General features: G+C 41.5%; 2 protein-coding genes across 4 annotated transcripts; one reads left to right on the top strand and one right to left on the bottom strand.

Annotated features, from left to right (window-relative positions):
* Positions 1-20,932: 20,932 nt before the first annotated feature.
* Positions 20,933-29,441, bottom strand: RIDA (reactive intermediate imine deaminase A homolog). 2 transcript variants are annotated; one of them, XM_054192787.1, is made up of 6 exons: positions 29,307-29,441; positions 25,411-25,516; positions 24,793-24,847; positions 23,847-23,915; positions 22,176-22,231; positions 20,937-21,748 (listed from the first exon to the last, which is right to left on the bottom strand). In XM_054192787.1, exons 1-6 carry the CDS (start codon positions 29,369-29,371, stop codon positions 21,686-21,688), a joined length of 414 nt encoding a protein of 137 aa, XP_054048762.1. In that variant the 5' UTR covers positions 29,372-29,441; the 3' UTR covers positions 20,937-21,685. The 2 variants fall into 2 exon arrangements, with proteins under 2 accessions (XP_054048763.1, XP_054048762.1); XM_054192788.1 differs by lacking the exon at positions 23,847-23,915 and having other exon boundaries at positions 20,933-21,748.
* Positions 29,442-29,531: 90 nt separating this feature from the next.
* POP1 (POP1 homolog, ribonuclease P/MRP subunit) lies at positions 29,532-56,713 on the top strand. 2 transcript variants are annotated; one of them, XR_008464966.1, is made up of 16 exons: positions 29,532-29,749; positions 31,339-31,521; positions 32,362-32,537; positions 34,887-35,135; positions 35,682-35,769; positions 36,084-36,259; positions 36,886-37,136; positions 37,273-37,366; positions 38,154-38,265; positions 39,227-39,346; positions 45,027-45,142; positions 46,499-46,690; positions 47,596-47,750; positions 48,573-48,911; positions 49,704-52,656; positions 56,619-56,713. XR_008464966.1 is itself a non-coding variant. In XM_054192233.1 (15 exons), exons 1-15 carry the CDS (start codon positions 29,629-29,631, stop codon positions 50,362-50,364), a joined length of 3,033 nt encoding a protein of 1,010 aa, XP_054048208.1. In that variant the 5' UTR covers positions 29,532-29,628; the 3' UTR covers positions 50,365-53,502. The 2 variants fall into 2 exon arrangements, 1 of the variants encoding a protein (XP_054048208.1); XM_054192233.1 differs by lacking the exon at positions 56,619-56,713 and having other exon boundaries at positions 49,704-53,502.
* Positions 56,714-59,450: the final 2,737 nt, after the last annotated feature.

The raw sequence follows: 59,450 nt of genomic DNA, 5'->3' as shown, positions 1-59,450 counted from the left end.
AAAAAGAGGAGTGACCTCCTGAAAAGCTAGGCATACATCTTTATTTTACCGATATGACCAAAACATGCTATTTTGATAGGATGAAAATATGCAAAAATACAATCCTGTTCTTACTTACATTTTTAGTGCTGTCAGAACCCCTGCACAGTTACACAACATTGTGTGAACACCTGCAGCCATTGTCTTCTCCTTTTGCACTTGTCAGGGCTATTAGAAGTGACAGACTGTGTTCTCTGATAATCATCGCATTTACAGCAAATGCAAACATGTTCAGCCGATTTTCACAGGGTCATGCACCGAACTATCCCCTGTATTTTCAGGCAGAGAAATGCAGCGCGCTGTTTCAGATTGCTGGGAATTTGTAATCCTAGTAATGCACAGGTCTGCTGGATCCAGATGCAGACCTCTCCTCCGACACCCTTCCAGCAGCTTTGAGGAAGGGAGGAAGGAAAGAAAAGAGCTGTAGAGGAAAATGGTCCAAATGCAGAAAGGTTATCTCATTAGGGAAGAGGGAAAATCTTGAGGTTAAATACCGTCTATCATGACCACCTGGATATCTGCACACCTTGATACACTTTCAGTAAAAGAATGCTAGGGAGTATGTGTGTATGAACATACATAAATCTATACATATATAATACACAGATATGGGTACATACATGTGTAACAAGCTTAAAGATAGTGCCAGTACAACCAGATATTTACATTTTCTAAGGTCCAAATTGTGCAGAAATCCACAGGTGCAGATTTCTAAAGATAGTAGTTAGTCTGATAAGAAGATCTTCAGATTCTCTCCTTTCCTGGAAACTACAAGGTATGTCCTAGCAGCTAAGCTGCCATCCCCAGCAAAACAGAAATAGCAGTTTCAGAAGGCAGTTCTCTGCAGTTCTTAAATCAGCATCACAGAGCAGCCTTCACCGGAGCTACACAAATTCACACCAGTGGAACATTTAGCCCAAATTATTGGCCACAATAAACAATTTAGAATATTTTATTGCTTGGTCACTACTGGTCTTTTTGTACAGAATAGCCAAAGAGTTGAGAAAAGGAGTCACAGGTTAAAAAAGAAAGCTCATGCTTAATACAGTGTTTGGAAAAGTCTACTGTGACTTGTTAAGTCCCAGGATTTGGGTCTATCAGAAAGCAGATATAAATTTAATAGCTGCAGTAGGAATCATATCCGAAATACGCAAAATTATTAACAGCTACTGAGGTCTGGAATGAGTGAAACAAGCTTGGTCATGTAGTGCTGGACTGGGGAACTTAAAAATTGCCAGGACCTTACAGAAATCTTCACAAAGTTTGCTTTTGGAAGTGTATTTCTGCTTGTGTATAAAAGGACATAGTTTTTTGTTGCTTTACCTCTGGAGATACAACTATCGCTGAACAATCTCAGTTTACATTTTATTTTAATTTCCCCATTTATATAGCTGAATAAAATAAACTGTTTTCCTTTGTAAAAATAACTAGTTCAAGATGATTGTTTAGTTTGTTTGTTGTTAAAGGTCATTTTTTAGCTACTTCAGTACTCCCTTCATTTGGGGCAGTACCGGGATGGTTCAGGTTAGAGAAGGCAGGGAGTCTGTGGAGAGGTGCCCGGCCCAGGGGAAGGGATGGGAAGGCTACCAAGGATTTTCATCTGCCAGCATCATGCTGCAGCCACTGGATGACTTGCACTAATTTTCTGGGGACTCTGTGGAACCACGAGGCATGGCTTGTGAGTGCCGCTGCTGTAATCCCTGCTCCCATACCCTCTCTGCTCCCAGCCCCTGCCTTGTCCCATCGCCTCTCACCCCGTAACCTCATTTCATTTTCAGTCTCATGCTGGCGTCTCACTTCCCGAATCCTGAGACTCCTACTTCCAAAGCCCCTCACCTTGTGTCTTCACTAGAAAGTGCGTGTCACTACCACTTACCCTGGCCAATAGGTGAGCATGCTACCACAGGGATACAAACTATCTAGAAAGTAGAAATAAAAAGTTTGAGCCAAACTGGCATCGGCCCCAGCCCTGTCCTGGCCTCAGTGGTGTTTGCTTGGACTTAGAGAGGCTTAAAGAAGGGAGCGTGCACCAGTTTGTGTTTGCACAGTGAACTCTTGCCCCCATGGTGAACCCATGGAGTTACCGCTTTCGGTGGAGGGGTGACCATCTTGGTGCTCCCAGCAAGGCAGGACAACGGCACAGAGGCCACTGTGGAGCAGCGCGTTATCCCACGGGAATGTGTCTGTGCTGAGTGATCTGCAGAGGGCACACGTTGTCCAAGCCCGACGTGGTACGTGGCAGTACAGCTGATACACCCCGCAGCCTTGTCCTACCGTGGCCCTACCTATGTCCAGCTCCAGCACTGGCCCTGTTGTGTCCAGTCTTCCTGCTCGAAAGATGCAACCTCTCCTTTAGGCGTGGGAGGAGGGAAGACGACCATGAAATTGTTATCTAGCGATTCCAGGAGTCACCTGCCAAATGGCCCTTGGGTTCTCATTCTTACTGCTGTGCCTTATCCAAGGCCTGTTTAAAGAACATGAAGTGCAGCGCAGCCCTGGCCCCCCCGGCGAGTGCCCTTGGCTGCCGATACATGCCCACACGTGTTCCCTCTCTGGCCTCGTAAATCTTGAATTCCTTTCTCCACTGTTTCAGTAAGATGGATGGTGGGCGCACTCTGCACAGCTCACCCTTTGATTAGGACACAGAGGGAAGAAGGTACAAAGCTCCACAGGCAGAAGAAGGAACTGAATGTAGCTTTCCCTTTTTTATTTTCCTCAGTGCCCAGGGCCCGACGAGTCTGTCCTGGCGGCCTGGCCACCTTGCTTTGTTCTCTGAAAGAACACCATAGAAGAAAAGTGGGATATCAGATGTTTGCCATCTCTCTCTGGCACATGTGCCATCTGCAGGCACAGACGCTTCTGCTTTCATACCTGTGGCAGCAGAGCCCGTCTCCGTCGGTAGGCAATTGGTGGGTGCCTGGGTGCCTTCACACGCACGTCCACCTCTGACGCTGAGGCACCCGCATCTGTGCCGTAGAGGGAACCCCCAGGTGCTGTGTAGGGAACCAACCTACCTCCCACCACAGAGCCGGCAGGATTCCACACCAGAAGCATGAAAGATTATTTCTGAAATTAACTTTTAAGTTGCTAAGCCCTTTGTCGCGCTTCTGCTTTTGTGCTTACATTACACAGCAGCATGCTTTGCTAATGCTAAAGTTACCAGCATTTCAGCTTCCAGTGTCTGGTAGAAATCTTATATACAGCCACAGACATATCTATACAGCCTACAGTTGTTTTATTTTTAAAAAGCATCCTAAAAATGAACTTAAGCTGAGGAAGCAGGAGAAGTTAATGTGTTTAGGCTTACGTGGTGTATTCCCACCTGTGTTGCTCCTCACACGTTTGCCAGGTGATTCCCAAAGTGACATGGATGCACTGCACATGCAGTGGGTCTGGTGGCTCCAGGGTACACCTCATATCCATACAACACATACCTTATCTCTGTCAGCCTTTCCCAGGTGTACCAGAGTTTCACGCTTGTGCTACAGCGATAGTAGACGTACCATACACTATACCGCACGTCCAGGATTTCCGTATGTCCTTACAGCCTGGGTGCAGTTATTGCTACTGCCCCACCTTGGCTGGAGGACATCAACAAACCCTGGGCAAATGTCCAAAGACAATATATTTTGTCTGGACAAGTTTCTGGATGGAAAAAACCCATTTATTTAGAAGAATGGATGATTACTCTAAATTTGAAGGACATAACAAAACATGTCTTGGGTGCAATAAATAACATACCCTGGACCTGCTTATGCAAGCAAATATAGGGTTCTTATAGGTTAAAATATTCTTCATTCTTACTCTTTGGAAAGTTTCTAAGCCACCTAGACTTCCCTGGACATCTGCTGATTTGCCTTTATGCAAATGTAAAAATCATATTAGCTTTATTTTACCTTTAAGGGATGTTACAAGTGGCTGCTGGATCCAGAGGACTCTGCAGCCTGGGGATTCTCCTTCCCTTCCCAGCTGCTGAGACCCCAGAGGTCTCCCCATCCCAGTCCTACGGATGCATCCGCTGCTGTTCCCATTTGCAGGGAGGGCCAGTAGCGAGGCTGAGCCCCCTGCATGTGTACAAGCAGACACACACGGAACGCTAAGACAGAGCACTGCATTTCACAGCACCTATATATACCACATACACCGTAAGTGCAGACAGCCCAGTCCTGATGCTCTTCTCCGGCTGGTCCAGACTGGGGTTCCCTATAGAAACCCCACACCCCCTGTCCCAGGTTCACAGGCACAACCGCATTCATGGACCCTCAAACACCAGCATGGCCTCCAAATCTGTCTGTTCATAGAATCGTAGAATGGTTAGAGTGGGAAGGGACCTTAGAGAACACCTAATTCCAACCCCCCTGCCCTGGGCGGGGACACCTCCCACTAGACCTAGTATCTAGACCACTAATACCCCTGCCCAGACCCTGGACCCTCTCACCCGGTGCATGGGTCTCCCTCTACTCGATGCTACCCTGGCCTGCAGTTTGCTAGCGAGCTCTACCTGCACCTACACGCACCCAGCATCAAATTCACGGGTCTCCCCCTGCTGTCGCGCAGACCTGCGGTCCCTCTCTCGCCTGCTGCCGCTTCAGACCTTGTGGCAGCCGCACGCAGCACAGAAACGCCTCCAGGGCAGGGATGCACAAGCCGGGTGGCCCGGGGGGCGCGGGGCAGCCCCGCCGGCCGGGGCGGGGGGGTGTTTTAAGGCACCACGTCCAGGGCCACCCCCGCCGTCCCCCCGGCTCCGTCTCTCGGTGCTGCGCGGCGGCACCTCCAGCCCCTCCTCACCCCGCCCCGGGCCGGGCAGTCGGGAAGCGGCCGCAGCCCCGGCCGCCGCGCCCCGCCATGGGCTGCTCCAGCAGCGCCCGCAGCCGCCCCCCGGACCCGCCGCCCGCCGCCGCCGGGCCGCCGCCGCGGGGTGAGCCGGGGCCGGGCGGGGGGCGCCGGGCGGGGGCTGCCTGAGCAGCTCGGGGGGAACGGGACCGCGGGGGATCCCGGCCGCGGGTGGGGGGGCGTCCCGCGGTGGGGCGGGGGCCGGTGGGGTTTCACTCGGGTTTTAGTTCAGTCCAGGCTGCAGATGGAGCTGCGCCTCCTGAGTGGGGTCTTGGTAAAGTGCTGCTTCGTGGGGACGAATCAGTGACTAGCTTCTGTTCCCAGTCGCTGAGTTTTTTGGGGTTTTTTAATTTAAAAATTTTATAATTTTGTGTAATACCTTGTAAATCCAGTGCTCCCCCCCTCTCCCCTTTAAAACAATAGTCAACTAGCAACACCTGACCTTCCTTTTTCTTATGAAAACCTGTACACCCACCCCAGCACAGTTTACAGCACCGGCAATACTCTCGTGCCTTTGATTTGGCTCAAGTCACAGAGGATTAACTGTGGGTGCAAGGCATATCTGTAGGATGCTCCATAAGAATATCCTTGCTATTCAGTGGAAGTTAAGTAAAACTTTGTTTCCGTATTCATCATAGTTAGCTCTTTGCTCCAAGAGAGATTTGGAAACACTTTTACATGAACCCGAATTCTGCAGTTACAGATATTGGCGTCTCCAGAAAAATACGTCCTGAAGACAGATACATGAAAGTTGTTTGTATTTCATTTTATTGCATTTCTTTCCTGTATTCTTGAGTTATAAGGATCATCTGTAGCTGTTCTTCTGGCTGCAGCATCCTGTGTTTTCTGTTTGTTGTCTTGAGGTGTGGGTTGTGACTGCAGAGAAGGTGGCAGGTTGTATGGGTGTTGGGTAGTTGGCACACAACGCTCTGTGCCACTCTAGAGCCAGCAGACTGAGGAGCCCCATTGAAAATATCAGCATAAATCTCTTTATACTGTACCTGCTCTCTTGTTCACCTGGTCAATGTGCCGAATTCCTCTGCCTTTCCATCCTCTATTGAAAGGTGTTTGCACAGGAACCCTGAAGAGCTCAGGGAAACAACTGAAGTTACTTATTCTGAGTATTTTAGGAATTCTGTCTGAAGCCCTGTTCATGTTAGGATAGGTTATGAAATGTACTAAATACGTAAACTAATATCATGATAATGATAGAGTGCAGTTTGTAATTACAGTAATTGGGCAGTTACCAGCCAGATATGTTAGTTATTTTCTAACTTAGTTCAGTGAGAGGATAATTTGAAAGAAACTTCTCTAAGTGTGTTAATAGGGAAAAAATGTATTTAACTTCATTCTATTGATGTGTAACTCACAAAGAGGTGAGTCTTTTCACAAGGAAAGAAAGAAGGCAAAGATAAAAATATTGTAGCCACGTCCCACTTAAATTCACTGTGCTTTTCACTGTTTCTCCAGATGAAATTGTCTACAGCAGGGAAAATAAAAATTATAAATTTAAAAATAAAACAAAACTGGAAGGCATCCTAAGAATGTCAACTGCCACATGATGTTCCTTCTTCCTGGGGATAAAGGTATTGAACAGATTACTGGGAGGATTTATTTTTTCCATATTAGAGAATTCTTTGCATTTCAGATGAGAGCGGAGGAATGCTTCCAGGGTTTCCAGCAGTGCAGGTCTCGCATTGCATGGCAGTATTTTGTAATCCAATTTATATAAAACATCTTGATGAAGAGAGAGCTAGATGGAAGTTACAGGGCTGATGTTTACAGGAGCTGCAGGAGATTCCTAGCAATAATGGATTTGAGTTATTTCATTTCCTGGTAATGCCAACTGAAAACTCCATACAAGATGCTAGTTTTCATGGCTCATTTATTTCTGTCTGTAGGTTTTCAGTGCTCCCTGTCCACCTCGTACTAGGCAAGGTGAAGGCATGAGAAGTGTCTAAAGGATACGAAATAAAACATGAAAAGATCACGTCTGTGGTCTCTGAGCATACACTGCCTTTATTTGGTCGCTGCTTAGAGTAGTTTAAGTTTAAGATTTGGTGTTATTCTGATTGGGTATTTGTTTCACATCGAGCTTCATGTTAGGAACAGGAGTGCTTGGAAGACAGGCTGTGATAGAGATCTGGAGAAGGTCAATAGGGAAATGTATTTGCTCTTTCTTGTAAGACAAGAACTGTATCGCTTGACAGAATGACTAGCAGCAGGCTTAAAACCAGCAAGAATGTGTTTTACAGGGGGCATAAGCGGGCTGTAGACCTCATTGCCTCTGGTCATGGTGGAGGCTAAATGGTAAATGGATTGAAAAGGGGCTTGGGCACATTCACAGAGGAATGTCCACTGAGGGACTGAAAGCCGTCCCCATGGGCTGGGTCCCTCTGCCCTTTCCACTGCCCCGCGGCAGCTGTCAGAGGCAGGGTGCCGCCCTGGGTGCGTCTGTGCTCTGCCCATGTCACTGAGTTTCCCTCCTTTTTTTTGAGTTGCGTTATAATAGCTATACCTCTGTGAATTTGGAGGGGTTGCTTGGACATTGGTTGGTTTTACAGTTCCTGGGACAAGTGAGATTTTACGTGTCCCACAGTCAAAGTTGCTTCCTGTCTGTCGTGACACTCCAGCGTCCCTGTTCTTGCTCTTCCCCTGGCTCAGCCGTCCTTCCCCAGGTCTGTGGGCACACGCTAACTAGGTGGCGCTTGCTGAGGAGGTCTTTTGCTTGAACGCCTTGAAAGAGCTGTGAATTTATCTTAAGAGTAGCAGTATTCAAGCAGCTGTTTTAAAGGCAGGATGTATTACGTTTTTTCGCTGTTCATCTGTCCGTGTATGAAGTGTCATCCGGCTCTGCACGCTGGCTTTGACACAGCAGTCATCATTTTCTCAGAAAATACAATTTGTTCAGATTTTGTAATTATTATATAAAAAAATTTCGTGCATGAATCCCCAGGGTTTTCATCTCAACATTCCTTCAGAGAAAATTAAGTACAACCTCTTGTCAAACTGAATTTAATCAGAAAGTTTTTAAGTCAGTCTGATAGGTAGGTACAGCTCACTTTGTGTCCTCAACTGTTATCCTTAAATACCTGTCAGAGTAATTTTGCCATTTCTTTATTCATAAATTTTGTCTGCCAAAAAGGCCCATTGCTTTACTTAAGCCAGTAAATTGATGAAAGACGAAGTGGAAGTTTTAATCTGTTTAGGCTTTCTGTTGTTGAATGTTTTATTAGACAAAGTGTACTATGAGTGATAGTTTAGTATTTAAAAAGGCAGACAAACTGGGTTTTGTTTTAAGAAATGGGCACTGGGATGAGAAAGTTCTTTTCAGTGTTTTTCCTTCAGCCCACCCAGAGGCAGCACCAGCAGTTTCCCACGTGCAGCCCAGGGCAGCAGCTCCCTCCTACTTGGAATATTTATTCTTTGCCTGGTTTGGGGCAGGAAAAGGTGCTTCCTTGCATAGCATCCCCTCACCAGCAAACCTTCTGCACACTTCAGATCCGTAAGGCAAAATGTAATAGGACGTTGGCCTATAAACAGGTCAGCTCACGCCACATAAAAACATATGATGCATATCAAGCCAAAACTTTTTTAATGTAAGAGCAGCACCATCCTCTACTGGATATATGCAAGAGCAGCAGGCCTGGTGAAGGAGCATTGTCCGTAGCCAGGTGGGAGCTCTTTGACAGGTAGTGCTTGTGCGGCCCCCTGGGGGTCTAGTGCTCATCTAGCTTACATGCTCACTCAGCAGTTATCTGTAATTCTCTTTTTTCTTTCCTTTCTCTGCCATAACTAAAAGCATCATCAGGTGAAAACGCCTCAACTGCAGACAATCATGAAACCATAGCTGACCAAACACAGTTGGAGCCAGCGGAGGATGTGAGTCTTGCCTCTGAGGAGACAAACCCGGACGACCATCTGCCAGGAGAGGAGGCTGCAGCCGTGATTCTGGCCGTAGAGGGAAAGATCAATTCAGTCAGTAAAAGGGAGGAGCCGGAGGGCACTGAGCCCCTGCCTGCAGGAGTGGAGGAGAGCTCTGAGCTGCCATCTGCTTGGCGAGAGGAGAGCAATGGGCCTTCACCTCCAGCACCAGGAGAAGATAAGCCTTTCCCTCCAGCACCAGGAGAAGACGCAGAGGGCAATGGGCTGGTAGAGGGCAGTGACAGATCTGTAGTGGAAATCATCAAGAAAGTACATATTACTGAAGAGGACCACCTCATTGAGGGTAATATTTGTGCTTTCATAAATTCAGGAGACCAAATTCTGCCTCCAGGGACTTGTGCGTGGGTCCTTTTGACTTTACTGAGAGCCTCTCATAATCTTCTGGAGTCAGAGTTTGGTCCAGGGAGTCTGTACAATATGGGGCATAGAAGAACATGGCTGGGGAAGCCTCAGACTCACAAGTCCAAGCTGTAATAAATTTAATCAGCATTTCCAGTCATTACCTCTGCTATTTCATTTCATTTTGTGCCCTTTTTGTTCTTAGCAGGTACAACGTCCCACCATACCCCTCATTTTAAATGTTGCATTTCTGTGTAGCTCAGACATAATCCTTAATATTTACAGAGACCAAAGGCTGTATTACTTAGTTACATGTATTAATTATAAAGCTACTGTCCCTGTGCACACGAAGTTGGAGGGGGCATATTTGGATGCAGAAGAAGAAGCATCTCTCTTGCACCCTTGGCATACCCAGCCTGTCCTAGAAGGTTGTCTACTACACAAGCAGAATAGAAGTGAAGGGACATAGGGATGGGCTTTCCAAAAATGTTTGGAGCTGCCTAGCTGGGGAGGAAGGCTGCGTGAGGGAGCAGTGGTGAGTCTCTGAGGTGGCAGGTATTTCTGTGTGGTGTGAGAGGGACCTTGACTGGGCGGTGTGGTCGTTGCCAGAGATTTCAGGCCGTGCTCATCTTTGGGTTAATGCCCAGAGGGCGCGTGTGGACTGCACACACAGAAGGTGAACGCTTCACAGGAGGAGTCAGTTTTCTTCTAAATGGTACAAAGCAGCTTGGTGAGCAATCAGATACTTCCCGGGGGAGCATTTCTTTAGGGAATAAGCAGGTGAAGCACATGAGAAGTATTTCTCTGCAGGGAAAGGTGGTATCAGCAGCCTTCCTCACACCACATTTGCCTCGAAGGAGTGTGAGATGCAGGAGAAGGACTGATCTGTGTGAAACCCAGAGCCAGTTACACGCACCACCACTAACCCTGACGCTTTGCTGTCTCTCAACTGGCTATATAACTCTGACTCTCTGCATCCTGGTAGCTGAGCGTGGGGATTGGCTTGTCCTCTCCTATGTCTCTTCACTAGAGTTTTGATGTTTCCTCTACATAAAATGGGCACCTATCCTTTGGAATGAAGTCTCGGTTTATGTAAGCAGTAAATGACTGGGTGGTCACCTGTAAAACACGTAGTCTTGCCTAGCTGGAAACTCCAATTTCATTAATCACCATTTCTAAGCTTTGGGGCATAGTGCTGGAGGCAGAGCAGCATGCCCTGAACGTTGCGGTATGACCTCATGTCCGTGCAAACACATTTACAATTGACTGTTTGCCTGAAGATCAGTTACGGGGCTCGGACCACCAAGCAATTCATGTTCCTTGCAGGGCAAGTGAACAAGGCTTTTGGGAAAAAGAGTTTTGCTCCTATTTGTTCCAAGCTGGAAGTAATATCTTAACTTGTGTGCATTAACTTTCTGTGAGGTATGTGATAAAGAAGGGACCTTCCATTTTTATGCTGTGGTGCATATGCTACTTGGCACTTGTTTTGCTTTCCTTTATTCTTCAGTAGGTTTGCAAGTAAATTAATTAGGTAGCAGCTTCCCAGGGAAAGCACCGTTCAGCCAGCCCGGCATGTTACCGTGTTTTTTATTTCTGTTTTGTTCCAATTGCAAATAGAACTGCACATATATAAAATAACATCCAGGAAAAATAATTTGAACAGAAACAGGACTCATGATGTGTCTTGAATAGAGCGTCAAGGGGATTTTGTGAAAGCATCAGGAGAACTTTATGGGCATGAGGCATGCATGTAGCTGGATGATGGAAAGTGGTTGGGAGCATCCTGTTTGTTCCCTACGGATTCGTTCAGGGGGTACCTTGGTCAGGGGCACTGGAGAGCTGGAAAAGTACAGTCAGGTTTACAGAAAGGAGCTGGGGCACTTGGAGCTTTTCTCAGTGGATCCTAATTTGATCTCCATGGTTACTGTTCCCAGGTGAGACGGGAGAACAGGTGGAAACTGAGCTGCTGAGTGAGATAGTAAGTGGAGGGCCTGAAACAAAAGAAGAAGAAACAGGAGAAGCTGTGGATGGTGCAGCAGCGACAGAGATAGGTATGTTGACAGAGGAGGGAAGGACCACATGGGTTATTGTTTAGGAGGCAGAAAAGACTGTGCCGTCCTTAATGAGCACATCTTGTCATCCCCCTGCCGGTGTACGGCTGCTTTCTGCATTTTAACACGAGAGAGAATCATAAATATTTTTGTTTACATTAAGGGATATTTTTGGAAGCAATTAATTGGAAGTCATGCTTTTTACATGGGTTGTCTTTATGTAATACATGAGTCTTACCAGTGATAAATTGCCCCTCTCTGGGGAGAATGCTGGACTGTAACATGCAGTCTTGGAAAATAAAAACCTATGTTAAAACCATGACTCTGCTCATTATTATTTGCAGGCTTGTTTTTATGAGCTAATGCCTTAACACCGCTTTGTGATTTCCATTCTATGCCAGACGGTCATTTTAGATCCTCTCGTTCTCCTTATCACCTGAAATCAGCAGTGTAGTGCTGGGATGAAAGCACATTGCGCATCAAATGCAGTCACATGGTGGGAAGGAAAAAAAATCACAGGCCAAATAAAGCACCTTTGGAAAATCGTCACACCAGTGAAGAGAAGAATTTGAGGAGACAGAACTGTCCCTCTATCAGACTTGGAAGTTATGTTCACAATTCAGACATCACAGTCTTTCTGCAAAAGTTATTTCTTCTCCCACCACATTCACTAAGAATCCTCCGCTCATTTATTTTGAGTCCATCACATGAGGTATTTGCGTGCCCCAGAAGGCAGAGGTTACCCCGTGGTACTGCTGGAATGTGGAAAAGGATGAGCAGGCAATGCAGACACCTCCTCCCTTCCCCCAGCCAGTGGTACCGCAATGATTGAAACCGCTTTTCCTCTTTCCCCTCCCTCCTAACCACTGGCCGACGTACCTGTGCTCCACATCTCTCTGGGCTAGTGAGTATTTCTGTAATTCAGGAGAGAAAAGCTCCAGCAGGAGGCGTGGGAGATATTGTACACCAGCACCTTCATGACTTCCAAATGAGCCTTTTGCACCTGGGATGAGAGCTCTTTGGTTCCTTCCCAGTGCAGCATATGCTCCAGCCTTTGAGCTGACAGCAGCAAGGCAGCGTGTTCCTCTTGTGCTGCAGCATTAAGGAAAACGGTTTGCAGCATGAGCTCTGCAGCCTGGCAGACCAGTAGGGTGGTGTCGACCGGTTTGGTCAAGGAGTATATGCCTTTATGACCTTGTGACTACTCAAGTAGAATTAGATAAGCAGTGATCAAAAAAAAGCACTCTCCTCCCTTTAATTCTCATCCATTTAACAGTTGATCACCTTTATATTGTTATTTTTTAAGCTAGCCTGTGAAGACAAGCCACTGTTGGCCCTTGGCAAGTGTGCTCTTGCAGGATCTTTAAAATTTTGCCATATAGCTTTGCCCATGAAGCCCAAAAAAGTTTATTCACTTAACTTGTTTTTAATGTGTTGTCCCTAAGCTTTTTCAGAGAATTATCTGTCTGTGCTGTGACTTCAGCAAAGCACTTAACTTGCTTCTGGGAAACCTCAAAGAACAGCATCCTGCTCCTAAAGAGTAAAGGATTTCATCATGTAGTGATTACAGCTTTATTGAAAATACTTATTTTCTGGAGTTACCTGCCTTGACAATATTCTCCCCAACAGTTTTGTAAGGAGCCAGAAAGAGCAGCCCTGCTTCTATGCCCGTAATACATTTCAGATGACAGGAGCGTACCGACGCAGATAGCTCAGAGAACAGCTGTGGGCAAGAAAAGCAAACAATGTTAAGAATGGAACAGTGGCCATTTAAATCTGGGATGCTGTTGTGTAAGGGAGTAATTATTCCATCTTGAAAGGATATTGAAGAACTAAACCAAGATTCTGGGCAGGGAAGCAAGATCGCTAAAGGGAATGGAAAAATTCTTACTTTGAGAGAGATCAAAAACATTCAGAGCCTTGTCTCTGAGAGGGTACGACTAAGAGGATATGAGCTGACCTAGTCCAAAATAGATACTGCTCTAAAGGTGGCTGAGGTCCACCTCTGAACAAGGGAGTGCTCAGTAACACAATAAGCGTGTTGAATTCGAAACCACTAAAGGGTATTTTTTTTCCACACTATATTAGCAATGTTCATGCAAATTAACTGTCAGACTCTTTGTCACAGAAAGTCACTGCAGTTGGACGTCTCTCCCGAATCGCCTATATTCCCCTGCAAAATTCCCACCTTCCCTGTGTTCCCTACTCAGCCCTGTGGTAATACCACCATTCGCTACAAGGAAATCCCGTGTTTCCGTGTTCCCAACCTCTCCTTGCAGGGTCTTCTGGCTGGGAAAGAAGTATCCTGAGCTGGAGTGGTCCAACACTACAATTTCTGCCACTCATTCCCTTGGGCACCATCTTTTAGCTATCAAGCAAGCCAGCGAGACTCAGAGCTTCTCAGCTGCTGATGGCCAACACATACAGTTTCAGGGGCTGGGTGCAGTTCCTCAACCGTACTTCATCATGGAATAGCTGCATTAGGAAGGTACCTCTGGAGATTGTCTAGTCCCGCCCCTCTGCTCAAAGCAGGGTCAGCTGGAGCAGGTTGTCCTGTTGGGTTTTGAATATCCTCAAGGATGGAGAGACCACAAACTCTGTGGGCAGCCTGTTCCAATTGGTCAGTTCCCCTTACAGTAAAAGAAAGGCATTTTTTTACATTTAAATGTAATACCCGTACTCGAATTATGCCCTTTGTCTCTTGTCCTTATTTAAGATTTAATGTCCACGAGACCTCTGGCCCTGTGTCAAATATGACTGAAATTATCTAGCGGTTTCTAAAGTTAGGGGGAAAGGCAGCAGGGTGGGGAGGAGCATAAAGGTGTTGCAGCGTAACTGGATTTCACACAGGTGGTGTTACTGTCTGTAAGAGGGAGACTGTGTACGAATGGGATCGGGAAGAGGAAGCAGAGCCAGTGTCTGCTTGCAGCTGCCGCAGATCCACATAGAACATCCTTACAGATCTGGGAGAAGAGCGATACCCTCTTCATCCTGTGATTCTTCCAGGGAACTTTCACTTTGAATTCCTGTAAGATTTAGTGAATATCAAGTTGTACCCTCAATTAATTGTTAAACTGATTTTTTTTCCATGTGTTTCAGAGACAGCTAATAACAAGGAATAGAAGTTATGTCGCTATGAACATCCTCTTCTTGGGCCTGCTCTTCTGTCCACGTGAACATTTTTTTAATTTTATTGGGTTGGGAAAATAGAAAAGCTTTTATGGATTGAGCCACAAGCTACAGACATGAGTAAGAGGCATCAGAAAATGTTTTATATAATATATATTTTTTGAAGTCAAGCTGCCAAGACTTCAAGTGTTTGAAATGCCTGAACTTTCACCTCCCTGCCACGGAGTGCCTTCTGTACATGGCTAGCACAGCAGGATAATTTTCCAACGGCAGTACAACCATTCAGCTTTCAATTAGGATTTTTTCCAGGTTCAGATAACTAACCTTTGAAACCTTCAACCAGAATTATATAGGATAGAGAAGATAGTGCAGCTTTTTTCTTTTTTAGTGGCAGTATGCAGGTGATTTTTCCACGTGCCTGGACTACCAGTATACGGAGCTGCTGAAGTGTGTAGCACGTGGAGGACTGGAAGATGAAAGTGCCCGTTTTCCAGGCTGTAACTAAATGCGGAGGTTAGTTTTTCGGAAAATGGAAGATAGAGAGGGTGCAGTGTCCAGGTCCCAAGTGGGTGTCTGCTACTCACTCTCCATTTTTAAACAAAAATTTATTGCAAGGCTAGTAGTACAAAGTATGTGATGACTCCTGCAAAAACAGGGAGAAGAGGGCATTTTTAACTACGAATACAATGTTTTAGTCTTATAAATTCTAGCATGCTTAAAATATAATGATAACTTCACAGCTGTTAACATTCATGGTGATTAATAACTTGTCTTTAGCTGTGTAGCTACTCATACGCGTTTGTGTCTTCTAAAATAGACTTCTAACCAGAGACATACCTAAGCCTGTTCCCAAAGGAGACGTCATCTAGTTTCTTTCCCTGTAGTGCTGTTCTCCAGAAGAAGTATGCTATCAGGGACTGTCTTGGTTATTTTCCAAAATGCTAAATAATCATTTTGGAGCTGAAGCTGAATGACAAAGCTTTCAAACAAATTTCCTGTGAAAACGGGCCCTGAATATAATTGGTGTTACGGATCTGATAGAGAGTAGAAGTTTGTTCTGATGGTGAATGTTGCAAAGGGACTATATGTTATCATTGAGGACTCTGCAGGGTTCTCTGACATAAGGAAGCAGAATACAGAGAAAAGGTCAGTTATCTAAAAACGGCAAGCACATGTTGCTATTTTATTAGCTTTATTGTACAAAAGGACTTCACAAAAATTTTGCTGTCGCTAGCAAATTATACAAATCCCCTCGAAGAGGTAAATTTTGTGCTGCCTGTGCACATCTGACCCCAGTTGACTTTGGTTTGTGTTAAATAATCTAACTGATATCTCTGACCTATCAGCCTTTTGTGTAAGCTGATTTTCCTTGGGTAGATCACTAAAGCTGAGGTTTTCTGCTTATCGGCACTCTTACAAACTTGTCAGCTTCATTTATTGTCAACTTTGTGTAGGCAATACCATAAACTTTTAGAACCAAAATGCATACTTTCTGGTTTTTTTAGGAGTTTTTTAGTAGGTGGATGTTGTAGAGTTGGTTTTTTTTTCATTTTTACTAGCCTTCTATAATAGAGAAGTTAAAACGAGCAGCTAGTTCTATTAAAAATCTATTGACATTAAAGTGGGAATTAAAAATGCAGAAGTAGACAAACTTTTTGTCCATGTGCCCAAACTACCCCATGACAAAAAGCCATGAGAAACACACCACACACTTGGGAGAGCCGAGGAGTGGGGGAACAGGTACTGAGCGGGAGGAGGGCTCCCGGGGTGATACAGGACTGGGCTGGGCGTACAGCCAGGGTCCAGAATACCCCAGGAATTTCCACTGTCAGCTCCTTCTGGTGGCTGGTTTCCCCTTGTGAGCTGGGAATTCGGCACCTGTGCCAGTGCAGTCCTTCTCCCAAACACAGGAGATGAAATCGGCGGGGGAGCCATGCTGACTACTTGCAAGTTGTGTGTTAGATCATGAGTTGCAGGTTGATTGGCTACATTGAACAATTTAAAAGCGTAAACCAAGAGGAGTTCTGTGACAGAGATCCGTAGTATTAACAGCAACAGAGGATACTGCACTTGGAAATAAAATATGAACATACAAGGGAGTCAAGATAACCTGCTCACCTCAGAGTCACTCTTTCTACCACTGCTGTTTCAAGGAAGACAGGTGACAATATATGTCCTTTCCTCACCATTCAACTCTTTCAGGTCATTAATCAATGCTAATTGGAAACAAGAGAAGTATAAGTCAGTCAATGGCTCAACAATATCAGCCCTTCTCAGTCATCTTCAGTGTTTATATATTCTGTGATCACAACAAATGAAAGCTATTTTTCCTTTTCCTTTCAAAATGATGAAATATGCTTGACACTGTGCTAAACATGAAATGTTAATCACTTAATTACCACGAGATCAGAAGTTAGCTGCTAGAGGTACGCTGAACATTCCTACCTTGAGAAATACACTGGGGCCTAGAGTTCCCAGTGTGTAAACTACCAAAGCACATTCTATGCGTAAAGGGCCAAAATATGTGCAGGGCTTTGCCTCTGCAAACCTGGGATGTCACAGAGATTGCCAAGGGCAGAAATAGTTCTGCGGATCAAAGAGCTGTCTCACAGTTAAAGGCTGAGAAGACGATATGCTCCAGTGTCTCTGTTTGCAAGACATAACTCCAGAGACAGGGCAATACACTTCAGCTTTTCTTTTTAGCGTAATCAAAATACAAAACAATCTTCATAAATGTTTATCAAAAGCTAGCCAATTTTGAGCCCTTAACTTCATCCAAGGTGGAGATAATCATTCCGTGCCGGAGGGAGTGCTGAGCAGGACACTGGAAGGAATAAACTCAGCTTCCAAGCTAACGAGAAAGTTCTGGTAGGAATTTTGTTTCAATTCCCAATAAGCACATCCCTAGAGGAGGTTAAATTTGCACTCTGTCAGCTCTTTGCAGACACATACGCACATTGTGTTGGGATCCCAGAAAACACTTGGCACTCTCGCTGGCTAGGGCTGGCTCTGGCACTCGGTGCGGAACGGCTTTCAGGTAAAAACTGCGGCAAGAGCAAGGCGCTTGTAGCAGAAGGTTCGAGTGGTTTAAGTTTGGATGTGTGTTTTAACAGAGAAAGTTTTAGTAAAATTATGTACTGAGCTTTGTTTTTGCACTGTTTAATCTGTAGAAAATATAATCTTTTGGAGAAAAAAAAACCCAACAACTACTTAAAAGAAACCTGGTAGAACATGCACATTTGAGTGTTGTTCTACTTTCACAGAAACAGAGGATCTGTTTTGTTGCTTTCTTAAGTTACACGTGATAGAAACCGATTTTAAATGGTGAAATGAGTTTGCTGCAAGATGAGTTGCAACTTCATATTTTGCATGCTAGAGGCTCAGTCTAGCAAACAAAAGAAGCGAAGTTTAACTTAGCTCCAGTTAAAACAGGATTTAAGTATTTGTGTACTTTGCTGAACTAAGACCTGAGAAGTATCCACACTACTTGTTTTTTATATTGGAGAATTATCGGGTTTAGCCTTTTTGTCTTAAAGAATAGAATCAAATAATATAACTCTGCTTAAAAAATAAAAGTTTTAAACTTCTCTATGGAAGGCTGATTGTTTATGTTGAGATTATAGCTGTAAATAAGAGAGTTTATTTCAGTTACTCTAGAATTCTGGTACCTGAAGAATACATATTTAGATCTGAGGCATTCAAGAAACTGTACAGCTGGTCTCCAGCTAAAAGCTAAAGAATCGTAGAGCTAAAAGTGGATTTTAGTTCTTCACTTTTTGCAGAATGGCACCTGCTTACTGACACAGACATTTTTAACGGAAGTAATGTGTTGTGGCTTGTTAGCTGCATCCAGCAAGCTTTTTTTTCCCCCCAGGTGTTTCACTTGCGGAAAGCAATGGTATATTCACACCCCTTTGCACTAGTGAGGACCCCCGGAAGAGTTCTATAGAGCGCTTGTAACAGCAAATAGACAAGACAGCACACACCCCCCAAAAAAATATAAAATAAAATCAAACCTGCCATCTAGCGTTAGGTTCAAGGTTGGCAAAGAAGCAGCACAGCACAAGTGAGGCGGTTGAGAATAACGGCAGAGGTAAGAAGGGATAACCGTCGCAATTACCGAAGACTGAAAGTAGCTCGTGTTCAACACTATTGAAATCTGCTGAAGGTGAACTTTAACTAAATCTGCTACAAATAAGTGAAATCTATTCCAACAAAGTACTTATATCTGAGCAAAGCCGTGACAGAGAACCACAAATATAAATTAGGAATCTGTTTAAAGGTAACTCCATTCAATTATGCTATTCTTAAGTGACAAAGTGAAGGAACATTTGCTCCATGTTCCCTAGAAAGTCATATTCGTGTTAGCACTAGCTCCTTCCTAACAAGTCGGGCATGTTTTTTCGTAGGTGGGATTGCTGCTTGAGTCAGAGCTGTCAAGTGTAAAAGACATGAATAGTATAGCCAAGGAGAGAGACAAAGAGCAGAGGCCAAGACTAATAAAGTTTATATGTAGGACGTTTATATGCAGAAAAGTCAGGTATTTGTCAAAGGTTGTTGCTTGGCAGTTCACTGTTTGAAATAGTGAAAGCATTATCGTTTTGTCAAGGGAAAGCGAGATTATGCTGTAAAAAAATCCATACATCTGTACATGCATCTATTGCTGTGACAACCTCATTATTAATCTTTTTTCTTTTTTTTTAAAGATACAATTTACAAGCTCAGGAAAACACAGGAGAAATGTCCACTTCACACCACATCTAGAAGGGGTAAATAGGGTTGACTGTTCTCGTAGCTTTCCAACTGCCCTTCTGGTGTATGCTAAAGCGATACCAGGAGTGCATGAAACATACAAAATATAGTTACCGCGGTAGTGGAACTGCAGTAACAAGAGCTGGAAAGCACGGCTGGCAAGCAGGAACGTAAGAAACCACAAGCGGGACAATTACAGATTATCCAAGGATGGAAGATGATTCACACAATGTGGCCGTGGCACTGAATGCAGGCAGATTTTCAGACAAAGCAATATCTGCATGTGCCATGCAAAGGCATACAGCAACACGGCACCGCCAGATCGGAATTTTCTTGCGTACTTATCCTATGAAAACCATTAACCGATTGAGGGAGGTGATCCTGCCACTCTGCTCTGCTCTTGTGAGACCCCACCTGGACTACTGTGTCCAGCTCTGGGGCCCTCACCACAGGAAAGACATGGACCTGCTAGAGTGGGTCCAGCAGAGGGTCACAAAGATGATCAGAGGGCTGGAGCACCTCTGCTATGAGAACAGGCTGAGAGAGTTGGGATTCTTCAGCCTGGAGAAAAGGCGGCTCCGGAGAGACCTTATAGCAGTGCCTAAAGGGCACCCACAGGAAAGATGGGAAGGGACTCTTTATCAGGGAGTGTAGTGACAGGACAAGGGGTAACAATTTTAAACTGGAATAGAGGAGATTTAGATTAGATATAAGGAAGAAATTCTTTACTGTGAGGGTGGTGAGACACTGGAACAGGTTGCCCAGAGAAGTTGTGGATGACCCATCCATCCCTGGAAGTGTTCAAGACCAGGCTGGACGGGGCTTTGAGCAGCCTGGTCTAGTGGGACGTGTCCCTGCCCATGGCAGGGGGGTTGGATCTAGATGATCTTTAAGGTCCCTTTCAACTCCAACCATACTATAAAAAGTATGTGAGATGATCAGTAGGCATTATACACAGAAGACAAAGGATGCACACAAAGAACTGAGGTTTGGATTGCAGTTGTTGGACAGCTGAACCCACAGCATTGTGACTTGACTTGTGGCAGACCAGCATTATTCTCTCTCCTTGCTATACTGCTGGTTTTGTGGCTTACCAACATCGATGACTTTTCATGACACGAGATGGGACTAGAACCTGATCCCGAAGTGCTCAGTAATGGTACTCTCACATACGAACAGCAGCATCCAGGATTCCCTCTCACAGTACGTTTGATAAAGCAGGTACACATTTCTACCCCTGAAATGGTACATTCCCCAAGCTGCTGTATATAGCTATTTTTACTTTCTACACAAAGAAAGTGAAGATACAGTGACAGTAGCATCCCCCATGTAATTGCATGGCCATCCTCACAGAAGGGAGCAAAATGAAGATGTTGAGGTGGACAGACTATAACGGAAAAGAATTTCTGCGCATTTCCTCCCAAATAAACCAATACCGTGCTTAGTCATATGGCTGCAGGGAAAACAGGGAATCAACTCTTCCATGAGGTAGCTGACTTTCAAACTAGTTCCTTCAAAACATGGTATCCGTTTCCACTTGGTTGGAAGGTAAATGCAGAGGGATGGGATAACTTGCTAGCATCACCAGTCTGACTTCTCAACACAGCTTAATCACCCCATCAAGCAGATGCTTCAGTCCTTAATGGCAGAGAGAAAAATGCCAAGAACTGCGATGCCACGGTAGCTGAAAGGTTCCTGTCTTGGAGGATTATTTTCATCCTTAGCTATCAGGAGATAGCTAAAAAACCTATTTTTTTTGTTTGAATTATTACTTATTCACTAAGTAACGGAGTATCAAAGCATAACCAGGAAAAAAAAAAATTGTTCCCAGAATAGACAAGCACAGTTTTACAGATGCAATTATAATTTATTCTCATTAAACAGGATTATTTTCTGGTGTTTTTTTTTTTTTAAACAAAAGATATTAAGAGTTGAATTGCTATGAAAAGGATTACAAAAGAGGTTACAGGTAGAGATTCACTTACAGCTGATTTATAAAGTTAGCACTTTATTTCAGAAAAGCATAATTTTCTTCTTTCTGAAATTAACTTTCTTAAGCAATTGCTTCCATATGAAAAAGAGTCCCAACAGTAATCTATTCTGTAAAGAAAGTTTAAGACAGTTCAGAGTCAAATACAGCAAAATTCCCCAAAACACGTAAGTGAAAACGTACACTAAATGTTCTACCGTTTTCCCCATTTGTCATTTTTTCTTATTTAAAATTGTTACTTAAAACCTACTATTACAAATCATTACAGTTTTCCCTGTCCATATTACCCATAGTATAACTGTCATGTTCACCCAAACCTGTACTTAATATCTGAATATCCAGTCATCACCACAAAGTAAGGGCTCTGTCCTGCAATCGAGCTCAGCTGATTTTAGCAGGACTCCTGGGGGTTTCAGGGTTTAGAACTCACTGTGAGCTTGTATTTTAGAGAATCCAAGGCCACCATCCAGAAGAAAGCACCTTTCCTCAGTAAGTTTAGTGATTTCAACTGTATGTAAATGCTGATAGTCGATTGTAGGAATACAACGTAAGGGAGAAGTGTTAAATCTAAAACTGCTGTCGGAAGATACTCAGTCTCTATTTATAGTCAGGCTGAAGCATCTTGGAGGGGTCCCTGAATGGCAATAGCTTCAATCTCAACTCGGGCACCCTGTGAGAAAACAATGAAGAAACCTATTAGGAATTTCATAGATCTATTTTATGAAGTAAGTGAATGTATAAGACAACCTTGTAAGAACAGAGTGACATTTGAGGGAGATTATACTTCTGACAGTTGTATTACTAATTTAGCAATGTTAATACTGAAAATTCACTTTACTCTTACTTAAGTATCATAACCCCATATTTCTAGTGTTGTAGCCATCATCCACCATAAAGAAATTTCTCTCTCATATTCAGATTTCTTATCATGTGTAGGAATAAGACTAGTATACTTGGAAAAAAATTAAATACTTAGGAGTCTTCATTAAAATAATTGCAATTGAAGCTATTCCAGAATAAGAAAAGCTGTCAGAATGCTTCAGAAGTAAGGAATTTCAGAAAATTCATTTTTCTGTAGGCAGAAAAGTGACACTTACTTTTGGCAAAGCAGCAACCTGATAGGCTGCTCTGGCTGGGAAATTTGTCTTGAAAACTGTAATTTAAACAGAAACATCCACCAATCACTTAACTTTGCTTGATAAAACACAGTTCAAAGTAATCAGTATAAAGTGTAGTCATTGGAACAGTTTCAAGTTCAAGGCTACAAGACAAACAGTCTTCTGTGCCAGCTATCATTTCCCCCTTTTTTCTGGTCACTGACTGGTCTAACATCTCAGCAAGCTACCATTCATCATCAAGAAGGCAGCTACAGTTGTGACCTAGCAGCCAGTGATAACTTGCACTCTGCTGACACTGCCTGGCCTTAACACCGACTTGGCTGAAAAACAAACACTAAATCAGAATGGTGATCATCCAATTGCAAACACCACAGAGTGGGAGAGGGCTCTTTCACAGACAGAGCAAGAGAGAGAAACAGGCCCCTGCCAAAAGAGCCATGAGCAAAGATCCCAGATTTGCCTAAAGGGACCAACCTTACTCATATCAAAGAAAGGCAGTTAAAATAGCCCTTTCCTCCATTCACAATTAGGACTGGCATTCAAGGATATTAAAGGAATAGCGTGGAGAAAAAAGAAAAGGGAAAAAAAAAGGTATTGGTCAGATATAAGAGCTGAATGTGTAGAACCATAGACTAGTTTGGGTTTGAAAGGACCTTTAAAGATCATCTCGTCGAATCCATTCCCCTGCCATGGGCAAGGACATCTTTCACTAGCGCAGGTTGCTCAAACTCCCATCCAACCTGACTTTGAACACTTCTGAGGAATTTGAATAATTAAATGAAAGTTTTACTAATGAGAGTTAACACTAAGCTCAGAAATGTTAATTTCAGGCTCCTGCACTGACAAGGCAGGATAATAACCCACAATCAAAGAACAGAAACAACTGCTTTCTTGAACTACAAGTAGGAGGCAGCAAGTAACTAAGCATCCAGCTGGTCTTTTTAACCCTGCTTAAATGCACACACAATTCCATTTTGACATGCAGAAGACTATGTTGATAGCTCATAAATGAAAGACTTCAATCAAGACCAGATGTTGCTATCTAATTAAAACCCAAAGCTATATAAATAAGGAACTCACGTGCATACTCTCCCAAATTCTTCTGCACAATATGGCTCATTGGAATCACCTATTTCAATCTACATTCAGTTTTGTTAACCAAGCATTAGCCTTTTTTTCTAAGTCCAGCAGTGTGGCTCATCTTTGTATAAAAAAAAAAGAAACAACAAAAAAAGAGCCCTGTCCCACAGCAATAACCCACGAGTCACTCAAAGATACAAACAGACTTTAAAGAAATGGAGGTACAAAAATTAAGCATTTAAAGACTGCCTACAGTAGAATTACATTAGGGACAACACAGCATCAACACAGTAAAGTGTCATGGAAGATCAACCTGTAGGGATAGCAGGAACTGATCTTCATGTGACAGGTAGTGGGATGGTAGGACACAAATCCACAAGAAATCAGACTGTGCTTGATCTGGTGCTTGCAAATCAAATGGTTTGGGTTTTTTTTTCTATGTTAGATTTCTACTGGAATCTCAAAGAATCTGTAACTACATCATCCAAGTCATTAAAATACTTTGCTTACTGTGAATATAATTTGTTCCACAAGCCATACTGGTAAAACAGAAACAAAAGATCTACTTACATTGTTTGTAAATATCATTAATATCATTGAAGTCCTTCATGTCTGCCATCAAAACTGTAGTCTTCACAACTAGAAATTACATACCAGCAGTTATTTTGGACCTCTGACTTTTATAGAAAAGTTGAAAATCTTTAGTGCATTTCTTGCTTTGATTTCATAAATTTCTCTCAAATATTCTAAACATTTTGAAAAGTTTTGCAAAGAGATATTGACCGTTAGAGCTACCACCTAGAGAACCATCTAAAAAAATCTGAATACCTAGGACATAATAAAACCTTAAAGAATTAGACGTTCCTGGACAGGTCTGAAAATATACTTTTTAAATTTTGTTCTAAGCCGAATTCTTCCAAGAAGCACAGAACTGATAAGCATGTCAAAAAAAGCTGTTGTAAGCCAACTGTTGGCAAAAATTACATCATATATAATATTTGCTGCCAAAAAAAAAGCCTGTAAGAGGCCTGAAGATATAGCCTATGCTAGAATTTCTTACCCGTGACTGCCCAAGCCAACATTAATCCTGGTTTGGCTCCACTATTAGAGTCCTCCTCAAAAAAGGCACTGAATATTAACACCATAGATATTGACCTTCTTTTACCTAGAGCAAAGTCTAGGATGCTTAAAATGCCTGTAGTCAGTTGCAGCTCTGTCTGTACCTGAGCTTCATCAGTTAGAATTAAAATATTAGGAACTACACAGAACTACACAGGAACTTATGGTTAAAAGCAGTGTCCCATTGATACCCATCACACACATTTGCACATTGATTTCTTTCTTTTCTTTTTTAACCCAGATTCATGATTTCTTTTGTCTCCTTCAGCTATTGATAACAACTGAATGTTTAGCAAACAGCTTTTTTTTTTTTCTTTAAAAGGTCACTTAATTATTTTTTTTTTATCCAGGCAGGTAAAAACAACCACTTGTTTGCCACCATCACTGCAACACTCACCATTGCCATAGTCACAGCCTGCAGCTTTCAGGATTTCTCCCATGTTTTTTAGAGCCTAATGAAAAATGAGACAAAAATCTTTAACTATCAGCTGGATTGTATTTAGGTACATACGTAAATATGAATTGTAATCTGGTTACATCCAGGTTATACTATAAGTTCACCCAGCAAATCCTCAACTGTCATCAGTGAGTAAGCAAAATCAGAAATAGATTAAAAAGTAAATTAATAAAAGGGAGCTTCTAATAAACCACAAATATTAAACTATCCATTCATTAGATGTAAATGCATGAAGCAGCACTGTCTCATCCTACCTATTACCTCACACAACCTCTTTGCTGCCAGGGGAACAAAGCTTACCCCATCTCAAAGCCAGGGTTTTTACTAGGGTCTGAACCTTTGTTACAAACATTGATTCTTTCCTACATGAAATAGAGATTCCTCCACATTGTTTGGGTGGAAAATGACAGGGATAGTATGGAATTACATGCTCCTGCTTTCCCCTCCTCTTGGGGGATGTGAAATGCGCTCTCTAGGGATCTTCAATTTCTCCTAGGTCCATATTTAACAAAGTACATGCCAACTGCATTACAACTTTATTGCTGGAAGACATCTTACCTGCTTAGCTTCTTCCTTTGCCCCTCCAGAGACGAGCTGCCCAGTGGAAGGCTCTATACCTATCTGTCCTGCGATGTACATCGTCCGGTCTACTAGCACTGCTTGGCTGAAAACGTAAGTGACATTTTAGGTTTAATGTTTCCCCATCAAAACATTTAACTATCTGAAAGCACACTTCACATATTCTTCAGTAGTTTATAGTATCTCAGAAAGATAGAGGACTTGGGTTATGCATGCACAAGTCTGCACACAGTCATATGTTCGATCTGCTTACGCTTTGGGAGACCTGAAATTAGATCACCTATGGAAAGACATAGCTACATTAGTACAGCTCTGTTTTTGAGATAATAAACCCTGTTTCTTGGAAAGGGAAAAGGCATGAGTGCAGCAACACAACGCTAAACACAGCTACGCAGCTTCCACACAGCACAGAGGGGAGGCAGAATAAACATTTTTTGTAGCGGCCCAGATAAATATTCCATCCCAGTTTGATAGGTAGACAATACCTTTCATCTACACCTCAGCTGCAGAGCAATGAAGTTTAAGAAATAAAAAATAATCAAAAAAGAGCTGATTAGTAAATGTACCATTTTCTTCTCAGATGGGCAGCATGACAAATGAGTTACAGCCACAAGGTGAAGCCCTGCACGCTAGTTCTCTAGCATTATTCCTCCAGTCATGAATTTGGCCCATATGCACAACACCTTGATCACTCCATTACCAGATCGCTCTCCTCTCACAAAATAACCTGGATGACCTGTTGGATGGGTTAGTTTAGAAGAACGCAGAATTCAAGCTACTTGCAAAACATTTTTATATAAATGTCAGGTGTGTTTTTGCTGAAGTAGAGTTGGCAATTATTAACGTCTCTAATTACCACAAAGAGATTAAAAGATTAAAACAAAGATTTAAACCACCTAGCAAACATTATGCAAGAGACATAACTTTTCTTCAGCTGGTAATTAAAAATTTTTTGCAAAGAAATTAAACAAAAATTCTTTTGAAAGTGTTTGTGGTGTGTCAACACTGTTTTTCTTACCACTTCCCATTCCACAAGAAAATGCATTGTTCTGACAGTTCAACAAGCCTCTCAAGTTACTTCAGGGAGGTGCCTGACTCCAGTTCGTGTATCTAAATTAGGAGGTTAGTTTCCCTTTAAGGTTAATGGAGAAAGAAAAGGACTCTTTCAGAGAACATTTTTATTACATCTCTTCTCTCAATTGAGATTGACTCAACTGGATTGGCTCAATCCATTGACTTCACAGGGGAACAACCTAATTTAGGGACTCAGTAAAATGATTACGGTTAGGTAATCCATACAGTGCCATCACTCCCATCTTTCCTTTTACCCTTGTCCTACATTGTCCTGTCATTTCATAAGGGGAAAAAAGAGCCAGTAACTTATATGTTATGTGATGATTATTTTCTCTATCATCAACTACAAAACGAGTAAATCACAAAACTACCCCATTTAAAGAAGAGAAACTGGTGAATGAAGTAGTTTTCTAACTTATGCAGACTTGTTGATATAAAATGTGCATATCAATCACATGCACATGCTTCTTTAATTTTATTTTCTTTCCTACAATGTCCTGCTTTGCTTGAGGCACAAGTCCCCAGACGACAAACTTCTGTTTCTGTCTGAAGCACAGAGAACCATGCAACAAGAAGGTATGAGCTCTCTACAAAAAGAGATTGTCTTGTACCGCTTATTATAAAGCAAATGACACAATAAAACATTTACCCCAACAGAGGCCTTCAGACTATCCTAAATCACAAATAACCAGGGAAAAAACAAGCTGAAGCCTTCTGATACCACTGCCAGATCAACATCTGCAGCAGTCTTATTGGGTTCCCTTCTCTGGCTCCTCAACTTTTTTCTCTTGGTATGCTTACCAGTGGAATCCTCCATTCAGTGAGACTATTAACAATTTACCAACTAAAGGGTATACTTCTACCACAGTCAAATGCATGAGTGAAGCTCAGAGAAACTTCAACTACACAAACCCAAATCACACTGTAACTGCAGATGTATACTATAACTAGGGTCAATCTTTCATCTCTGATTCATCAGAGATCTGAGCACATGCCTAAAGTCATTCAGGTTTCAGTATGCCTACTGGACAGACATTATGACCTTAGAAGAACATCATCCGTCAGGGAGATGGTGTTAAGAAGCATGCTTTTTAAAGACAAGGACTGCAAAGTTAATCAGATCTTCTTTACACAAATGATTGTTGATTAATACAAGAACAGTATCTCTACTGTGTCTTTTTAAAAGTTTAATATCATTAATGAGATCTATATGTGTACACAGCCACATTCACATCTAGGAGTCTTTTTATGTATCTATCCATCTATCTCCCTCCCTCCCTCAAGGTACTGGGAATTGAATGCAGTAAAGGAAATACAAAAATACATTAAAAATATGTCACCAAAAAGCACACCAAAAGGGCTATAGCAACCAGAAGTGCAGCCCACACATCCCAGTTCTTCATTCCGTATTAAGCCCTCATTCCTGTGTTACCATGCTCAGACTCCACAGCAGAGATCTAACAGTTATTTCTTGTGCAATTTTTGCTCACTGGACTTTGACACATTTACTGAAACCTGATAAACTAAGTTAGTGATAAACTTATTGATGTTAGACCCGTCATACAATTAACAGGCTGCATAACAAGCAGTATTTCACCAAGAACTACCAATAAGCACAAAATGTCAGAGTGCAGTTAATAAGTGGAGAGCTATGTTGAAGGGTAGTTGGTGTGTGTGTGCGCACACGTGTGTGCAGTTGAAGAACTGTTGCCTTCCCATGTCTCAGATGTTTTCTAAGTACAAGCAATGCCAGGGCGCTGGCTGCAATCCACCAACAGTTTATTGTTTACAGAAGTTAACGTTCATGTTGTGTTTCTCTGCTTATACACTTTGTATTTGTCCATCTTTATAATTCCTATGAAGAACACACAGTTTGAAACTCAGAAAGCTCAAAGTAATGGAGACAAATATGGATCTGAAAGGCACTAAGATGCTAGAAATGAAAAAGTTAAAACCTGAGGTGCCTGTTTTTATATTGTGAAAAAAAAGCCTGAACACAGAATTAAAAATTCTTAGAAAATGTCCTGGTAAAAATACCTTGGTACCTTAGATATAAGGTTCTACTACAGTTGTTGAACATTTTTTTCACATCCAAATAGCAAAGAGAAACTTTTCTCCAACTCAAATTGAGAATATTTTTTAAATTACATTCAGAACTGTTGCAACTAACAAGGTACTTGTGAAAACACGGAACAATATCTTATGCATTTCTACAGCAGTTAGTTTTTAGACTGAAAAGCATTTATAACCTGTTGGCAGCCACAATTAAAACAAGAAAAGATTTGCAATTCCCAGGCAGTGAACTATCCAGCTGCCAAAGCACGTCCTGGATCGGGCCCAGCCTTCACTGTGCATCGCCTCCAGTCAGTATTCACTGATCACTTGCCTATGCAACATGCTGTTTTCTAAGCAAGTATTTTTCCTTGAGAGGGATCATTCCTTCTCTTGCATTATTTTTTTTTTTTCATTCACTGCTTATCACTAATTTCAGAATTCTTTTCCCAAAAATGACTTCATAAGGGACATTTCAAAAGTTCACCTAAAACGATGAGGCCATCCACCCCCAGGTCAGGCTGAAGTTCGCCGCTAGCACCGCAGATCCACTGGTGCTGTAGGGCCCCGGGTGTTCCTGGGGGTTACCGGGGAGGAGACCGGTCCCTGCTCAGTGGAAGGGGGGACACCCTCACCACAGCCCCAGAGCTGCCTGACAGACCCCCGCCGTTCCAGGGACCTGCTCGAAGCCCTGTCGGCAAAACCTGCTCCCACTTCTTCCAAGAGACCTCCCCCTGGCTAAGGCATACCTGTAGGGACCCAGCGCAGCGGGAGCCTTAGCAGTGCTGATTATTTTCTTCACAAGCGAAGCCATAGCTCCTGCTGCCACCAGCCCCCTTCTGCCCTCCCCTCAGAGCCCCGCCAACGGCTACCTCCTCCCTCCACCCCCCCGCAAGGGCTTCTGGGGAATGTAGTCCCGGGGGGAGGGGTATGTGGCGTTGCGCCGTACGCATGCGCAGTGCGCAGGCTGGGGCGGCCGCGTGTAGCGGGCGGAGGCCGCGCGGGCAGTGGGTGACGGGCCGCTGTGAGGGTCGGGTTGGTGAGATTCTCCCTCTCCGCACCCTGCCGGAGATGTCCGGTGCGAAGGAGAAGAAGCGGGCCAAGAAGATGAGGAACCAGCCGGCCAGCGTCACGCTTCCCGCCGAGCCGGGGCCCTTCCCCGACGGCGGGAGCAGAGCCTGCCTGCCCCCAGGTACGGCCGCGGCACCCCCTACCCGGGTCTGGCGTGGGTGACCGCGGAGGGGGTGTCCGACCCCCCTCTCTCAGGGCCGGGTATCCCCGTCTCCTCAACGCCGGGCTCCCCTCAGGGCCGGGGTCTCCTCAGCCCTGGCGGCCGGCGAGGCAGGCCCGGTGTGGGAACATCGCTGGGTCGCGTCCCCCGTCGTTGACTCCTCTAGCCGTGGTTCTCCTTAATACACGTTTTTCTGCGACATCCCTTCGGTAGCACAACAAATCCCTGTCACCCGCCGCGGCTACTCGTCTTAAAACGAATTTGAACGTTATGGCCCGTCCAGTGACCTCCCTTCTCTTTCTGCCAGGCCTGGGAGCCGCAGGAGGTGCAGGTTTGGCCTGCTGGGCCCGTGATAAATGATCTGATGTTTTCCCATCAGATCGGCCTGCCCAAACAATTTGCCTTTTGACGCTTGTGGCTCCTGTATCTGCGGAAGAGGTGTTGTCAGGAGGCAGCAAGGCATTTCCCTAAAATGGCAGTGTTGCTAGGTCATTGCTGGTGCTTTTTCTATACTGGTAACGTTTGCAGCTAAAGACTGAAGGATCCTGTCAAGCTGTATGCCTTTTTTCATCTGTGTGTTTCGACCCAAATCCTGTATGCTTCAATTGGACTTTGATTTCCACACCCACCCACCTCACCCCTATTCCATGTTTTAATTTTGTTACTTGTGTTTTTTGATCTCTTACCCCATTTCTCCTGACACACAGGTTGATTTTCACTAGAGGAGCTCCTTGAACTGTATGGTCCCACGTTTCTTCAAGCACTCATCTTCATGCCATTGGAGGGGTGGTGGGAATGGCTGTCTTGGCCCTTTTTAGTCCAGTTGTCCAGCATGAGCTGCCTGAGAACCATATCTCAAGTTGTACTAGAAATCCTAACCAAGACTTAACTGAATAGGTTGAATATAAGCTAATCTTTAAATATGGACTCCAGTGCCTTCTTAAACTTGAAGTACCGTTAGGTGCTTATCACTCTTGAAAGGTATTTCTGTACCTTAGGAAGCTTACTGTAGGCTTTAGTTATTTAATTTCAATCTTGGTTTAAATACCTGCACCAGAAAAGTAACTTACTGAGCCAACATACATGTGTCATGCTTACCTTATTTATTGCTGTAACAGAAATACATATCAGTGGGATAAGAATTCATTTCCTTATGGAAAAAAAAAATCGGGGGGCAACAGGGAAGATATTAACTTTGCTGGTTGGGTACCAAAACCCTGACTGGACAATAGTAAAAATCACTGCTGATATTGTATAGACCAATTTTAGTCAGGTCTTTCCTGTTGGGTCTGCTAAAGTATTGGAGGCAAAGTCTAAATTGGGTACCATTTTCCAAATGTGCAAAAGTTATTTAATTTACTGCAGGCTTGCTCCAGGACAGTGCAACATTTTTATTTCTTCCATTAAAAAATAACTTAATTGTGATACATATATGAAATATAATAGGAGGAATGTGCAGTGCAATCTTATGAGGAAAGACTGCGTATAGTTATCAGTTACTCAAACTGCTTTGCATTTCTGTTACCTCTTTTCATCTCTAAACCTTCCAGGAGACATTCGTTGTGAGCAGCAGTATCAGCAGCAGAAATTTTCGAACCAGTCATCTGGGCCTTCTTACAGGAAAGACCAGTATTTTCCAAAAGGGCAAAATAGAGGAGAGAGAGGGAGAGGAAGAGGAGGATGGCAAGGAGGACGCCAGAGTGTTTCTGAGGAAATACCAAAATACATAACAGGTTTGTATATAAGGAAAAGGTCATAATGTATATGTGCAAGGCAATGTGCTGGTGATTTAAGTTTGCCATCTGTCTTTGTTTTTGTACAAGAGCAAAAATTAGAACTGATGCTATGTTCTTCCGTTTTTCCTGATTTTCTCTGAAATACAGAAGTAGTTGTGTACAGGAATGAATGACCAGCTGTTGTTCAATGAGTCCTTTCAGACATCTGAGTTGAAAAGCTGCACTTGGTTGTAATGAGGGATATGGATTTAGGTTTCTGTTTGCCAGCAAGATGAGTACTGACAGTCATCTGCTTTTAGTGTAGCCAATGGAACTGTTTTTGCCTATGATGTGAGTTAAAGACAACTTTTCATCTAACAGAACGTTTGTTCAGGAGAGCAGATTAACTTTTCAAAATGTGGCGATGCTCTGAATGTAGATACACTTCCATAAGCATAAAACAAGACCAACCACTGAATTTTTTTATTTCATCATTTTAAAATGGTCTGTAATATGATTACTGCTTGTGTTTTTTTCCCTGCTGAAGTTTATTTCATCTCTCTGAATACCACCTGAAAAGATTGCTACAGTAATTTAATAAAGCAGGACTTAATGCAAATAGAACTTGTTGATTATGCCACGGCTTTCAGATTCATTAATGTGTAAGTATTTGCTTAACTATATCTGTAAGCTTGAGAATATCTAAAGAATTGAAATTTCTTCAGTAATAGTATAGAGTATTTACTTTTGTCTCAAGATGTAGTAGGAGTACTCTGCTGGAATTCAGTAACATAGGTAGTGTCCCCTTCTTTGAATTTTGCTGTTTGTCATGCTCTGATGCAGTTCTTTTCATTCCAGTGTCTGCCTTTGCTCAAGCTCGTGCTGCTGAGATCAATGCCATGTTGAAAGCAGTTGCGCAGAAGTCTTCAAACTCTTTAGTTTTCCAGACTCTACCTAGGCACATGCGAAGGCGAGCTATGAGTCACAATATTAAACGACTACCCAGGCGGCTCCAAGAGATTGCCAAGAAAGAGGTACAAGTGTGTTCTATAGTATTTGATAAACTATATAGTGTGCATAGCTAATGCACAGTGTTCAGCTGTACATTTGTTAATGAGCTTATCTGCAAAACCTCCCTGCGTACACAGGTTCTCAAACCTCACTAACCACTTGGCTTTGTGGTTATCGGACATGTTGAAAAGTTACTAGAGTAACGATGATAGAAACTCCCCACTTCAGCAGGGGTTGTTCAGGCAGTGCGTTGGTCACAGGAGATCCATGAGTCCCCAAAAACACCTGTCTGCCTTGCACCCCACCACAGCTGTCAGGTGTGACCCCGCGGGCCTCAAGCCAGCATAGCCCATTCATGACTGGCACGATGGTTCATGTGTTGTAGCTCAAGCGTGGGAGGTACACTGCAGTTGCTGGTGGGCTGCATGCAGCTTAAGACGTGTGAACTGACTGTTCCTGGCTGCTCATGAAACTGAACATTTAGTCAGAATGCTCCTGTGGAGTTACTTGCTTCTTACCTACTGTGGCCTTCCCATAGGTTTGAAAAAAAAAATAAAAAATGGTTCAGCAGGATTTTATTGTGAAATGATCTCACTGTCTTTCGGCATTGATCACTTTATCATCTCTAGATACTTCTTAAAGTGATCAAGTGAGTTTGCTTGGTGAGTTTGCTGTGGATTAAGGTTGACTGATTAACATATTTCTTGCATTCTGTTTTCACTTGCATTGTCTTTTTTTAAGTTCTTTGAGATCTTACTCCTTCCACCCCTAGTTCCTGAAGATGATTGTTCATGATTTGGAAATTGCTTTGGGTCCTTCCACGCACATTCCATAGGGCATGTTTTATTGGATCTTCCTAACCTGTATCTCTTCTTTTAGTGCTCTGGTTAGCATTCTTTTTGCTTTGTTAGTCATGACAAGAGATGTAATTTGGCCTGTTTTCTGAGAACTGAGGGAAGAAGGAGTGGGCTATTTTGCATAGTTGGTTATGTGCTTTATCCTTATTAAATAATCTAGTTTTCTTTAATATTTATGCTTGGTTCTTTTGTGTCCTGCTTTTTTAACTCCTTTCACATGATAGCTTTTCTGACTTCTCTGAACATGCTCACGCTTATTCTCCTGTACTTATTTCCACTCCTTGTATGATTCTTGGATTTTTGTGATTATTTAATTGGCCCTGGTGCAGCTGTATTTCTTCTGCTATGTTTCCTCTCCTCAGGTCTTTTGATGTAGTTTGTGTGTTTGCGCAGGCTGTTTTGTTTCATGTATTCTTGCAGCTTGTCATATCTCTTGAACTATTTCCTTTTGCAAACGTTCTGCCTATTACTTTTCAGTGTTTGAAGTCTGCTTCTTTAAAGTTAACTGTTCCAATTCTGCTGCATTTTCTTGCATTTTCTTAGATCCTTTATCATAACCATTTTCATCCAAACATTTATCTTCACTATCTCTCATTTCTTCAAAAGCCTAAAGGTTCACATTCTTCATCTACAATACACATCCTTTTTGCTCTAATTGTCTTTCTGAAGCAGTCAGTCACATACCATTGATCCAGTGGCTTATATTGCCTACTCTGCAGAGGAATGATGGGTCTGATGCGAACATATTTTATTTTTTTCTGCATTTCTGTTTTGATGTCGTGGGTTGCTTCAGTGTTTTCCGTGTTTGTCTTGCTAGTGATGTTCTATCATTCTCATTCCTGTGCTTTTCTTACAGCCAGTGGTCTGTTGTCAACTATTCCTTGGTGAGCTTACAAAGGACGTCCAAGAATTTTTTTGTGTGTCATACAGTCCCTATTTCTTTCTACCACTTCTCTTCACAAAAAGACAAATCAAACATTGATGAGAGAGTCAAGCCTTTCTCTCCAGCCATGCATTCACCCATAATAATTTAGAGCTTGACTGGGTATTTATTAAGAATTTGGTCAAGACACCACCACAGTCCTTTCTTGTTTGCTTCTACACATTGTAGAATCCTTAGGGTCCTACCTGGCAGTCTGAGAGTCTGTACTGCTTCTGTACAAGCTCAAATCTCGAGGTGTTCCTAGTGTCATGTTCATTTGTTCATATGGATATATTGATGTCGGGCTTCACGCAGGAAGTAGCAGATCTTATTGTTCACTGGGAAGTTTCTGAACGTACGTGGATTTTGGTTTACCTATGGGTTCCAGTCAAACCTCGACGCACTTGTGTGGTTGGGGCTTGTGTATAAAGTTTTGAAGTGTTAGTCAGCCTCAAGTATTATGGAGAACTAACATCAGAATAAAGTATAACTTAATGCTAGTGCTTCCTGTATCCTTATGTATGTCAGCATTTTTCTTTTACAGAAGTTTGTCCTTTTGAGATTCACTTCAATATCCTCTCTTTTAAAAACAGGCAGAGAAAGCTGTACATCAGAAAAAAGAACAGTCGAAGACTAAATGCCGCAAAGCTAGAAGGCGCCACATAAATTTGGTAGCAGAGTTTAATCGCAGGCAAAGAAAGAATATTTGGCTGGAAACGCATATTTGGCATGCAAAGAGATTTCATATGGTAAAGAAATGGGGATATTGTTTAGGAGATAGCCCTACAGAGAAGTGCTACAGGGCTTGTTACCGAGCCATGACAAACCACTGCCTTCTTCAGGTATCACATTTACTTCTTTTTTAATTTGTTTTCTTTGTTATTTTGCCAAGGTGAAGTAATCATCAGTTCAGTTATAATGAGTATTTCTGTCTCTTTGAAGTACTGTTGTGTCAGCTGTTAATAACTACTAAGTATGAAATGAGTGATTTCATAATTGCAGTGAAGGGCGGTGAGTATCAGAGAGAACAAGATGAACCTTCAGAAGAGTCTTACGGTAACTATGACTGAAGTACTGCATCTTCAGTCTTCTCAAGAGCTAAGAGATTCAATGAATCCCTGCGTCATCTGCCTGAGCAGGATGCTATTGAAGACAGGTGCTTTGTTCCATGTCCTTTTTGGTCTGTTGGTTTGAGAGGCAGGTTGGCCCTCAAGTAATAAATGCCTGACAGCTCTCCTGTAACAATTTTAAGTCAAAAAAGAAAAATTGTTTCTCTTTGAATGAAAAATTACTACTTCAGTGTAAATTGTGAAGGTCCTGTCTGGTCTTTCCTTGCTAGGCTCACTTTCAAGGGTTATTCTCACTGGGCCACTATCCTGTTTTTTCAGGACTTATCATATTATTGTTGCCTGGAGTTGACTGGTAAAGAGAATGAACTTCTGAAGCAACTTGCTCGAATATGTAGCATTGACACAGGTAAATTTTTTGTAGTTCAAAATAAAGTTAAGATTCTGAATAGACTAAAGGATGAGCCATCCTTTTCCTTTTTTAATATTTTAATCAATCTCAATAGTAGTAACAGAGTTGATACTGAGTTGTGATTTTGGTTGAATAACATAATTAAAACCTCTCATACTTGGAGGAGATGTTCTTATTTTCAGTTGCTTATTAATAAACTAATTGCAACACATGTTCTTTCTTTGATACTCTCCCAACGGCCAGACTGAATTTCAATTTTCTTTTTTAAATGAAAGATTACTTTGTTTTTCAATAAATATCATCTTCTTTAGGATTAACATTTGAAGAGGCTTGTTGTCTGTCTGGAAGATTCGAGGGTTCCCTGAATCTTTACCAAGCAGATCGCTATCCTGAGGATATGCTTGGTCCCATTACATTTATTTGGAAACCCAGGGGTGTCTCTGAAAACAGACAGTTATGGATCTGGATGCATCCAGCTCTCAAACAGGTATCTTTTTCATTACAGTTGAACTCTGATTTCTTTATGCATTGTACATTTTTTATGATGAAGATACCTTCTGAAACGTGTAGAAGAGCTAGATATAGTAGATGGCTTTAGGAATTAAAAGTTGGAAGACTGTTTCTGCTCTAACTATATTTTTGTGCTGCAGTTTGTTTTTACAAAGCTTTTGCAGAAGCTGTGTGCCTCTGAGGTTTGGGGTTTTTTTTAGTGTTTGAGCTTGTTAAAAGGTTTTTTTTTTTGTGCCACTTGCTTCAGGATACGCTTGCAATATGATTTTGCTTGATTTACATCCTTCCCACTGGCACCCCCAACAGGCTGTTTGGTCTCATCACAGATAATCATAATTGATACTTAGCTATGAACTTTTTTTTTAAAAAATAACAATTTTGTGCACTGGCAATTTTTCTTACATTAATTTGAGTGAGAATAAATTCTTAGCAAAATTCAGCATTGCATTCAGGTCTTAATAGTAAGCCCTGGACTTCAGCAGAATGAAGTTTATTCTCTTAAATCGATATAGGAAAATAAATAGTAGAGTGTAATTCTTAAAACTGTACTTAAGCTTTGCAGTGCACTGCCTATCCTAATCCAAACTTTTAATTTTTCTTAAGGACATACTGAGAGAGTTAAAAGCAATTTTTCAGTGTACAGAGCCTCAAGACATCTATATTCCTGAGCCTGTTACAAGATCAATTCAAGAGGAAAAACAAATGGATGTTGTTCTCAGCCTTGGCAAGAAAAGGAAGAAGGAGGATAAAGAAGGAGAAAGAGCTGTGCCAGTGAAAAAAATAATTGGTGATGGCACTAGAGATCCATTCCAGTCCTACTCTTGGATCTCACAGACTACTGGCATTGTGATCAGGTTTGTTCACAGCAGAGTCAAAAACTGTGACCTATAACCAGTTAATATAGCTAAATTCTGGCTTAACAGTACTAGGGGAAAAAAATATTGTGTACTGTACGATTGGACATTCACCTGAAATTTTCCTCTGTTTCAGTGATAGAACTATGGAGATTCTCAGATACCGTTTGATTGGCCCATTATCACACTCCATCCTTACAGGGACCTTGAAAGCTGCTTCTCTCCAAACAGTAAGGAAATTGGCAGTTTGGATATTACTGTAATTTTAATAAGATTTCTAGAATGTGCAAGCTTGTTTATGCTAGAAAGAATCATAAACTATCAAGCCTTCCTTATTATAAAGTGTAACGTGTGTATTTCTGCTTTGTTAGCTTCTCTGTATTGAGCCACCTTAATAACGCTGATCTTGGGAAGAACTGCTATCTGGATTTTAAGTGGGGGATAGGAAGAAAACAGAAGCAGTGGTGCTGTTGAGCAGGCTGTGTAGTTTCTGCTGTAGTGATGTATTGTGCTGAGAGGTCCAGAACAATTCATATTCTCTTTGACCAAACATAGATGATGTTTCTTGAGCGATGAGCCAGAGCGAAAGGGCGAGACATGTAAGGTATAGAAAACTTTTGTGTTTTCAATCAAATATGCAATTTCTCCAGGATTTAGTATTTTGTCCACCTCTTGGTACATAGCATCACTGTGGTTTTAGTGTGGGGTTTTTTGTCTCTTGCAGCAAACATGACTAGGCGGTGAAATCTCTGACTTTCTGTAAGAAACAATGACAGAATTAGAAAGCATTGTGGATTGCTTTGTTTATTTTTGGAACACAGGTTAAACTGAACAGTTTATTGGGGATTACTCTAAGATGGAGTATAGGAATAGACTGCATCAGGAAAAAAATACTTTGGTTTGAGACGTGGGGAGGAAGAAAACAACCATAGCAATTAAGGGAAACTGGGAGTGAGTTCCTACTGATAGAAAATACTGAGTGACTACTTGAGTTTAATTAGATGTGTTGTTTTCCAGGAGATGGCAGATTCAGAGACAGAACTGAATAACTGGTGGGTAGAAAACTGCAATGACTCTGAAAAAGTATCTCTTCATCAACGTCAAAGCGCTATCTTTGAGCTATTAGAAGGTATTTGGGCATGCGGGTGCTATGGGAGGAAGGGGAGACTCCTCAACTCTAGTGGTCAAAACTGGCATGCTATTAAGTTGACTTCACTTTGGAAGCGCTTATTATTTGCTTGGTCAAGAGAGTGATGCCATTGAGCATGTGCTTAGGTAATTACTGTGGCATGTCAAAGATTTGAGAAATGTCACATTAACTTTTTCAAGGGAATTTTAATCCTTTGTGTAGTACAAACTCTTAATAGATAAATTGAATGTTTTTTCTTATCTTCATGAACTTAGATTTGAGATTGCTGGTGGGTATACAGTCTGTTGTGTACTTTCACTCTGTTCCCCCATACACACCAAATTAAGGCAATAAGTTGTACACAGATAAAATGGTAGGCTCCTACCCAAAGTGAAAGTATTATACCTTGCTTTGTATATTTTTGTCTCTAATGAACATTGGATACTTGGCTCAGTTGTAAAGTATCATAAAGTTAATAACATCTCCTCACTTTCTAGCATTGAATCAGGTAAGGAACTGGATTTGGTAGATGTAACACCATACTTGAGCTATACAATGTGAGGCAGTTAAGCAGAGATGAGGTAAAACTTTTAAAAAACTTTTTTTATTATCCTTTCTGTGGCAGGCAAGTATAAAAAAAAGGTTGTTTATTCTTTAGGAGATGTGCCAAATATAAAGGATGAATTGAGTCTGTGAGTTGTGAGAGTGACCTCACTTCTATGTTAAGCATAAATGTAATTGCAAGCTAAGTCTTATGCTGCTATTGTGGTCTTTTGTCGTTGGGCATTTAACAAGCATTGGTGAGTTTTCAAAACGTGTTAGATTGAGTACTCTGCATTGCTTCTCTGGCTTACAGTGGTGTCACATCCCTGCAGGCAAAAATGCACAAAATAGTAGTGCAGAAAAAGATCACAACTTAATTGGTGGTTTCATGGCAACGTTCATCTGTGTATTTTTAAAGGGATAAGTTCGCCATCAGAATTGCCACCAGGTACAATACTGGGCCTCACTGTTGGAGATCCTCGAGTGAATTTGCCAAAAAAGAAGACAAAAGCCATGCCAGACTTTGAAAAATACCAAGGTAAAATGCCTTGCCTGTATTATGCTTCTCATGGAACTGCTAAAGGCAAGAGATTCAGTTTCTCTCTACACTTGTGTTTTCATTTACTGTCACCTTCTGCTGATTGTCTCTTGCTGTTTTCCTCTAGCATTTGAATGATTCCTTTGCCTTTCCACAACCCTTAAAGAACAGAAACAGCTTGAAAGTTGCATAGGTTTTAGAACAGCAGTTGTGAGGCAGGGACATGCACCAAAGCTGGTCTTGTGCTCAGTGGAAGCCTCTGTCTGACCATACAGATGATCCAGGTTCGAATCCTGGCAAGGCCAACCAGGTGCTAAAAGCTACTTAGTGAGTTTCTGTTTGGTGTTTAGTTTTCCTGATGCTGTTTATCTCTGCAAGAAGATACCTGCTGTTGCTGGCTTATAGTCCTACAGCGATGAAAGTTGCAATTCCACTGGAAAAAAAAAATTACTTTTGCAAGATTAGCATTTCAGACGGCCAAGATGCTGGTTATGTTAAAAAATCAAAGATGCATGCATGACTTCTGAAACTTTCACGTCAATGCTGACTTACACATTTTAGTGCAAAATTCAAATTCATTTGGATTTGAACATCCTTAAAAAATGTGCAAGAGCATATACAGTATACAATGGAGTTTGTGTACAGTGCTCTGTAGGCATTTCCAATTAGGTTGACTGGACACAGACTGCCTCGCCTAATATGAGAAACATAATAGCCAGCTAGCAAACAGTAGCAAATAGGACAAGTTGAAGGCTCCAGAGGCTTGAAAATACATTTCCTTGGTGGTGTGTTTGCAAGACACTAGAATCTGGCCTCACCTTTCACTTGCATCAGCTTGAACACCTATTTTACTTACTGTCTTTTAGCTCTCTGCACAACTCCGTTGTCTGCATTTTCTTACATCCTCCTATTCTACCCTCCATATCTAGAACAGCCTTTCTCCTATTAATTAGTTCTGCTCAGCTAACTTTCTCATCATTAATGTTCCTGTTGGAAATGCTGCAGCATACATGACCACTACTTTGGTTCCTTCCTGCCGAGAAGTAAGGTGAGCTGTGTAGCACTTGTTTACAGATACTGGTTTGAGCTAGTAAAGGAGTTAGCAAATACGAGAAGTAATTCGGCCTGCTTCATTCTGCTTGTCATGTCTGGGAAGATGTGTTCAAGAAGGCAAGATCAGCAGGAGGCATCTAGGCATTGGAAGTGTCCCATAGTAGTTTCTCTCCCACTGCCAGAGCTGGTTGTCCCTCAGGAAGGAGGGCCATGGTAAAAAGATAATGATGTAAGATAGGGAGTCAAGGAGAAGAAAGTACCTATGCCTTTTTTCTTTTGGCTGGCTGGAAATGTCTATTTTCAAGATCTTTTTACTTGGGGTTTTCCTTCACTTGCAAAAAAATCTTCTAAACCACAAGCATTCAGAAAATCTGGTGTTGCTTTCTGGTTCCTTTCTGAGTGGTTTTTTGTTTTGTCATGAACTTAAAACTGTATCTGCCCTCTCTGACTTTTGTTCAGGAGAGGGCGAAGGTCCTTGATCGGCTAGCAAGGAAAGCCAGACTTCACAATACCTTCTAATTTAGGTTCTGCTAAAGGACTTAATGTTACACAAGCGTGTCACTACTAAAGAAGTTGAGTAGGCGGAAAGCCTACAGCTTCCTTCTAGTAGAAAATATAAAGGACATCATAGTAAGGGAGCAGAAAAGGAGGGGCCAGCGTTCCTACAAGGAGCAGTTAAGGAGACAGTATGAGGAACTAACGGTTCAGCAGGGGGAGCCGCTGCTGTTTTCCGTGTTTCCCACCTGAGTGACTTTGTAGGAAGAGTTACAGGATCATTCACAATCTCCTGCATACATATTGCATGTGCAGTGGCGGAATCTTACGGCATAGTAGTTCATCTCTCCTACATGAGAAACTCAAGACGGAGGTCTAACTGCCACTCTCCTGTCTCCCTCATTGAGTATTCCAAAGCATTTAGTTGGAAACAGAGACTGTTGTTACTCTCTGAGGACTGTTGTTCCTAAACTAATTTTGTGGTTGGCTATGTGACAGCTGCTACCTGTGTTATATCTCTGCCTTAATGGGCCTCCTAGTAGTTAAAAGCAGAGAAGGTACCTTTTTTTAAATACTTCTAGAAAATTAATGCATGTTAGGCTATTAAGATCAGATATTTTTATAATTTTCTAGTCAGGGGAAAGCATTCGAGTGCATTTAATTCTTGGTATTTTGAAAGAAAAAGTAAAATTGCATATGTATTAATAAAAGGAAGCCTAGACATAATCAGTTATTTTGCAGAATGCATTTTATGTCTAATCTGTTCTCTCTATGCAAGCATTATGCTTTCTTGCCACAATGTAGTGTTTCAGGAGACCTATTATAAGGTCATCCTGAATTCTGTCAGCTTAGTTTATAATCTCCTTGGAGTGTGGCGTCTTGTTGCATATTTCACTGCCTTTATAAACCAATTGTTTTCTGACCCTTGGTTTTGATGTAACCTTACTCAGATGTGATAATATAGTGAGCTGATCTTTATTTAAGAAATGCTAGCAGTCATTTATTTGCCTTAATGACGTCATGTTGATAGAGCAATTAAAAGGAACTCCACACTTTTTTCCTGTTCTTACTTCCTGGACATTTAAATACTGTTAGGGTTAGTATTAGTAAGGTTGCAATGGCACTGCATATGTTAGCAGATTCTGTCTGTGCTTTAGCCTCTCTTGTTCTTTAATGCTATGTAAAAGCTAGCTGATTTTCCTGGGAAATCTTTACTAATGTTTACTACTATTCATTGTTTGTTAAGTGCATGAATAGTTTAAGTTACAGCCATCATCTTTGCCTGTGGATTGTCATACGTGCAATCTGTGAAATGATACACATCTGTCCATATCCCTTTTTTTCCAAAATGCTGTTCTAAGATATGCCTCTGTAGTTTTTCCCTATCAGTGACATGCTAACCAATCAAAGGTAATTTCAGTCTTTCCCAGTTACTCTCACTCCTGCATGCATAGCCATGTGTGCAAGCTGTGTGTTACAGATACGTGCTGATGGGATTTAATGAAAGAACTGCCCTCATTTTTTCAGGCTGGGGGATAGAAAGTTTGTGAATAAATCACTTTTCACTGCCTTCTCAGCAGGTTTATGCCTTCTGAAAGTCAAGTTTCCCAGTAAGCATTCGGTGTTTATGTGACTGCAAATTAGTGTTGTTCTCCATTTTAAAGTATGCTCCCGACATTTTGATATGCTTTTACTGTCTTCTATGGGAGAATGCAAATTCCGCTGCCTTAAAAACTGCTCAACATATGGAGTATGGTGGAGCTTGTGAACAGTCAGTGAATGAGATGCATAGAAGGAGAATGCATCGTGGAAGATAAGTGAGCTGAAGTTCCTTCTGCAGGCACAAAGCCTGAGTCTTTGCCTGTAAATGCATCTCTTGCAGAGGTTTAGGTATCCGGCATCAGTTGTCCTGGTACGCACCCCTAGGTAGATATGTCTGTCAGACTGCTCCCTAGCAGTGCTTATATTTTTGCTTTTTCTGCCATTTCCTCACAGAGGAAAGGAGAAATTTCAAATAGAACTCTTACTCTTAGGCCTGTCTTCTAAGACTGTTAAGATAATCAGCAACGCAAATCAGAACAACAGCTTACATGGAACAAAACCTTCCTCTCTCTGTATTGTCTAAGCACCAACCATTGACACCATCAGAAGCAGATAATGTGCTGATTGTCGCTGAGCTTTGTGTGCTGAGTGATACAACTATTTCCTATACTGCCTCTAACATCTTACTTCCACTATCATCAGCAACTTGTTCATCAGTAGAGTTATTTCCCCAGCAATCTTAAAATGTGGACTGAAGAAAACAGAAGAGCAGTAAGAAAGAAAGAGAACTAGTGTGAGGATTTGGGATTATAATTTGAATTATAGTATGTTTAGCAGGGAGATTAAACTATCCAAGTTCAATGGGGATCAAGGAGAAAGAATGTACCAAGTTAGAGAAGGGTTTTTTAGGGCAGTGAGGGGGATGTTGTATGGACTGTGGTGATGGAACGAGACTCACTTAAAAGGGCTCTCTAAAGTGGAAAAAAAAAATACTCATGCCGTTATAGAATATAGGAATTGTAAAGAACTCCAAGAATATGTCAGGGATAGACTGTCTAAACTGTGGTAATAGAAAGAAGTGATTAAAAAAAACCGGAGAAATTTACAGTGAATAATTTCCAGTTGAAAGAACTAGAATGTGTTTAGATAACTTAACATAAAGAGATTCTAGTACTCATGAATGCTTTCTGTACAGAAGAGGGGAAAGTCACTTCCCTTACTGTATGTTTTCTTGTAACTATGTGCCCTTCCCCCTTGGTTATGTGTAAGAGTTAGGAAGGAATTCCCCATCACCACTACACACAGTTTTGTTGCTGTTTTTTTTCTCCTTCCTTTGAGACATTGATATTTGCTGTATCTCAAGACAGAATCTGATAATCTCTTCAGTATTTCTTCCTCTTATATAAATGTAACTCATCAGCAAGGATGCATAGCAAGCATCATCTTAACACCATCAAACTGTCAGGAGTGCTGCCATATTTAATATTTTTTCGGATGATTTTACAACTCTTAATAATGTGGACATCTTGAAGATTACAGATTTTAAATAATTATTGCAGTTATGTTCAGCAGTATTGTGTTAGTACCACTGAATAATCCATATCTTCTGTGCTCAAAGTCTTTGTCAATGTTAACTGGAAAAATTAGCTGAATCTTCTTTTGAAAGGTTAAGTGATTTAAAAAAAATGAAACACAACACATTATATTCCTTTAATATGTAAGACCTTGTAGATGACAAAATGAGCAGCAATCCCTGTAAGTTTTAATCACAAAACTCTTAATGGGTTCATTGTATTGTTTATTGGTAAGAATTATTTTACTTAAAATACGAATCATCATGGATTACATACTGTACACTGAAGGCTTTTAATACATAGATCACGAAAGGTAGGTATATATTTTCTCTGCTTTGTTTAGATTGTGGAGCTGAAGAAGAGATAGGTTATTTAATACCTCAACGATCGATTTTAAAGTTAGAAGTGTTATTTATCTTCAGTAATGCACGCAACTGTTGGTCTGTGTAGACATAAGCAAAGAATAATCCCTTCCTTGAAGTACAAAGCCTGAAAAGATCCAGAGTGGGAAGCTGGTGCTCAATAAGTAGTTGCATGCTAGTCATACATAAAAGTATTTCCTGTATATACATTTCTTAAAGGTCATCCTCGCTTCTCTTACAAGTTTACTTAGACGGACTTATTTTAGGCTTTGTTGTGTTGCTTTTTCTGACTTTCACCAAACCTGTTAAGCTTTACACTCTGCCTGAAAGGCCAGATTCCAGAATATTAAAGGTGGCATGTGAAAGATGTAACTTACATTGCCAAAGGACATGTCATTTGTAATAATAAATGCCTGTTTGTAAGAGAATGCCAGGTTAATGCTTCTAAAACTAACAGTTTATTTCATATTTTGTATTTGGAAAACCATGTGGTAGTAAGATATTGCAGAAGCAGTGATGCTTTTTAAGCTTTTAGTAGTCTCTTTACTTAGTTGTCTGCTCATTGTACTTATGATAGTGGAGTGGTTTTGGTAATTTGATACTTAAGCCACAAAAATTGCTTGAATTTTGTTTGAAGGTTCTCTTCTTTTGTAGATAATGATAAAGTTAGGCAGCTGTACCTGGAGGGTGTGCCTGTAGACTGTGCTCACAGCTTTATCTGGGACCAGGACATCTGTAAGAACGTCACTGAAAATAAAATCTCAGAGCAGGTAACTAAGAAGGTGGATTGCCATGGAGAAAAGAGCTAACGGTCCATAGAGTCCATTGAGTGAGACTCTTGAAACTTGTATAAATCCAAGAGCAGTAGTTTCCTAATGTCATAGCATCTAGCTGCAGAGCTGAAGTGTTTATTTTGTGGCCTTTACGTAATGTTCTTGCACAACCATTGTTCAGGATTCAATTAAAAGAAAGCTTTATTGGATTGTCTACAGGACCAAGTAGTTGTAGGTTTATTTAACAGAAGCATTTGGAATCGGATTTTCCTACATCACCTTGACTCACATAAAGCAGATAAAAAGGATGAAGTGGCACAGAGAGGCCCGGGTGGTTCACTCCTCTGTCATAGCCAGGACAATTCTGACAGAAGAGTCACGGAAGCTGGAAGGAAAAAAATCCCTCTGGTTCTGAACTGCAGCACACTGTTGTAGGGGTTCTGGGCAATACTTGTGATTTGTAGAGAGCTTTAAATGTGCTGTTACAGGTTTGAAATACATCTTGACATTTCCGTTGACAATGGAGGAGCAACCCATAAAATGCATGGGTAAAATGGTGATTTAGTCACAAGATGTGATAAACTTTTGGCACCGTTGTAATCAAGAAGAGAAAATATTTGCGTGGCAGAAACATGTCTCTAAATATTCTCTATGAAAATTAGTTTCGTGCTCTTCCGAATTGGCTGCCATAGTGTAGAAAAAGCAGAGTACTTAGAAAATACTGTATTAGCACATAACAGTTAGCAGCACAGTCTTTTTGTGTTCTTAATGCTGTCATGAAATGTAATGTTTACCTTATAGAACAGCTGATGCAGAAGGGACATGTAAAGAGTCAGTCTGATAGTCTGTTCTTTTTATACGTGTATTCTTAATGTGGTACAATGAAATATAACAACTGGTGATTGACAAAGCCTTGGTGCCAGCATGCTTTATGTGGAACTGTTTCGTGACCAAATGTTCTTCCCATCTCCCTGGATGTAGTTCAGCTTTGCTCTGTGTATTGACAGACTGTCTGAAAGCACCTGTTCAGCCTAGTCTTGTGCGCAAATCTATGAATACCAAGTTGCAATACTTGTTTTTCCTCCTTCATCTGTGCTGTACGTTTTTGCTCTGAGTTTCAGTACCTGCCCTCCATCAAGGTCTGTAGAAGTAAGAAGGGGTGAAAAAGGGTTCTTAGTACTTTTTTTTTCTAAAACCATATTTCATGCCTCGCTGAAGGTCAGTTCAAATGTGTAGCATATTACTAGTATATTTTTCCTAGTTATAAGATCACCTCCTTTCTGATTCTTGGAAGGGTATTTAGAAGAGAGAAAAATGGGTACTAACTTATGGGAAATGTTTCCTCCTTCTCAGGATTTAAACCATATGAGAGCTCAGTTACTGGTACCTGGATCACACCTTGATTTGGGCCCTCGTGAATCTAAGATTCCCATACTGTTGGTGCAGCAGCCAGGGAAAATGGCTGGAGAAGATCTACCAGGATGGGGGAGCGGCTGGGATATCTATCTCCCAAAGGGCTGGGGCATGGCCTTCTGGATTCCTTTTGTAAGTGACTTTAGTTGCAAATTGCAACTAAATATGACAAATTGTATAATTTGTTTCAAAACAGTCAGTTTTAGAGAGTATACTTCACATTGTGTAACCAGTTTGTAATTACAGGATCAAAATCCCACTTTAAAAGAGGGTGTATGAACTGGTTGATGACAGAGCCTTGGTCTTAAAATCTTAAAAGTGAACAATAGCTTTCCATATCATCTGTTGGGTATGACTGTGCCCACATGGCAGTCTAAAGCAGGAAATCAGAGTGGGGTAAGGAGACGCAAGCTGATGCTATAGCTGTTTGGCTTTGTGTTTCTAAGAGCATATGTCTCTAAAGAGAAATCATTTGGTGCCTGCTGCTAATCCATTTCCAGCTTGGCTATTTCCACTGCTGTGTCAACAAATTGGTTGCCTCTGATTTGGGAGAGAGCTTAAAACACAAAGTTTGAGTTAAGCTTGGTTACTTCTCTGGTGCTGTTTGGAGTATCCTGCTTTGAATGTTTAGACGGCAGTTTTAATGTCTTTCTGCAGTTAAATTTATGCTTTTGAATGCGCAGGGAGTTTAATTGCAGTGATACCTATTGTACAGTTAAAACAAGTTGGGCAGTGACTTATTCGAAGTAATGTGACATTCCTGGCAACATACAAGATCAGAACCTGTGAAATTCTCTTCAGTTCTGCTGATAGCTTTTTCAGAATTAAATTTAAAGAGCATGACTAACATTTTTGTTGAAATGAGCATCTAGAACTGTGAAAACCATACTTAAGTTTATATTTTTTGAAAGCTAAAGTGATAGACTTTCTTTTTTCTAAGACAGTAGCTTCTGGAGCATTAATGTGGGTTTTTTTTTCAGTTAGGAACCCGGAATCAGTATCAACATTGCTTTTTTGGGTTTTGGTTTTTATAACAGATATATCAAGGTGTACGAGTTGGTGGCTTGCAAGAGGCTTTAAAGCATTCTGAGTATCAAAGAACACCTCACACTCCAAATGATTTCCCAGACTGCCAGGCAGGAAAGCAGTTTGCCAAAGAACTGGAAACCAGTCTTCTTGAAAAATTCAAACGGTAATATTAACTTCAAAATTGATTGCAAGAATGAAAAATGCTTGAAATATTCCCTTAATTATCTGTTGTGTTCATTTTGACCTGGACTTACTTTAAGATCTTCCACTAGTGTTTTAAAGCCCAATATTCTAAAAAACAAAAGGATCCTAGATGTATTTAACAGAAAAGCTCTGCTAAACAGTGCATATAAATTAACTAAAGCCTTCTATTCACAGGGATATGCTCAGTTATAAGGCTGTAACAAGGCTGCATAACAATAAAATAAACAAAGCTATTTCAAGCTGCCTTAGCAGCCAATGAGGGAGGAGAAGGCAAAGGCAAACTGTCAAAGTATGTGCTAAGTGAAACAGAATAAAGCGAAGGAAGAGGTATATGTCAGTGTCCACTTTTTAAATGCCAGGTATTCTGAAGTTTGCCTTCATTTTCACTCCAGTAAATACAGAACTCCTAACCATGAGTATGGGGTAGCTGGAAGTGTCCTCTGTACCAACTGGTGTTGGCTCCCCTTCCAGCAAGGAGGGGGAAGTAGGGGAAATTTAGAGGAAAATGTAGTGGTGTCAGTCACAGTACACAGAAATGTCCAGCATGGCTGAAAGCATATGGTGGTCAAAAATGCAGCAGTGTTGTCTAGAAGTATAACTGTAAAATTCTTGCTAAACAAAGGGAATGCACAGTTAACTTTCTGTTCTAAACACCTGGTTTTGAAAACAGAAAAAGTTATTAGACCAGCAGGACAAAGTAGACAGTTAAACTTTTGAAGTGACAGGGACTGAATAAGGGCCCAGGAAACAAATAGTCTTACCTACTTGATTTATCGTTTAGGCGTCCACCTGCAAAAAGGGCAAATTATGTCAAGCTGGGCACTCTGTCCCCTTTCATCTGTCCTTGGGGACAGCTGACGAAGAACTGGGAAGGGAGAATGAAAGCTTCAGGAGAATCTGTACATTCCCCACACGCTGAGTGCTGTGCAACTGAAGACCACCGCTTTTGTGACCCCAAAGCAGAAGTGGTCAAAGAAGCTTCCTCTGAGACTGGTGAGATAGAGGAGACTGTTGGAATAACAAGCTCTGAAGCTGTCCTAAAGACAGATGGTGTTACAGGCGCCCAAGACTTTGGTGAGAGAGATGAATCTATGACAACAAGTGACTTTATTGTTCTCAGGTATGTCAAAATGATACATATGAAGTGTTATTTCTTCATTGGGAATTACTAAATTGGGGAAAGGAAGACCTCAGTCTTTATTATTAAGATGAGAGAATTATTTGATACAAATACAGTGAGGAGATTAAATAGTTTTATCTTGGGTCAGAATTTGCTGTTGAGTGGAAGTCCTTCTCCTGCTTTCCCCAGCAACCTTGCTGACTAGATGAAGTAAATTTCTTAAATTATCTTAAATTTAACACTCTTGCGTTTAGTGTGTTCTTGGAGTTGGCATATTCTGTATACTTCGAGGTAGATGAAACTTTTAGAGGCTCACATTTGTGATTCTTAAACTGTTGCTGTGTAAATCAGCTTGCATTCTCTTTTCTAATATATCGTCACAGGTGGTTCTTGTGCTACTTAATAAGGTTTATAAAGAAAATAGAGAATCCTCTGCATTCCAGTGCAACGCATGAGGGCAGCAACAGTGTTTGGAAAGTGCCTGAATGCAGGTCTTTCATTTTTGTGTAATTATCAGGGGAAGAAAACATTGGCAGTTCTGGACTGCATTAATGTCACTGAAGGTTTTACAGCATTTGTGATTTAACAAGTTTTGGCGTTTTTAACAAGTAATGTCTCCTTCTAAAGAAATAGTTTCACACATGAATTCCACTGCCCCATGTTCTTTTTGTGCTCAGCATGATACAAATACCAGTTTGGAAGGTTACAAAAAGCTCTAGGGTTTTTTTAATCATCTGTTGTACTACTTGTTAATAACTATCCTTGATGCTTATTTTTAAAAAATTTTAATAGGAGTGAGAAACTACTAAAGCAGTTATCAGCCTGGTGCTATCCCACTGCTGGAAAAGATCGGCGAGTCCGCCTTATTTCTCGACTGGGACAGAAGGAAATGACTCAAGATGTCTTTTTGCCAATCTTGATGAGCTACCCAAGGGCTCTTGTATGGGTCAAGTTGACCCTCTTGAGAAAGGGGAACCCAGAGTTACATGCCATGATTTGCATCCCAACAGAAGATGACTTGCTGCATCTAAGCAAAGACAAACTCTTCTGTGGTCCTCAAGAACCCACACATCATGACATATTCAAGCATAAGGTACAGAAGCTAAAAGAGGAGAAAAAGAAGAAGAAAAAGGATAACACAAAGGGTCTAGAAAGTGACCCCCTGAGCGTTCCAGATAAAGAAACAACTGAGGAACATGAAGACCTCATTCTTGGTCTTTGGTCAGATGTTCTCCCAGATGTTACTTCCCACTGTTCGAGAACTCTCTTGGGATATGTCAGTCGAGGGGATTTTTCGTTGGCTGTGGGCTGTGGAGAAGCACTGGGTTTTGTTAGCTTGACGGGGTTACTTTATATGTTACACAACCAGCCAGCAGATAAAAAAGGGCTTGTTTTGTTAAGAACTCCAGCATCTTTACAGTACAGATTTGCAAGACTTAATATTGAGGTTTAAGTATCATTGCAATGCAGTAGAATGCCAAAAATACCAAAGAATGTCGGTTTTGTCTTTTGTGGCCTTTCTGTCTCAAATTTGAGGTGATTCTGAGCCCCAATAACGTCCGGAGGATTATGAAATAATTAAAAAGCTTTGTAGCATTATTCATGAAAATAACTAATGCATAAACAGACCTAGTATTACGTCTGATGTCCGCATTGCTAAGGATTTCTAACGTGAATGCATCCATTATTATGATCTTCTTTAGAGATAAAGAAGCATATTGTTCATTTTTCACCTTAGAGCAGTGGATGCTATAACAATACACAGAAAATCATTATTTTCCTTTTAGAAATCTTTTGGTCAGATGGATTCTAACTTTCCAGTGCATTGTTCACATGTAAGTGCATGCGATGTGGTACGGTGTATGTAGCAAGTGGCTTTTCCCGATTCTTCGTGTCTGAATGCATGTGGCTGCAGTGGAACGGAGCAAAGTGGACAAATCTATTAAGAAAGCAGAAGGGTACTTACTTTGGTGGAAAAGCTCTGTGCTTAAATGAAATGCAAATAAAATATAGCCTGGCTGTATAATCTTGAATTATAGCAATTGGAGCTCTTAAATTGGAAAGCTTATCAGTCTCTCTCTCTCTAGTCTGAGAGAGAAAACCCTATTTTTGAAAAGTAATAAGGCTTTCAGATGCAAATTGCTGTTGGTGGGTCAGCATACATTCTGTTAATAATGGGATATTTTGGTTCCTTAAAACATGAGGTTATTTTTGTATGGAATGTGCTAGGATTGAAAGTTTCTTCATTTTACTGTATGGTTTAGGAGTGTTCGAATTCGTAAAACTTGTAAAGTATGCTGGAGGGGTGAGGGGAGAAAGGTGTTTGATTTGACTGGGGTGAGGTGGGTTGATTTGTTCATTTTGGTGTTTTGTTGGGGCTTTTTTAAATGATAGCCTTAAGCTTCTAGCCATTCTTGAGTTAAGCAGCCTGAAAACAAGTTTACAATAATACACTGTAGTTTAGCAGCAGCATGATACAAATCTGTACCAGTTGGTAAAATTACCCTGAAATGATCATGTACAAATAAAAATCTAATCTATTCTTGATTCGGGAATCTACTGATTTAGCTTGATTCTTTTAAGAAATTAAATATGGATCAGTTAATGACTTAGTCTTTCTAAGTATCAGTCTGCATATTAATTCCCTCATTCACGGTTTTGTTTGAAAAAGTCTTAGGTGAATAGGTTAATGTTGTTTGAAGCTGTTTGTTGGAGGAAGGATTTAGAGTACCTTACCTCCACAATTATTAAAATTTAGGGTCATTGGTGGATTAAACGTGGCACACACATAGAATCATAGAATTGTCTATGTTAGAAGGGACTTTCAGATCATCTAGTCCAACCATCAACCTAACTCTGACAAAAACCATCACTAAACCGTATCTCTAAGCACTAAGTCTACCTGTCTTTTAAATACCTCCAGGGATGGTGCCTCAACCGCTTCCCTGGGCAGCCTGTTCCAATGCTAAATAACACTTCCAGTGTAAAATGTTTTCCTAATATCCAGTCTAAACTCTGCTGGTGCAACTTGAGGCCATTTCCTCTTGTCCTGTCGCCTCTTACTTGGGAGAAGAGACCGACCCCCACCTCTCTACAAGCTCCTTTCAGGTAGTTGCAGAGAGCGATAAGGTCTCCCCTCAGCCTCCTTTTCTCCAGGCTGAACATCCCCAGCTCCCTCAGCTGCTCCTCATAAGACTTGTTCTCCAGACCCCTCGCCAGCTTCATTACTCTTCTCTGGACCTGCTCCAGCACCTCAGTGTCTTTTCCAAAACTGGACACGGTACTTGAGGTGGGGCCTCACCAGTGCCGAGTACAGGGGGAAGGAGGGAGACCATCTCTGATCACAAGGGAAGTATGAGAAGCGGAGCTGGATTATTTTTTTTGAAGTCTTCTGAAGTCCGATTTAGAAATCACACGCCAGTTGGAGTTATGGCAGCATGTGGGACGGAAGGACGCAGCCTCCAACACAGCTTGGACCGCAGCTCCATGAGAAATCATGCCTAATGGCTCCAGCATCGCTCACCTTTGATGCACCTGATAAAGCAATCATCGTGCCAGAAAGGTCCCGAGAAGCATCTGCGCGAAAGCCGGCAGATGGCCCCAGAGGAAAAAGTTTGGTGCTGCGCGGGGCTGGGATTCACACGCTCCTCGCCCGGTGACTGTGAGCACGGCAGCCTGGAGGTATCTGTGAATAAGGAGCCCCTTAAACATTACAGCCTGGCTGCTCCGATCCAGTTCTCTCGTGGTAATAATCCTGTATTTAATGAACATTTTGAATTGTGAGCCTGATTGAAATATTTCTAGGATCAGAGTTTCCAGAGCTCTGCTTCATGGGAAGAAAGGAGGGGAGGTGATGTTTATATGGCTTTTTCCCCGCTTCGCCTCCCTCATCTTCTTAGTAGATGCATATTTTCTTGCCTCACTAGACCTGGCTTGTATGTGAGAAAGAAAGAGGAGAAGCCCCCCACCCAAGCTATCATTTTTTCTTTTCTGCTTGTAGATCTTTTGTCCACTGAATCTTTCCCAGGTTTTTATTTTTTTAAAAAACATCTGGAGTCTTTTTTCTTTTCCTCCTATTGGTAATTTCTGCCAGGTTTTCATTTTGACACTTCCTGTTACTTTTCTTTGATTTCCATTCCCTATTTCTGATTTATGATCCTTCTCTCTGGTGAGCCAGTGAACAGAAACTGGAATCCAAGTGCATCCTGTTCTGTATATCTTGTAATATTGTTACACAGTTGTTTTCCTTTAAGTCAATGATTTATGCCTTAAGACTTCACTCTCCTTGTAAAATATACTGCAAGCCCGATAAGTTAAAAATGCTCAAAACTCTCAGCCAAAGTTTGTCAGAAAAATACTGTGACTTTATGTAGCTGCAAGGAAATTTTTATCTGTGGTTGGGATTTCTAGATTCTGAGTGTCTCAAGGGTGACTTGAGTCATAAAAACTGTGTCAACACCAGATAATCAAACTGTGGGTAATTAAACCTGTGTTATCCGTGCATCAGCTGGACAGTTTGTCTGTGTTCATCATGTTGAACCAGGTGTAGTTTGCAGCACACATCTGTTCTTGGGCTGTATCTCACTGCAGTTATTACCTGTTGGTTAACTACCCCAGAGCATCTGGATCAGCTCCTGTGGACTCTGATACATGAGCATTTTGGGGAACCCAGGAAGCTCTCGCTCAGTGAAAGATGCTCTCCCAAGCTCTTTGGCTCCCATGCTCTTCTCCAGAGAACTGTCTCAAAATGGATGCCAGCACGAACCCTTAGCTCTCGTCCCTTGCTTGGCAAGAGCTTTTGGAAGCTGATGTGAAGCCCAGAAGGCAATTCTGGTATTATCTGTAGCAGTGAAGAGCTCGAATGCTACTGCGCTGCTCCTGTAGCTCTACCTACAGCTCCCTCAGAGCAGCTGAATAAATGCTGTACTTGAGACTCACCTGGTGAAGGGTCTTCTCCCAGCCTGGACCATGACTTAGATGGTAGTTGCCCACTATATTAAGACAGCCACAGTGACTAGTAGACCTACCAAGCTGAGGGTCTTATGACTTTGAAATGCACATTCTTTACCATTGCAAATCCAGAAAATGAGGTTGCGGAAGAGGGTGGTGATTACTCTGTGGAATAAGGTGAGGTGGGACCCTGGCCAGATTGTTCTGTGTTTGTTAAAGACGTTCAGGGCAATCCGTTTGTTTAGCAACATGCAAGTAATGGAAGAAGTTACCTGGCAGAAAGGCAGCTGGGGTTGTTGAAACAAACCTGGGAAAATAATTGGCAGGCTGACAGACCTCTCGATGGATGGGGAAGCCTGGGGGGATCATGGCACATGCAGACAGAGGGTAGTCAAATGCAGCATGACGGTTTTCTTTCCGTGCTCTAAATCTGGAAGAGCCTGATAAGTCAAACCTGATCCATTCACATGGGAGATAGGTAGTAGGAACAGAGCTCGGGGGAGTAAGCTACCAAAGGCAGGTTTCTGAAGCGCTAAAACTGAGAAAAGTAGAAAAGCATTAGTGTTTTATTTTCCAAAAATACAACACGCAAAAAAAACCCAACCCCAAAATCAGGTGCTTCTAAATGCTCTTCCCAGAGGTCAACAATCTAAACAGCACCCACAGTTCACCTCTTGCAAATTCAACTCAGCTGTACTAAAATTCTTTGTGAGCACTGGTCTCATCAAATCCCTGCAAGAGCAAGTAAACTTGTACTGAATAATGAGATCTCTGGGAAAGGACGGGGGAGATGGGCTGAAACCATTTTGTGGCAGCTTTGAAAGTCAGAGCCTGCTTGACCCTGGACAAAATAAAATTAATGAGTTCAAGGTAGTTTGCAAAATAAGTGAGGTGGCAAAAGAACAGAACACACAAAACACAGCTTTCATTTGTCGCATTGGGTCCCTCCTTAAAGAAATACAGTTTCTTCTGTAGTAGGAAAAATGCCTACACAGAAGGTTTTATTTTTAATGAATTTTTTTAGACACTCCAAGATGTGCATAACATGTACCAGCATCAGCTTACTTGACATATTTTGGCTGTCTTTTCATCATGGGCTTGCAGCAGTGCTGCTAATCTGACAGCCTTGCACAGCTAAGCCTGAGTCTTAAGAAATAGAAATCAAAAAGACATCCAGGGCACAGGAAGAATAAAGCAGAGAATGAAAAAGCGGTCTGAAGGAAGAAAGCAGCTCAAATTTCATGATCCAAATATGTGAGGATTTACTGTAATTTCTAGAAAGGATGGTGCAATTCAGCATTTCATTTCATCTCGTGAAGATCAAATAAACAGCCAGGATGAGAAAGGCTGTTTGTTTCAGTTCAGTCCTTCTCTCAGCATCCTGTTTCTCAGCCCAGAAGACTTTTTCTTTTAAAAAGAATACAATGGTTGTGACAGACAGGAGAGCTCATGCATCTGTAAATCTGTGTGCCTGTCAGGGCTCACTCTCACACATCACTTCTCTTAATTCCTGGTTTTGTTCTTTTTTTCATTGGGCCTTTCAAAAAGGCTCTTCTTTTTTTTCTTCTTTTTTTTTCTTCTCTTTTTTTTCTCTTTTTTCTTCTCTTCTTTTCTTTTTTCTTTATCTTTTTTCTTCTCTTTTTTCTTTTTTCTTCTCTTTTTTCTTCTTTCTTCTTCTTTCTTCTTCTTTCTTCTTTTTTCTTCTTTTTTCTTCTTTTTTCTTCTTTTTTCTTCTTTTTTCTTCTTTTTTCTTCTCTTTTTTCTTCTTTTTTCTTCTTTTTTTCTTCTCTTTTTTCTTCTTTTTTTTTTCTTCTTTTTTTCTTCTTTTCTTTTCTTCTTTTTTTTTCTTTTAGCAAAAAGATGAAGTGAAAGCAAACTTTGACAGGCAAAACCTGAACTAGTTAGAGCTTTAGCACTCAAAAATGAGTTTAAATGCCACTTGAGAAATAAGCCACCTCGTCCTCCCCATTTGGGACACCCCAGTTGTTTTAATTGTGGCTCTAGTGACAAATCCTATGTGTCTACAGTTGTGATTAATTACAAATACCACACATGTACTTCTGAAAAATATTACCCGAGTTGTGCCAGGTGTCACCCAAGGCAGCTTCACCCACGTGCGAAGCCAGTTGCTCAGAATGGGTTGGATTGGGTGTGAAAGAGGGACCACACACATCAGAGTCTGTTACTTTTCCTTAGCACTCAAAAAATCCAGAGTACATGCACAGAAGAAGAAACTGTAAAGCTGAAATTAAAAGTACACTTTCCAGATTAAAAGTTGCTCAATGCAGTGATTTTTAATTATTTTTTTTTAAGATGCATGTAGAAGTGGTTTGATACACACCAGCAGGGGTTAAAGGGTTAACGATAGATAATTTATTTTCCTGTAAGACAAAACATCTTACAGGAATCATTTGCATACAGGTTTTCTGGAATATTTTTACAATGCAATGATTTTTGTAAATTAGTTGGCAAATATACCAAGGAGGTTCCAAACGAAATCACAAAAAGGTATGAAATTGGCTAAAAACTTCTCTTTTCAAAGAGAATGAAATGAAAATAAGCATTAGTGCATCGATAAAGTAGCAGGCCGGGGAAAGTCTTAGAAGAGAATTAATTTTTGTTTCTATTAGTACTTTTAAGACTTTCCCTGTATTTTGAGGCATTAATGATTCATAAGAATTAGAGTAAATTAAAAAAAAAAAAAAAAAAGCTGTAGTTTCTATTCGTGTCTTTAAGAACTTACCTTTATGCTTACAGGTAGCACGCAGTGGCGGAGCTAAAGCTCACCAACGATACGCGATGTTGCTGTGCAAGCATTTGCACGTGGGCAACAACACGTGACGCTCATGGTAAGAGGCTTCCTGATGACCGTACAGTTAAATTGCTTTTTCTCTTGGAGGAAATAATTTTCCATGACTGCCTGAGGAGCAGAAGAGGCTTGACACAACTTTAAAGCAAAACCTCCAAAGCCAGAGACGTTTTTAATCTCTCCTGGTAAAAGCACTATGGTTTGAAACTTGAGTTTTCTTTTTATTTAGAAAGGTAATTTGAATAGCATACTATATTTTAACTTGTAAAAATGCCTTAAGCTCAGCTCCTTTTTCTTAGTGGAAAGCATCCTTGCAGCCTGTTGATGTTGCAGAGGCAGTAAAATAGATCGCATCAGAAAAACAGAAGTCCTGGGAAATGCCTCCCTGTTATATAGAGCTTATGCTCTATATAATTAAAATCCTGCAGCAAGATAATGTTTGGGGAACATGTTCTGTCATTCACATTTTTAAACAAGGCAGAAAGATGCACCAAGTAGTGTTTTCTGGCCCGCCTGCAATGCTCGGGCATCCTCACCAGGGCTAGAAAGGTGGATTCAGTTCCCACCTGGATTTTTTCCAAGACCTGTACTCCCACAGGACAGCGAGGAAATGGATACACGTGCCACCAGCAACACAGTCTTTCAGCTGTTTCTCTGGACGGGCACTAAATCTGATTCTTAGGAGTCTGCTGTGTGAACAGTAGCAGTCATCCATTCGCTGTTTTGATTTTTTTCTATTTAATTTCTTATGATTTTAGAGTACTTCAGTTTTTGAATTGTAAAGCTGCACCCTTGGGATTATTTTCTATAGCATACACGCTTTAACGTGTACGTTAAAACACATCAAATGCGGAGTTAGATGTAGTAAGTCCACAGCATTAGCACGTGTCTCAAATGACAGATCTCTTCCAGTAGTTAAAATGCTGGTTTTTTTAAGAGCTGAGTGTTTCGACCCAGCGCTGTGCAGCTGGGCAGCACCCCAAGGGGACCTCAGCCCACAGGGGGTTTTGGTCCGCAGCCCCCGCTCTGGTTCTCATCACATCCTTTCCTGAAGGAACTTTGCTGAGTTCCCCCCATGAGTCCATACCCAGTGCCCTTGCCATTTGGTGTGGAACAGTTTATTTTTTGACAATTTTCCCTTTCCAGTGTAGCACAGACCACAGAAGAGGGAAAGGCTACATTTATGCTGTATTTTTCTTTTAAATTCCGCTTTGGTTCTATTCTGAGCAAATCTTGGCCTTCATTTTGAAATACTGTGGCGTTCTTTTTTTAATTCAGATTTCCTTTTGTTAAAGGCCATCAAAGGCTGAAAGATTACTGTCCCACAGTACAAGGAGGGATGCTGTTAGTCTGGCCAAGCAGCTATCAAAAATATGCAGGAAATACAACATAAATTCATTTTTCTCCAAATGTTTTCTACAGACAAGATCCCAGGCTATTAGATTAACTCCAGGGACTACAGAGACAATAACTTGAAGTCCCAGGACAGTAGCCAGGTTTCATGTGATCTTCAGGGATGGGAACAAAACACCCTACCAAAAATAATAACTTCCTTTTCACCACCGAAAACAGTGAACTCCACATCAGCTAGATTTCAGAGTTTATTAAGAAGCAGGAGAAGTGACCTCTTCTGTGTGCAGGGCCATTAAATTGATGATGAATAAAAACTGATTCTTATCCAGATCCATTTGTAAAATTAATTTGCATATTTTCAATCATATAAATTAGTCTATGGGGACCTATACTCGATACAAATTGCAGTATCTGTTTCTTCCTTTTCAGTCCTCAAAATGTTAAAACCACTGAGTATTGAAAGATATGAAAAGCTTCAGCCAACCTCCTGGCTGAAGTCTGAGTCTCCTTCCCAAAGAGGAGCTAAATGGGGTTTCTGACCTCACAGACAGGATACACTTCTATCCCATAACATAAAATTATAGAAAACCCTTAAAAGATTCCCCTTCGAACTTTGATTGCTATTATTAAAATTTCTTTCTTTTTGGTTATCACATATCTTCTCTCACAGACCGCAGTAACCGCCCTTCAATTAACTGGATGTATTTCCGTATGCACCTTGAGGTTTTGTCACAGTAAATTTTTTTCAAATGGAAAGTATGATGGGGAAGAATGAAAAAGAGACATTTTCTCTGACCTTTTAGACATCCAGGTATTTTTTTCCCAAATATGAAGCAATATATCTTACAGAAAAATCTATAGGATCATGGTGTTCCAATAAATTAAAATATTAATTTAAATGAAAAAAAAACCCAAATATTTTTAATCAAGTTTTCTGTTTCCACTTTCAAGCCCTGAAATACCCTTGGATAAACTTGCAGGGCACTTCTCTCCCCTAAGTCTCCTTTGGGCACCAGCCTGCACTCTGAATTGATTCCTTTCCTCTAAAGAATAAAACCACCAGTCTCTGTTTCCTGCCACTTCAAATTCAAGCCGGATCCTGCAGGAAGAAAAACAGTGATTGGCAGAGCTTGGAGAGGGAGCAAGGAGGAGTGAGGAGTGCCAGCTCATCTAGCAGAAAAACTCATGCGAAAGAATTCCTGGTCCAAGGAAACCAGACCAAAACTCTCACTATAACATCCATCATTGATAGAAACAAAAGCTGTCGTGCTTCTGAGCGCGTTCCAACTTAATGAAGGGACAAGCAACCAAAAGGAAAAAAAAGAGGAACCCCCAACTGTGACAGCACATATGAACAACATCTCTTCACGAGGGAAATAAAGCACTGAATTAAAATTTATGGCTTCCCAGTAGCATTACATACCCTG

This window comes from Rissa tridactyla, chromosome 2 (genome assembly GCF_028500815.1).
Source record: "Rissa tridactyla isolate bRisTri1 chromosome 2, bRisTri1.patW.cur.20221130, whole genome shotgun sequence".
In the NCBI taxonomy this organism is placed as follows: domain Eukaryota; kingdom Metazoa; phylum Chordata; class Aves; order Charadriiformes; family Laridae; genus Rissa; species Rissa tridactyla.
This window is presented reverse-complemented; position numbering and strand designations above follow the sequence as displayed.

What these genes read in the sequence shown, in the direction of transcription:
- RIDA (XM_054192787.1), bottom strand. Translation starts at nt 29,371, where the DNA reads ATGGCTTCGCTTGTGAAGAAAATAATCAGCACTGCTAAGGCTCCCGCT. An exon ending in GCTGCGCTGGGTCCCTACAG is followed by an intron (nt 25,517 to 29,306) that starts GTATGCCTTAGC and finishes TTACGTTTTCAG; the next exon opens with CCAAGCAGTGCTAGTAGACC. An exon ending in TAATGATATTTACAAACAAT is followed by an intron (nt 22,232 to 23,846) that starts GTAAGTAGATCT and finishes TTTAAATTACAG; the next exon opens with TTTTCAAGACAAATTTCCCA.
- POP1 (XM_054192233.1), top strand. Translation starts at nt 29,629, where the DNA reads ATGTCCGGTGCGAAGGAGAAGAAGCGGGCCAAGAAGATGAGGAACCAG. An exon ending in AAGAGATTGCCAAGAAAGAG is followed by an intron (nt 32,538 to 34,886) that starts GTACAAGTGTGT and finishes TTTTAAAAACAG; the next exon opens with GCAGAGAAAGCTGTACATCA. An exon ending in AAGCTGCTTCTCTCCAAACA is followed by an intron (nt 37,367 to 38,153) that starts GTAAGGAAATTG and finishes GTTGTTTTCCAG; the next exon opens with GAGATGGCAGATTCAGAGAC.